This window comes from Motacilla alba, chromosome 3, assembly GCF_015832195.1.
Source record: "Motacilla alba alba isolate MOTALB_02 chromosome 3, Motacilla_alba_V1.0_pri, whole genome shotgun sequence".
In the NCBI taxonomy this organism is placed as follows: Eukaryota; Metazoa; Chordata; class Aves; order Passeriformes; family Motacillidae; genus Motacilla; species Motacilla alba.
The window spans coordinates 51,030,932-51,091,879 of NC_052018.1; the positions used below are offsets into that span (position 1 = coordinate 51,030,932).

At 40.4% G+C, this 60,948-nt stretch overlaps 2 protein-coding genes across 11 annotated transcripts; one reads left to right on the forward strand and one right to left on the reverse strand.

The window, feature by feature from the left end:
• Positions 1-22,909: 22,909 nt before the first annotated feature.
• Positions 22,910-37,973, forward strand: HSF2 (heat shock transcription factor 2). Of its 10 annotated transcripts, XM_038130833.1 has the most exons (14): positions 22,910-23,138; positions 26,359-26,467; positions 26,679-26,806; positions 28,193-28,317; positions 30,331-30,406; positions 31,548-31,609; positions 31,724-31,808; positions 32,637-32,806; positions 34,089-34,201; positions 34,292-34,367; positions 34,932-35,037; positions 35,919-35,978; positions 36,577-36,661; positions 37,023-37,973. In XM_038130833.1, the coding sequence occupies exons 1-14, from the start codon at positions 22,980-22,982 to the stop codon at positions 37,310-37,312; spliced, it is 1,644 nt and encodes a 547-aa protein (XP_037986761.1). In that variant the 5' UTR covers positions 22,910-22,979; the 3' UTR covers positions 37,313-37,973. The 10 variants fall into 10 exon arrangements, 7 of the variants coding, with proteins under 7 accessions (XP_037986761.1, XP_037986756.1, XP_037986757.1 ...); XR_005256197.1 differs by lacking the exon at positions 34,932-35,037 and having other exon boundaries at positions 36,577-36,643; XM_038130828.1 differs by having other exon boundaries at positions 34,089-34,367.
• Positions 37,974-38,626: 653 nt separating this feature from the next.
• Positions 38,627-55,819, reverse strand: SERINC1 (serine incorporator 1). Its single transcript, XM_038130836.1, has 10 exons — positions 55,665-55,819; positions 49,900-50,061; positions 48,210-48,403; positions 45,296-45,375; positions 44,966-45,103; positions 43,603-43,772; positions 43,413-43,503; positions 41,976-42,117; positions 41,639-41,869; positions 38,627-40,173 (listed from the first exon to the last, which is right to left on the reverse strand). Exons 1-10 carry the CDS (start codon positions 55,701-55,703, stop codon positions 40,035-40,037), a joined length of 1,386 nt encoding a protein of 461 aa, XP_037986764.1. The 5' UTR covers positions 55,704-55,819; the 3' UTR covers positions 38,627-40,034.
• Positions 55,820-60,948: the final 5,129 nt, after the last annotated feature.

The following is a 60,948-nucleotide window of genomic DNA, read 5'->3' on the forward strand; positions in this document are numbered from 1 at the left end:
TATGAGTGGGGCTTTGCTAAGCAAGAACAATATGGTTCTGGAAAGCAGCAACACCTCCTTTTTCAATAAAGGTCAGGAAAATTTGCTGTGAAAGATAAAAGAAAAGTAACTTCAGTTTAAGCTTCTAGGTAATAATAGCTTGAGTTTGTTCCTTGGTTTGAAATATTACACATCTGCTTGGTCTTAGGGCACATCAGATACAGATAACTTCTGGCCTTGGACTCTTGGTCCATATTGTAATATTCATATTGTAAGGTATAAGAGGCCTTAATGGGTGTTGCTGGAGAGTGCCAGTATTGCTACTATAAAGTTTTTTCTTGTTGCACACTGTGGCTAGAGCCTCTGTAGTCCTCTGTTGGCACTGTGGTACAAAAAAACTTTTCATGGTGAGCCACCTAACACATTATCTTCAGTTAAAAATGTAAAGACTCAAAAGCACAAACTGCTGTCTCGGAAGGCACAATTCGTGTCTGATCCTGAAATGCTGGCAGTTCATGCAAATCTAACTGCTGTGTGTAAAGAGCTGTATAAACAGTGTTCTTATTTTGGAATTTAAAGACCTCATTTCAGTTAATGTGAATGTTAGAAGTGCACAAACTTGTTTGTTCTGGTTCTTCAAGCTCATTTTGCTTCTGTCACATGACACAAAGGGGACAGACAGGTTCTTTTAAGGATCCTGGGCATAACAATGATAACACTAACCTGTAGTTACAATTAAAACTTTATTTTCTTCACAGTCTACTATGATTAGTGTAGAATGGAATTTACAATTAGTATGACACAGGATTTCTAGAAGCAGAATCAATGTAGTACAATTTATAACTGCATAACACAGCACTTGCAATGCAATTAATCTTACAATTTCTAATCACCTGGACCCTCTGCAGGTCAAGTCAGGTATTAATATGTGGTTTGCTGTATCAATATAATAATCATAATCTAGACTCACATTCATATATAAGAATACAAGTGACTCCCTCAAACCTCCAGCAGGGGAAGCATCCCTGGTCATGGGGAGGTGTTGAGTCTCTCAGTCCAGCAGCACTTTGGGTCCAAGTTCTCCACTTGGGACTTGCTGATTTTACAGACAGCTCTGTGTGCAGTTAGGCTTTCCTCAGAGTCAACAACAGCACCTCCCTGGCCAGGTGCCTGGGGCCTTCAGGGATGGCAGGGAAGCCAATAATTGTCATGGTGCTCAGCAACCTTGAGACAGGTCAGAAGGCGAAGAAGAAATCTCTTTGCTTTGTCTGTTTGGTTCACTGGACCTTTGGACCTGATAATGGGGGGAAGGGAATGAATTCTCTGCTCAGACACAGAGAGTGGTGGCTTGACTTACAAAATGCTGTTAGTTAGGTTAACCACAGTGGGAGATACTTGTCACAGATATGTGCTTTCCTTTCCATGAACCTTTTGAGAATGTGAGGGAGATGTTGTGGATGCTGAGAATGGGTCAGAGAAGAAAGTCAGATAAACTTTCCCAGGCATTGCTCTGTGAAGTTTTAGAAAATTTCAGAGAAGGAATTAAAACAATCCCTAATCTTTGCAGCTGGTGTTGTTTTCTCATAAGGATGTTTACAAAAGAGTGGTGTGTCTAATTAGCCAATGGCGTGAGAGATATTGATTGAGGACCAATCAGCTCCACCTGTGTCTATAAAAGTGTGTGGTTTTTAATAAACTTGGCTTTTTTTGCCTTCTGAGACTTAGGAGTCCATGTGCCACTTCATTTAGCTGTCCTCAGTACAAGAGTGACAAGATACTAAATAAGGTAAGTTGTTAAACATTTGTTTAGGCTCTTTCCTGCTGCTTTTATTCAGTAGGAACAACCATTTTGGTTGTTTTAGGGACTTTTATCTTGCATAGAAATTGGTAAGCGTGATCTAGAGGAGACTGACAATGTGTAAGTTCATCAGGTTCAAGGAAAGCACGATGTAATTGATTCCACTGTTTGATCATTATAACAGTATGTTAAATCCCTCTAAAGTAGGTGTTTATCAGATCTGAGCATGTGCTCTCTTTCTTGGTTTATAGGTGGGAGGTTACTTGTTTTCTTTACCATCATCCTCAACACTCAAAATCCTTGTATGTTTGGGTACTGCTGGGAAACAGTAACTCCAATTTTTCTCTGGAAAACAGCCCCATTATAAAACTGCACCTCTGTTGGCTGCCACAGGGGTCTGCTTAACGGGATTGGACTGATTTGCTAATGAAATATGGTAGCTAACAGCTTACTGTGTACTGCATTTCGCTGGCTGGACCACTGCATCTGATTTATGTAAAGCACTGCCCTTTTTTTAGCAATGTTGAGCCATGTTCCTAAATAACATCTTTAGGATCCCAATACTAACCAACTTAGTAATAATTTTCTTTGTGACCAGGTATCAAGCAGGGTAGACAAGAAATAAACTAACTATTAAACTGAGGAGCTATAACTTGAAAATTAGATCTCTAAAGTCACCTTCTTCCAGTATGCAATAAATTACTTTTTAGATGTTCATGGCTCCCTGAATCCAGATTCATCAGCTTAGATGTCATCTTTTGAGATGCCTGAAGGTAGCTGAAATGTAGCATGCCTGGAGTGCCTTATGCCTGTGGTAGTTACTCAGTTAAGTCTGATGTGCAACTGATTTATGAGAATGCATTTCTTAAGCAGAATTTAAAATATTGTAAAAGAAAATCAGGGAATCTAAACTGCTCAGCATGTTCTTCTACAACTTTTTTTTTTTTTTTTTTTTTCTGAGAACCCCTAGTGGTGAAAGCCAAGGAGCCAGCTGAGGGCTGGTACCTCACTGAGACCTTTTCGCAGCTTTTTTTTTTTTTTTTGAACACTTTCTGGAAGAGTTGATCTTTAAAGCTAATTCAGGAGATAGTCAGTGTCAGTACCTTGGATGTACATAATCTCTGCTTCTTCAGGTGAATAATCTCTTCATGATGATTGTTGGCCAACTTCCTCTCCCATGTTGCTTCATGTTTTCTAAGAGAAACAAGTTCTGTAATACAAAAATCTCTTTTATTAAACACCATTACAATAATGAAGTTCTTCCCTGTCCCCAGGGATTCAATTCCTGCTGCCCTGGGATTCCTGTCCCCAGGGATTCTTCCTGCTGCCTTTTTCCACAGAACTGCATTACAAAATTAACATAACAGTGTAAGGGTGCTGCTTTCTCAATCTAAGGAGTTCCCAAAAATGTAATGCTTTCTGATATACCAAGGCTCTTTTTTTTGCCTAGATTTTTTGCTGTGCATGACATTTTGACGAAATGTTGCAACAGTCTTGAGAGATTCTGCATTATGAAGGTATGTGAATCTTGCTAAACCAGTATCCTGATTTTTCACTATCATCTCTTTGCAGAGACTAAGTGTGGTAAAATGATATATATCAGCTGAGGTTTGTGAAGGGAGGTAGCTGTCTTTTATTACATTGGCTTATAATGGGACAGGCTGCCACACAATCTTTTGGTCACATGGTGACCTCAGAAGGCTTATGTGCCAGACTCTCATCAGGTTTTTTTTTTCCAGCTATGTTAGTTAATCTAATAAAAGGAATTACCTCTCCATAGAAACACTGTCTGACTTGCAGCCTTCATGGTCTAAATGTACAGAAACACGGCAACTGTTATCAAGTCTGAGCAACATGCTTTTCTATGTAATCACACCCGTTCCCTCCTGTCTTGTTTACCAAATGCACCTTTTTTTTTTTCAGGTCTAGGAGGTTTTATACCTGAGATGTGAAGTCCTCTTTAATCAATGTGAATTGTAAGTAAATTGGGAAACAAAATGTGTCTAAATTGAAATGGAAAATTTTGCTTTGGAGTGCCTCTGGCATGTTTCACCATCAATTTAGAGCACGTTTTTTGTAAGTGAGAACTCTGGGAGCCTAAAGGTCATCCACGTTTCAGGTAGAAGCAGGTGTAATCTATCACCATGTCATGTTTGCTTTAAAACTAATTTGTGTGCATCAGCAGTACAATTCTTCTTGGGACAAAATTTATTGTTGCCTTCCAGTTACTGAGTGAGGGATACTAGAAACTTGTTTATGAGATCTATTCTATGCAAGATTTTTTCCTGTTTGAGATAATGATTACACTCAAAAGCAGTTTAACTAGTGTAGTGTTAGAATGTGTCAGTAATGGTCTCTTCACTTGCCCTGTTTTATCTCCACAGATCTCTGCTTTCATGTAAATAGGCTTTACAGAAGCAGATGATTGCTTTAAAGAGTTTAGTGTGGCTTACAAAATTCCAATTTCCCTTCATCTTTTCTTCTGTAAATGCTGGGCTTTTTTAAGATCTATTGAAATACTTCCCTTGAACTTTCAAGGGAAAAAGAGCCCTTTGAAAGGAAATTATTTATCTTAATGAAGAAACAATGAGGCATCAATAGCTCTGTTGAGGCAGTGAGTAACCATAGCTCCAGAGGGATGCTGAAACATAAAACTTCCTATGGTTTAAAATTGTGTGATTGTGTTCAGCTTACTTAATACTTACTTACTTCAGTATTTCTGACACAGAAGAGCATACTGATGTCCACTTGCGTTTGCCAGCTGTGTGGACTTCCAAGACAAATTTTGGCTTAAACAAGTAAAATATTGTGGGGGTTTCTATTGCTTCTCTTTAGAATTCTTTACTTTACCCGATTATTCTGAGGTATTTCAGGTTAAATATTTAATGTCCTTCCATATCTTATAAATGTGTTTGTATATAAGAAGTATCGATATGACCTATCTGTCTAGGCAGTTAAAATGATTAAGAGGAGGGAGCCAGCAAGACACCTTTGCTCTGGTGGTTTTCATATTGTCAACATTCCCTGTAGTACCTCTGTTTCATTAGCAAAAAAAAATTTTTTGCAGGCAATTTAAGGCTAATGGCTGTTCAGTATGTAAGTTTTTGGGGGTTTTTAACTGTGATCTAATTAGTTATTGAGAAATCTGATTATTGTAAGAGCAGAAAATATAGGCAAAATGCCCAAAAATATATATTTTCATAAACTGTGTGCCTTTACTTTTCTATTAAAATGTGCAACCACTCCTCAAGTCTTCTAATGTTTATCTGAAGTCAGATCTCTGTGATTTCAATATTATTGAAATTGCAATTCTCTCATAAGTAATATGTAAACCTCCAGCTGTAGCCTTCTCCAAGCACTTATGGCTTTTATTATGGCTCTTGAAAATTATAAGTTAAATGAATTTTAGTCAGTTGCTAGTAGGTTATTGTTATGAGTAATTTAGTGATTCGTGCAGATTAAAACTGTATGTGTACAGAATATGTCCGAATTATAAAAATCTTAAGAAACACTGTGGTCAGGACAGAGAGCAACCACATGGGATGGCAGAATCGCAGCTGGCAGGAAGGGAATTAACATACGAACAGATCCTAGCCCGGCACAGGAGATGACCATCACCGCTGCAATGACAGGAGCCACCCAGCGATGATGGCCCATGAAGATGTCCAGCACAGATAATCAGAGCCATCGGGAACATACATCTCAATGCCAGTTACATATGGTAACCTATATCACTGAGGTTTTGCGCAGCACGGGACACAGAAAGAAACAAACATGAATATGGAGGACGCTGAAAGAAGACGATGAACATTGCCTCGGGCTAGAAAAAGAGTATAAAAAAGGACTCTGCCATGCAGCATGCGTCAGCTGTGGGGGCTTCATGCGATAGAGGTCAGACCAGCGTTCACCCAGCTGCTCCGAGGGACAGCTCGGCACTGTCCCTCGATTGTTTGGCTATGGGGAGTGTACAGCGATCGCGAAACAAATTCAATTTTTTTCATTTTTTATTATATTGGCTTGCTCAATTTTTACCTGTAACAGTTATCCATACCTTACCTATCCTTCCCTGGGTATCAGTACTCTTCTCATTCATACCTCTTTTGTTGGTTTGCAAGTTACAGCATTAATGTTAGGACAGAGAAATTTAATATAGTTACTGCCACCTCATAGTTCTGAGATTTTTGTCATATGATTGAAAACAATAACTGACATGTTGCTTGATTATGAATGAACTTCTGGAATTCGCATGCTGTAGGAAAAATTATTTTTACTAACTGGAGTGGCAAATGGTCTGTTCTCCAGTTCACATACCCTCCCCCCACCAAAAACATCACATTACAATCTAAGAGTCCAACTCTTGGCCTGACACAAAAAAACCCCAAAAACAACAAAAAACAAAAACAAACCCAAAAAATAAACAAAAAACCTCAACAACAAACAAAACAATAGTGAATCTTTTACTTTCTGAAAACATTTGAGCCAGGGGTTCTGTGTTGTCTGTGTCTCTACTGTAGTATCTCTTATGGGTTTCTCTTAAAACTTCAGTTTCTTTTTTCTGATCTAGTTGAGAAATTTCATCTGTTGATATCAAGTAATCTAAATGTGTGGCTAGTGGGGTTTAATCCTTTTGCTTCATAGCTACTTGAGTGACTTCAATTTTATACCTCTACACAAGTGCTTGTAAATGAGACACTTTTTTCAGAACCTTTTTTTAACATAACACCTTGTGGCATTTGAATTATATGTGTAAATCTGTTTCAAGCCTATTTCTGAAAGGAACTGCTGGAAAATTTGTTATCATAGAATCATAGAATATGTGCAGTTGGAAGGAACCCATCGGGATCATTGAGTCCCACTCCTAGCCCTGCACAGGTATCCCAAGAGTCACACCACATGCCTGAGAGTGTTGCCCAGGCACTTCTTAAACTGTCAGGCTGGTGCTGTGACCACCTCCCTGAGGAGCCTGTTCCAGTGCCCAAGCACCCTCTGAGTAAAGATCTTTTTCCTGATATCCAGCCTAAACCCCCCCTAACACAGCTTCATGCCATTTTCTCAAGTCCTGTCACTGGTCATGAAAGTGACAGGTAAGAATATGCACATACAGCACTTGTAATATTAATAGATTTAGGTTTGTTTTTACCAGATATCTTTTGCAGGTCCCTCAAAAGTAATTCATGATCCATACACTTGAGATAGAAGTTGAAAACTACTGGTCTTTGTTCTCATAAAATTTCTTATGTTTGTTTGTTTTCCCTGTATTCTCAGCCAGTAACTGTTAAATCACAATCCCCAAGAACTTACAGCTCTTCTCTAGAGTAACTGGTGATGTTCAACACAAATTTGTTCTGTCATGCCTCCCGCTCACTCAGTCTGCATTCGAATTCAGAGCTTATGGATAGATGTTACAATTAACATAGTAGTTAATTCATACAGTCAGTTCTACCCGATCCTCCCTAACGATGTTGAGAGCAGAATTCTTCCTCTTAGAGGTTTTTCATTTGTCCCTAGGGTCTAACTCTCATTAGCTTTTTAGCTTAGTAATAACTATTATCACTTAAAACTGATGCAGCTAATGGATTTTTTGCAATGTTTGTTTTTCTTATTACCACTATGGGTTCTAAATAACTCAATATGAAAACAACAAGGAGTGTATACCCTGAAAAATATGAAGTAACTTTTGTGACCTCCCTATAAGAGTGTTCTTGCTCCATTCTGCATAGTACCAGTGCAATTTTTGGATAGTCTCAGTGTTAAGGGGTGTGGGTGTTTAAATTAAAAGGAAAATTCAGGTACTTAACTGGAACAGTTCTCATGTGTTCTGCTATGTATTTTTCAGGGTCAAACATCTGATTGAAAAAAGCATATTCTTCATGGCATTGTGAAAATATGCCACATATGACAGTACTTCTCACTACCTATACACGGTCATTCTAACTTGCTGTTCTTGAAAACATGTTTATTTTTAAAACTTCGAGTTAATATCATGCAGTGTTGAATTGGCATTTGTTCAGTCTTGAAACAAAGAATCTCAAAGTTTGAAAAAATGTTTTAGTAGTCACACTATACTGTTAGCACAGTCGTCTCAATACTTGGAAATTGAGGAGTTAGCTTTATTATTAGACTCATCTGGAAAATATTCACTTCCTGAAAGATATACTACATAAAGTCTTGCTATGCTACTTAATATCTGAACTATTGAGAAAGAATGTTATGTAACTTGAGTTTAATCTTTTACATACTAGTTGTAAGGGGCTGTAATTCAGCAAGAATGGGTAAAATTTTAAATTAAGTGAATTTTTTTTTCCTATCCTTTGGATTTTCACCTGGGAGCACTCATTTCCCTACTGAATTTTAAAGTGCCAGATCATTTTTTGGGATTAGAAAATATCCATTTTCTGGATTTTAAAAGATTTATTTATTTTAAACTTCTGATACAATTAAAATATTGAAAGAAATGGGGTTTGGAGCCTTCAGAGGATTTTTGAGAGACTGTATAAAAATACTATGCCCTACTGAAAGAGCAGAAAAATTAATTGGTGGCCTTAGAGCTGCAGTCATCAGAGGACCGTGCAAGAGCACTGAACAACCCTGATGACAAAAATTATATTGTTAAATGTAGTGATGATGATCAAAATGTCAGAAAATTTACTTTTCTCTAAAAAAGGAATTTTGGTAAATTCAATTAATCAAATTTCTGAATTTGGAAATACAGTGTTAGGAAGCCCATTCTTGACGGGCTTGACATGACTTGATGTTGATCAACTAATCTGTGTTATTAATGACTGAAGCTCAAAGCCCTCATACGCTGTGTAATACCTACACTTATGAGCAAACCTACTACTGGAATGGGCTGCCAGGGAGGTGGCAGAGTCACCGGCCATGAAGCTGTTTAAGAAAAGAATGGATATGGCACTCAGTGCCATGGTTTAGTTGATAAGGTGGTACTAGGTCATAGGTTGGACTCGATGATGTCCAACGTCTTTTCCAAACTACTTGATTCTGTGATTCTACAAAGATCTGCCCTCTCTGTTGTCCCTATGCAGTGCTGAAGCAAGGCCATTTTAGAGGCTATTCAATACTGTAATTTCCCCATTTGTGACTGTAGCAGTCTCCTCCTCACATTCCTTGTATAATCTAAGCTAAACTTGGATAATTCCTTGCAATATAAATTAAAGAGGGCCATACAGTTATGAATTTTATTTTTATTTTGCTTTACACTGAATACAGATTTAATTGTTTCAAAGAAAAATGCAGCCTCATATGGGGAAAAGTTCGGGGCTGGGATTTTTTTTTTTGTTTGTTTCTGTTTGGTTTTGTTTTTGCTTAAAAACAGCCACTGAGATGCCTTTTTTTATTTTCCTTTCAGAATTTGGAAAATTATTGTCATGGGACAGGAAGCAGAACCAAAGTTGAAGCTGGAGTTGGTGGTCTTGATCAATGAAGAGTTGGAGCAGACACATCTCTAACACAGAAAAGGACAGCTAAAGAGTAAGAGCAGTTTATTTAATTTCAGGAGGAAAACAGTACCAGAATTTTTAGATCTAGCTAAGCAAGGAAGCGGACTGGTCTTGAACTCTAGCATTGTGTAACAAGGAGGAGAGAGCTTTTCTGTAACCAAGTTGAACTAATGTCCTTCCTTCTTGTATCCTGTTTGCCTTCAGCTGTGGCTGAAGTTGCCCTGATTCAGAGCAGCTGGTTCAGCATTTTCATGCTTGTGATCACAGCTGGTTTGAGTTAAATGATTTTGAACTAAAAAGGGGAAAATAAGTAGTAGGAGAAAGGAAGAGTATTTTGTAGGGCAGGAGGCATGTTGGGAAGGACCAGTAGATATTACATATGTTTGAATGTTGAAAAAGAGTAATGAGATAGCTAAAAATAGTGTGCTGCTCCATAACCCTACCTGTCCTTTCTTTTCATGAGTTAAGAACGAGAAATAGAGCTTTTGCAAGTTCTAGTAAGATACAAGGAGGCTGGGACCAGTTCCTTCTGGTGACAGAACAAGGGTGAGAAACACAAACATTTTTCTGGCTCTGTGGAGACTCTTTCCTTACAGACCTGCTGGTTCTCAGGGTGTTACTTGTTTCTACTTGGTAGGTTATGAGTTGAAAAGTGAATTTTGGGGGTTTTTGTTTCTGTTGTAAGTGACGTTAAGGCAGAAATGGGCAGTGATGAGGACAGCGTGTTCAGTCACTGTAAGCTGTTATGGTCAAACAGTTGCTCCAAGTGAGTCATGAGACAGATGCATTTCAGTTCTTGCTGAACAGTGTGGAGTTCTGCCATGTACAAAAGCAAAAGCATCAGAATTGCAGCTTGGGTTTAGTGCTGGTCTAAAGTGGGAATGGGTTTTTTGGCTCCCTAGCCAAGGAGTGCAAGTGCTAGTTGTTAGTGTAACTTCTCTGTTAAGAACAGGTATTTTAGTTAGGCTCTTAAAAGAGAATTTGAGTAGTATTCAGCATATGGGTATGCCAGAATGAACATACATTGTGGACTTTGGAACTACCATCTGACATGCTAATGAGATACACCATCTTGAACAAAACAAAGACATGAAGCTGTTGCTGTTTTAAATCAACTGCTGTTCTTTCAGACAGCTCAGTAATACCTGAGACATGCCAGGCAAAATCTGACAAATTTGAACCAGGCATCTTTTGGTTTAAACCTGCCTTTCTAGAATATGCTTAAGGGTGTTTTAATTTTTGGCATATGCTTTTGCTGATGTCAGGTTATCTTGCAGAATGGTAATTTAATAAAGCTTTTTAACATGGATAAATTTTCCTCCACGTTTTCTGGTGGGCTGGTGTTGAGAAGCTGTTTAACAAATGTGTCCTGTTTTGTTACCATGTTTTAATTTCTTTGCTAGAATCAAAAGACCAAATGAGTTGATAGGCAGACCAGTGTGTTTTGACTCTGAGAGAACAGAACAAAAGTTTAAGAAAATGTAGTGATTGCAGTCTGTATGCTCCTGGAGCTGGCTACTTGAATAGTATGAGGGAGCACTTCAAGAAGGCCAAGGTTGAGAAGCTTGCTGCCAGCTCTGAGGAACTCAAGAGTATAACTAACTGATTTCACATCTCTGCTGCAAAATATATGAAACGGCCACCACATTATAAACAAAGTGAAAACTAGATCAAGATTTGCACAAGGATGTGGTGTCATTAAATTATTTCACCCACTTCCTACTACAGTCAGTAGAATTTGTCTACTCTGTTGTGGTTTGAAGCATTTCTGTTGTGTAAAAGATTTACCTCTCTTAAGTCTCCTTAAGCTTCTCTCCAATTGCAAGATCATTAGCTGAAATATTCTAAGAAATAATCCAGGTCTGGTTCCTATTTTAAGTATAAAATTATGGGAAAAAATAATTTATTTGTTGACTGTTTACTGTGTATGCCCACAAAGGCGCCCATGTTGCTTGTCACTTCCAAAAATGCTGAAAATTAATGTATAGTTGAAATGACATAATTCTGTGATATCAAATAATTTGACTGACTGATAGGATCCTTTGCTTTAGTGAAGAACTCTCCTTTTCTACACCTTTGCTCATACAGTTTGAGAGAGAATGTGCATCAGCACAATAATATGAACACAGGGGTTAAAATGGAACTTACTCCATAAAAAGTTAGTACAACTGATGTGCCAGACAAGTCAGTCAATTAAGAAAAACACAGCTGTGGGCTGTGTACAACCCAAAATTTACTTAATCACTTGCATTTCAACTCCTGTCGGGCATAGTTACTAATGGTGTTACCAAGAAAAACTCTATGACTGGATGAATGTTATCCTAAAGTGTGAATAAAATCCAAGAAACTAAAATGTTAGTTAAAACTTTCACTTATTTTATACAATGAGGCATGTGGCTGGTTTCAATCACTTTTGGTTGTTTTTTCAGTAGGTCTGAACTTTTATCATAGTTACCTTTTATTGGAACACTTCTAAATAATTTGGGGTTGCAAGCACATGATGAGTTAATGCTTTCTTTTTATTTTTAGTATGCTAGAACTATCTGTTCCACCCTACAGCATGAGCTGGCTTTTTTTTCCTTGGTCACATTCCTTACAGTTCATCTGCCTATAAATGTTTTTAGAGTACATCAAATGATGATGCTTAAGATACTGTTGTGCGAAGTCATTAACAATAAAAATCAAACACAAAATTTTGTGGTTCATTTTGCCCAAACACATTTCACTACTACTACAAAATCAACCAACCTCTATTTTCAATAAAAATATTATTTGGAAACTTTTAATCTAAAATCACCATTTGTGACAGTTGTTGATAGTGTCTTTGGGGGATTTTTTTTTTTTTCTTGTAAAACGACTTGTGGTTTGTGGAAAGCAAAGAGCAAATATTTATTTGTGATTAGGGCAGGCAGTGAGAAATGTCTCAGACTTGGGGAGAATCTTAATGTGTTTTCCAAGACACTCGGAAATTAAGGAGCCTAAAAGAGGATATGTTTCTGTTCAGCTAGCAAGTTATATTTTCTAAAAGGTGGGTGATTTTCACTTGATAATCTTCATCCAAAACAACACCATTATTTTGGGATTTTGTGGCATAAAGAACCGTATATTTACAAAGCAGCAGGAATTGCTACTTCTTGCTTTACCTCAGTAATTATTGATCTAAAAATACTAACAAACTTACAGCTGCCTGCAGTTCACAAACTGCAGATTTTGCAGCAGGCTCTCTAGGATTTCTGAGCATACTTTGCAAGTAATGCTTCCACTAGTGGAGCCTTGAACTTAAACTGCTTTTAAGCAAGAGTCATAGATCTTGTGATCCCACAGTGGAAAAAGAAAACAGGTGGTAGGGCTAGATGTAATGGCTCTTTCCATTTTTACCAATGCTCTGACAGCTTGCCCTAGGAAGCTTTCCCTTTAGAAAAGGGATAAAATAGTACACATAACTGGCCAGGCATATACAGTGCATGTTAGCCTCTGACTCTTGCCATAAACCTTTAAACCATAAATTAAGAGTTGGTTCTTTGTTTATGCAGCAACAAAACATTTTATTCTTCCTCATAAAAAACCTTAACTTCACTTGTCAGTGTATGACATGCTTAATTCAGTAACACCGTAGTTAAATTTATGTTGTCTGACAATGCCTATGCATGGCTTTAAAAAAAGGTCTTGAGTAATTGATTCAATGCAATATCTCTGTATTCTTTGCCAGATCCAGACCAGGATCTAAATACAGCTGCATATGCACACAGTCTCGTATGTATTAATACTTATGTATTTAATACCAGTGTCTTCTAACAGTTCCTTTTCCCTCATGGTAGAAAAGGTTTTGAAATGAGAATTCTGTATGTGTTTGAGTCAGTATAAACAGCTTTGCACTGGTATTGTTCTCATCAACAGCCACTCAGGGCTGAGCAGAGCACCGTGTCACTGGCACAAACCTAGATTACATCAAGAAAGAAGGAACAAGCAGAACTGATGCTACCTCATCTGGATCACCACAGCAGATATTATGTTAGGACCCTTCAACACTCAAATGGGCATTGCATCCACATTTGGGATCTTCCCTGTAAGAATGCTCAGGAAAATGAGGCTTAAATACCTGTGCATAATATGTCACGTCTGGCATGTCAGTATCCAAACCTTGGTGGGTTACCCAAGCTTTTTTGAAAAATCATGTCCACCTACTTCACTGATTTGATATTATTTTCTTCTCTGATGCAGCCTTTCCTTCAAACCCTTGTGCTAGTTAATAAGTATAGCAATGATGGCTTACATGAGTTATCTCAAATGAGTATTTAAAGGGTTAGACTCTTGATTCAAATCATACTGATTTTATCCTTTAGATAGTGGGGTGACTCAAAATGCCTTTTTCAGATGTCTTTAACCTCTCCAGCTGTCCTGTCAGTGAGGATGAGTCACAAACTGGAGTCCTACAACTAACACTCCCTAAATCTGGAAAGCTCAGCTGTTGCCATAACTGATTTGGCAGCTTGGAGCAGGATGGGGACTGGTGTATTACTGAGGTGACAGCAGCTTTTTACTGACTCAGCAGATGCTGAGTGCTCCATCATCTTTCACAGAAGAGAGGAAAGTCTCGTTTTCCTTTGTTTTATTCTACACTGATAGTAAAACCAGTATTTTCCAGGGCAGCTGAGCTGAGCTGACTGGGCTACAATGACCTTGGTAACTTCTGAGGCTGATAGTACGGATTGCTTTGTTCACTTCCTATGCTGGCATTTGGGGCAAGGTACTGATCTTGTAGAACACGTATGTGGTACAGGACGTGATTGGTCTGTGGTCCCCTTGAATCTGAAAGAAAGGTGTCTGGTCCAGGCAGAGAGGACTCTATTAAAAGCTGGGCATTCCCACTGCTTGACCAGATACATATATATAGCTTACACACAGACTGAATTCATGTGTTCAGTCCCGAGATATCTATACCTGTGCCACCCAACGCTAAGGGGACAGACAGGTTCTTTTAGAGATCTTAGGCAGAATGATGATGATAACGTGTGGTTTTATTTTCTTGGCAAGCTATTATAATTAGTATATCAAAGAATTTATTTCTAGAATGGCACTGGATTTCTAGAAGCAGAATGAAGGTAGTCAAATTTAGAAGTAGCCTAATACAGTATTTATAATCGAACCTAACTTACAATTACAGCTCTGTGATCTGTTAGGCTTCCCTCAGGGTCAACAACAGCACCTCCCTGCCTGGGTGCCTGGGGCCTCCAGGGCTGGCAGGCAAGGGAGTAATTATCCTGGCGCCCAGCAACCTTGAGGCGGGTTGGGAGGGGAACAAGAAATCTCTTTGGTTTGTCTGTTTGGTTCACAGGACCTTCAGGGCCTGATAATGAGGGAAAGTGAACAAATATTTTACCTACTTGGTTACAGAGAGCAGCAGCTTGGCTTATAGAATGGCATTGGTTATGCCAGCCATATAACATTGGGTCAGGAGCAGGGGGTACTGGTTTCATACACATGATGGTTTTTGTAGCACTATCCTATGGATGTTAAGTAGAAATACCCTTCCTTCCAGTGAGAGTAAGAAAATACTTCATAGAAAGCCATTCTGTACAAACTGTAGTTAGAGTAAGTTGATTTGTGGCCTTTGCTGCCTTGAAGCCTTTCAAAGGGGAGCTCTGCACTTCATAACCACCTGGCAACTGCATATACAAGAGTGATTATGCCCTTTTCAACAAGCCATGGTTATAAACTGCTATGGTCATATATTTTTTTCCCCTGTTCCAAAGAAACTCCACAGATCTAACAGCAATTTTAAAATTTGTATTTCTTTTACAATTTCATTTAAAATTTCATGTCTATAGGCATAACGAAACAATGCTTTCCCGAGATTTTGTTGATGGTTACTATGGCTGCATGTTTGAGTAGATTTGTGTTTTGGTTTGGCTTTCAGGGTAATGTTAAGACTATTACACAAACAATGCTTTCATTTTACTTCCACAATATCTACAGAACTTCAACAGAAATGCATACAGGGGAGGAGATTTAGTTCTAGCATTTTCGTTGTTATCTTTAAAATGCAGTTTTTACAGCGGTAATAATAAAATTTTCAACTGTTTTTGCGTAATTTTTTTAGCTAGCTGGATTTTGAGTAGTCTGCTGAATAGTTGTGTAAAGGAATTAGTCTGTAAAGTTACTAAGCCTGAGATCTGCTTTAGTCAGGATCTGTTTTCAAGTACTTTAAGTATTTTAAATACTTGAAAATACAATTGTCTTGCTTTTATTGTGCTTCACCTCTCTTCATAAATCCTTTGCTGGGAGGAGAGAATCCCAAAGTATAGTGCACCCTAACTCAAGCTTCTTAGCTCTTCACTTCCAGTGCTAGGACATGGTTTTGGCTGGGATGCTGCAACTGCTTTTGGATCTGAATTACTTGAACTGAATTATAGAACTGATATACAATAAAAGCTTACTCCCTCCAGGTGTCTAAAGAATTTTTGTGTGTGTATTTTTTAATCCAATTTGCCTGGATCTAATAGTTACTGCAGCCTAGTGTGGGAGGTAGCACAGCAGTAAAGGAGTGAAAAGCATTGAATAATACTGCATTGTAAAGGAAGACAGAGGGGGGAGAAATTGTTATTGAAGTAGAGTCTTCCATGTCCTTAGGATTTTTGCAGTGTTCTCTCTGTGAAGGAGCACTTAGTTGAAGTTAAGAGCAGCAGTTTCTTAACAATAATGTGGAGAAAAACCTTTGTTTTTTTAAAAGAAGTATTACTATGTTAATAGGACTTCTCCAGTAATATAATTAGCAAATGTGCAAGTGGAATTGTCCTAGTGTGTGATAGTGGCTTGGTAAAAGAGCTTAGGATACAGCTTTCAGAGTACAGATTCTGGTTCATAATACTTGCCAGTAATGCCTTGCTTGTATGAGAAATAATGTGGCTAGCAAGACCAGAGCAGTGACTGCCCCTCTGTACTCAGGACTGATAAGGACACACCTTGAGTCTGTGTCCAGTTTTGGGCTTCTCACTACAAGAAAATATTGAGGTGCTGGAGCGTGTCCTGAGAAGGGAAATTGAGCTGGTGAAGGGTCTGGACAAGTCTCACGAAGAGCAGCTGGGGTTGTTTAGCCTGGAAAAAAGGAGACTCAGAGGGGATCTTATCATTCTCCATAACTGCCTGAAGGGAGGGTATAGCCAGATGGAGATCAGTCTCTTTTCCCAAGTAATAAGCAAAGAGACAAGAGGAAATTACCTCAAGCTGCATTGGGGAGGTTTAGATTAGATATTAGGGAAAATTTCTTCACTGAAAAGATGGTCAAGCACTGGAACAGGCTGCCCAGGGAAGTGGTGGAATCCTCATCCCTGGGGATTTTTATAAGACAAGTGGACATGTTTTAGTGGTGGACTTGGCACTGTTAGGTTGATGGCAGGACTTGATGATCTTAAAGGTCTTTTCCAACCTAAATGATTCCATGGTTTTCTAATTTTCAAGTGCTTTGCTCATCCAGCAAAGTATGACTACAATCATAATTCCATGACTTTCAGGTGCTCTAACTTGTATCCCACTTCTGAAGGACAGTCCTTAATGATGAGGAGTGAAGTCAAATGAATATTAATTTATTTGTTATGTACCGAAAAGACATATTGTTGGGCTATGACTGTAGCTCTTCTCTAGAGCAGGGGAGAGGAGGAAGATACACAATGTTGAGACTACATTAAAATTCCAGGATAAGGCACCAAATATGTGCAAACCACAGACAGAATCTGCCAGAACTGTGAAGTCAAGATGCTCTGTGTAGAGCTCTTACATCTGCTTAATACAGAAAACTACCAGTTGCAGGGGGTTCTCAACTTAATGGTCAATTTGTGTGGGGAAGAATAAGCAGCTTAGCACAGCAGACAACACTGAGGCACATTCAATAAGGGCTTGATTACATTTGACCAACTTACCAAAGGTGATGACAGCTGCAATTGCAGTTACAGCATAGATAGCATTTCAGTCACCAGCTGTCCACTCAACTGTGGTGCGTGGCTCAGCAGTACTTTTAACCAAACTGGGAAGAAAATAGCAAAATCCTGTGGAAACTACAGTAAATAATTGCTTTTTTTTCTAGTATCTCTGGCAATACAGGAAAATTAGTAAATTTGGCCACGTTTCTGGAAATCAAGTAATTTTTTCCCTTTATAAAAACTTATGGGAGCCTGAACAAACAATGAGAACAGTAGATCAGGTACAGACATAGGATATTACAGTTCCACCTATTCAAATTCAGGTAAATTAGATTGAAATTAGCCTGTTTGGTTTGTTTTGTTTTCAGTCTTGGTGTTTTATGGTTTAAACAGGCTGTAGAGAGTTTTTAAATGGAGATTAGCATGGGGAGACATGATATGACAGAGCCCACACCCACAGAGCAGGTGTTTTTTATCCATTCAAATCATATCTCTGAACGGCCTTGAGAGCAGACTAATCTAATCTAATTTATTATTGAAAATAATGTTAATTTTAAAACTTAATGAGAACATTGTTGCTTTTCTCTGTCAAATGTATGGTTAAGGTTGCTCACTGGCACTTTGCAAAGGATTTCCACTGTGCTTTCAATAAGAATAAACCAATGCAAGGGACTTGCAAAACAATTCAATTCTGCTTTGAAGAAAGCTTTGCCATGCTCTGGAATTGAGCTGACAGAACAGTTACTATATGGAGGTCCTAATGTTTGGAATGTGATATTGCATGAAATGGAGGCCTTTGAATAAGTAAATAATGGATGTAATATGTGGTTTTAAACTAGCTTCTGTTGAGATAAAAGTTTCTTTTCATGATTTACTCTGATTTATGAGCCCTTCATTGTCACAATGTTCAGAACTTCTATGTAACAACATCTTCTTTGAAGCAGAGAAAATCGTGCTAACATGTTTTTGCATCTACTTTTCATTTTAGAGTAAAACAGTGTTAAGTTTGGATGACCAAATGAGCACAAATACTTTGTTTTTTTTTTCTTACCATTGAACTTCCATAATTACCAACACGTGGTCACAGCAAGCTGCTCTAAAACTTCAATAAAGTTTTCTGCCAGGTGTACAGCCCATGAAACCCTCTTCCCTCTTCTTTACAAATCTACCTCTTTTCAAAAGCTTCAGTATAAAGATTAACTTTGTAGAAAACCCTGAAAATCAGGTAATCTGGCCTGAACTTATTGTTAGCAGGTTAAGAAATGGGTTTCAACTCAGATATTATTTTGCCTTCTTTTTTTAAGATATCTTTTTTTTTTTTAAGGCTTCAAGCATTTTAAATCTGGAATTTTTTAAGACATTAAGTTTAATTGAATGCTATCACAACTAAACACTGCTATAGTTTGTTTAAAATATACCCTTTCCAAGTTTGTAACTTTTCCTCATATTATGAGAAAACAGTCTTTTAAGAAACACTGAGCATTTGCAAGGTGTATGGAAGATCTTGTCTAATTGGAAAAGTCTGTTTCAAGTATTCCTCACACATAAGCAAATAAGAAATGGATTCTACTTCTGTGCTATTTGCAAAGCAAGCTGTCTTGGAGGGTTTGTAGTCAATATGAATGTAGGTCTGAATTTTCCTTTCAAGAAAGAAAAAACACTGATCATGAATGGAAGATGGTTTCAGTTATCATAGCTTAATTTTAAATATACTCTGGGGAACAGTTATCAAAACTTAATTTTGAAACTTGATGCCAGCCTCTGTTTTATCTGTCTATTAAATATCTGGCATGCTGACTGTGCCATCTGTTCTTCCTGCAGGGCCTAAGAAGGAAAATTAATCACTCAGCCATCCAAAACACTGAGTGGTACTTGAATCAGATGCACAAGGATGGCATTAACACTAACTGAATAGATATTACTTTGGAAGATTAGTTGTCTTAGGGTGACTTTATGATGCTGAATTGTATCCCCATTCATCTGTTTAGCCCAGAAATAAGTTCTGCACCTTTAAAGCTAGATCAGAGAGTGAAGGGGGGAGGAGAAGGAGAAGCAGTGGAATGTCTGAGGTGGTTGTTTTCAAAACACAGAGAGCTTCAGCATTTTTCTCTCCTGGACTGTGTTGTCTGCAGCCTGGATAGACAGCAGGAGAAAACTCTCCTTTGCTTTTTAGTTAGTGTTTTTTAGCTAGCTAAGGCAGTGAAGTTCCCTGAACCATGTTTTTTTCTTTTTCTTGGAACTGTTCAAACCTGCTCTGGACTGAAGACCCAGAAGAACACCAGCAGCTCACACCTGTGGCCCACTGGGGCCCTGGATGTGGCATTTTCCAGTGCAGGAGGGACTGATGAGAGACTGAGCGAGCCGAGCCACAGCCCACGACAATGACTTGCTGAATTTGCCATCTCTTCAGAACAGTGAGAGGTTTTATTGTTTAATTTTTTTTATGCTTGTGCATATTTTGCTTGTTAAATAAACAGTTTTTTCCACTTTTCTCCAAGGAAATTTTTTCCTGAACCACTTGGGGGAGAGGCTTCTTGGGCTTGCTTTCTGGAGGTACCCCATTTGGAGGTTTCCTCCTAAATTTGCCCTAAACCACGACATTAATCTCTATAGAAGCTCTCTGAAATGTCATCTACCTTGCCTACTCTACCTGGTTTCATCACAAATACAGATATCTCAGACCATCCTTGGTTCAAGGAAGATTAATTTAAAGCTAGGCCTCTTAGGGACACTTGATTCAAGGAGATCCTAGTATGTGCAGAGCTGGGACTTCCAGGAACACTTTCAGTTACTTAAGTGGTGTAATAATTTTTTAAAGGTGGAAGGCTTGCACCACATTTGGCTCTGAGGTGCTCTGCAGTATTTGATCCAGCATGGCCTACTTGTGGCTGGCTGCCTGTGCTTGTTCCAGGGGTAACATTTGTGGAAGCTCAGGGTCTGATTTGTCTCTTGCTTTCATATGGATCAATACAGATGAATCAATAAAGATAACCTTCAAATGCTGGCCTTTCAGGCAGGGCAAATAGTGGTTGCAAAAAGAGGAGGGTATTGCCTTGTAATCTGTCCCCCTGCCTTTGTCTCTCCTGTCATTTTCAGTTTCTTGTTTTGCATCATGCTGTTTGTCTTAAGGAAAATGTGCAGACTGGTATCCCTTGGGGAGTTGACTCAGGCTTTACTCAGGGTCTGTTGTAACTGGAGTTCACAGAGATTGCACTTCAGACTTACAAGAGCCAGACCAACAGCACAAGCAGGGCTGTTGACCCCTGCTGCTTATCCCGTTGTAGGGGAAGAAAATAGGAAGTCAGAGGAGATAGGTTAAGTTGGTATCAGAAAATTATTGTTACATGGGGACTGCCTTGTGACCCCTACTTGTAAATTCCACTTGCTGTGGAATAGAGTCCCCATCCCAAATTATTGTTCTTAAAGCACATCAAAACTGGACTATCAGTAGCCAAAGCTTCTATAAGAGTACGGGAGTGCTGTGGGGCTGCCTGCTGCTTGAGCATGAGAGAAACAGACCAGTGATGGATGCGATTTTTAGGCATATGGGACGTCAAAACAAACAGAGAGTGATAGGAACAGCTATCTAACCTTATTCTTTGGCCTCCTGCCCAGATTTGAGGTGCTGCTAACTATGTAGCCTCCCCATGAAAGCTGTGGAAAAAAAGCACTGGAAATCAGATGTTTCCTGTTGGCAGTGCTCCCTTAGTCCCTGAGCACTAGGTCTTAGTTGGAACTCTGACTTCTGGGGAAACCATGGGCCCAAGGGAGGGGGAACAAGGCTCAGGAGAAACAGCGTCTGCTGGGGCTTGAGGGGTTAGTTCAGGGATGTGGGAAGAGATCTGAATTCCCAATATTTCACAGTACCTGAGGAGTTTTGAAGTGTTAGGTTTTTCCGGAATGGGAAGGGTGAGAATTGCACCATGGAAGATTTAAATAGCTTGACCTGTCTCAGAGCTGATAATTACCAGATTTCTGCAAGCTAAGTGGAGGAAAAATTTACTGCGGTGTGGAAAAAGATTACAGCACTGCTTATGAAGATACTGGGGAGTCAAATAGCCCCAGATTAAAGACTGGTGAGTTTTGCAATGGCTGGATTGTAAAATAATGTAACCAGAAGCTTTATGAACAGGGACAAGCAAGTACCTTGTGCTCAGACCTCATGAGACAATAAAAACCTAATGGAAGCCTTACTTGAGTCGTGCATTGCTAACACTTGATGTTAAGTATTAATAAATAACTTCCAGTTCTTAAGCCTTAAGGCTCCAGAAGAAAACTTTTTTCCCTAAACTGGGGTTTAGAAAGAAAGTTTTAAAGAGTTGCCTCAACTGTAGGACACTGGAAATCAAGTTACACAGTTTTTATCATCATGGTGATATTCGGTCTACTAGGGAAATGAAAAAAATTAAGTGCATGGTTCCACTTCTGTCTCAGCCAAAGACATCAATACAGGGGTTTACCTTTTGAAGTACTGTCCAACAATTCTGCAAATCCACTTCTATTTTCAAATGGAAGTCGTAAACAAGAAATATAAGATGCAGAGCAATACTGAGTCCAGATTAAGTCACACCATATTCTTCTCTCTGCTTATCTAGCATTTGTATCTGGATAAACAGAATCCGGTGAGAGCTTGCTGCATATGTACGTCAGGATGAAAAATCGCTTGGAAAATTACTGTCAATTCGTGTTTAAATTCAAAAAGAATTAATGTAAGTCTTCTCATTCCAAATATTGACCCTGAAAACTTAGCAACTGTGACTTCTCAGGAATAGAATAGTGAATCTCAGTCAAAGAGTTTGTTATAGGCTGTGGTAGGCCACTAATGATGACAAAAGGGAAGCTGTGTGATATACAGCTTGAAACAGAAATACTGAATTCAATTTTCCATCCAGCTACCCCTCTAAAGGTTCTGTTGCCTTTCCTGTGCCATTGTGCTTCATTTTCACTGTAAACAAGCAGATTAAACTCATCTGAGATTATGTGAGACTTTTTGGAAAAACTTCCACAAAAATATTAGTAACACTACCACTCAATGAAGGTTTGTAGTGAAAATACTAATTTTAGTTCCATAGAGCAACTTCTTAAAAATTATTTGCAGTTAATATGTGATTAAGTGCTGCAAAATACTTGTTAGAATATTTGGGAAAAAAAAAAAAAAAAAAAAAAAGAAGTGCATTTCAACATTAATAGGCTGTTTTCCTTGAGATACCCAGTTTCTTTTCACAGTTTCAATAGCTGCTGAGTCTGAAGTCGAAACACAAGCTGCCCGGCAGAGTGGTCTGCTTGGGGCATGCCTGAGACGCTTTTGGGGAGCGTTGGTTTGGGCGCTCCTGCCGTGCATACTCCCTGTGTACTCATGTTTTTGAGCTGACTAGCTACTCTTCACCTTTCTCCCAGATGGTTCGGAAATGCTAGGCTGAGATAAGGCCGTAGAAGGCCGGCTCCGGGCACTCGCCCGCCTTTCCCGGGGAGCCGGAGCGGGAGCGCTCCAGGCTCGCTCGCCCGCCCGCCTCCCTCAGCCGCGCGCCCGCCCGCCCCTCGCCACGCGCCGTGGCCCCGCCGGGAACGTGCGCCCGCGCGCCGCGGCCCCGCCCCCCGCCGCGAGGCGCGCCGCTATTGGCCCCGTCCCCCGCCCCGTGCCGGCGCTGTTGTGACACGTGAGGGCGGCGCACGTGGGGACGTTATGTAAGGCGCAGGGGGAAGGGGCGGGGCCGGCACGCGCGCGAGCTGCGGGGCCGCCGCGCATGCGGGGTGGGGGCGAGGGGCGGGGCCGGGCCGGTCTGGTTGCGCTCCCTCCCGGACAGAGGCCCCGGAGGCTCCCGAGCGACAATGAAGCAGCAACAGCAGCAGCAGCCGCAGCCACCGCCCCCGCAGGCTCCCCAGCAGCCGTCGCCTCCCTTCGCCAGCCCGGGGGTCCCGGCCTTCCTCAGCAAGCTGTGGGCTCTGCTGGGCGAGACCCCCAGCAACCAGCTCATCACCTGGAGCCAGGTCGGCCCCCCCCCCGCTCCCCATCTCCTGCCCGCCCGCGTATGGCGGAGCCCCCGCCATCACCCTGCGCTTCGCTCCGGCGGCCCTCGGGGCCTGCTGGGGGCCTCGGTGTGCCCCTGGGGAGGACGGAAAATCAGGGCACGGCCACATGGCTTGGTTGGGCTTGGGCCGGGCCGGGCCGAGCTGAGCTGAGCTGAGCTGAGCTGAGCTGCTCGGCAGAGGCCGGCTCGCCTCTGCCCTCAGCCTCTGCCTTGTTTTTTAACTGTGGAGTAGGAGCTCCGGTGCCCGCCCTGGGGGCGCGTCCCCGGCTCCGCTGCGGAGGGTGGGGAGTCCGTCTGGCGGCTCTGACTGAGCAGGCTCGTAGGGGTGAAAAGAGGCCCCGGGGCCGGAGGATTTTGCCGTGCGGTTAAGGAGCCGGCGTGTGGGGAGCGTGGAGCTGCGGGGGCATTTCCCACCGCGGGATGGTGCGTGCGCCCGGAACGGGGCTCGCCCTCTGTGAGCCGGGGCTGCGGGAGAGCTCCGGAGGATGGGAAGAGCGGCGTGCTCAGGCCGGGTGGTGTTTCCTGTGTGCTGCCCGCGGGGCCGGATCCCGCAGGGGCTCTGGGGGGGGTGGCCACGTGGGGCATGGCCGGGGCCTTCCCGGGCTCGGTGTTCACCTGCTGGGGTGGCGGGAAGGGGCTGGGCCACAGGGGAAGTCGAATTGGGCACTAGTGTTCTTACAGTGCAGCGAAGGGCTGGCAGCTTGCTACAGTGAGCATCATTGACAGTTGTGCTAAAGCCTAAGCTCATATTTTAAAAATAGCTACTTCATTTGTTCCTGATGTGCTGTTTTCAATAAAATCTTGTTCTCAAATCGTATCAATATCTTTAAGTGGTATTGAGTTAAACTCAGTTAAGAGCTTCTTATTTTAAACGCTGTAGAAATAATGAAGTGTCTTAAATATTTTACTGGAAATCGTTTACCAGTACCTTCAGCCAAAACTTCCCCAAGAGGGAAGCAGGAGGCCTCAGTAGGCAGCTTTTCTATATTTTCTTTTTTCGTTTTGTTTTGTTTTAGGATGGGATTTTTTTTTGTGGTGTGTTTGGATTTTGTCTTTTTTTTTTTTTAATGTTTATCTAAAGTAAACATACCGATACCTGTGTAGGTATCCTTGTGTTATTTTTTTAATTAAGAACAGTTTAAATAATTGTCTGAGGTTCTGCAAGGCTGTTTCTAGAGAGGAAGGTCCACCCATCACAGTTGATATTATTAGCAACCAGCAGCTCTTGTGGGGAGAGGTATTGGGATTGTTTGTGATACGGGTGAGGAGTACCAAAGGAAGCACTTGGAAGACTGCTGTATGCTGGAGTCATTGGCACGAGGAGTTGACAATCATGTTTAGCTGTGTAGCGAAGCTTACAGGCTTAACGTCTGTGCAGCTCTGCTGTAAATGACTGTCAGGGCAACAAGAGCTCGTGGATGTGTTTCCCAGATTTTCCTGTGCTAGGCCTGGACAGTGTCAAGCTGATGATAAAGGGAGGCATCACATTGAAGTTGTCTGTTGGTGTCACAGGTCACCGTAATGTCACTTGGTTCAGCACCTTGAGTTTGCGAATTTCTCACACAGCATTGGCTAAAATAGTCTGTTCTTGCCATTTCTTTTGCTTCTCCTTTTTCTTCCACTGATTGGTTCTCAGCAGGAGGTAGGTAGGCATTACTGGGAGTTTTAATCTCCCTACCTTACTCTCTGTGTTAAGGCCTAAGTCATCCAGTGGAGAGCCATTTGTAACATCCTGTTTCTGGTGCTCCCTGCTGATTTGCTGGAACAAGCTGTTGTGGTTTAACCCCCACTGCCAGCTAAGTACAACTCAGCCACTTGCTCACCTCCCCACCCCTTGGTAGAGAAAGTAAAACTCGTGGGTTGAGATAACCATTTAAAACTGAAATGAAGGATAACAGTAGTAAAACAGAAAGAAAACACAAGAAAAACAAATGCCCAATACAGTTGCTTACCACCTGCAGGCCAGGACCCAGCCCATGTGAAAACAGCAGTTGGCCCTCCTGCTGGATAACTCCCCAAGTTTATATTTTGGGCATGATGTTCTATAGTATGGAATATCCCTTTGCCTAGTTTGGGTCAGCTGTCCTGGCCATGCACCCTCCCAACTTCTTGTGCACCTGCTTGCTGGCAGTGCTTGGGAAGCTGAAAAGACCTTGACTTAAGGTAAGCATTGCTCAGCAACAGCTAAAACTTCGACTTGCTATCAACGTTATTCTCTCACTGAATCCAAAACTTGGCACTCTACCAGCTACTAAGAAAAAAATTAATTCTATCCTAGCTGAAGCCAGGACACCCGCCTTTGGACAAAGACCTTCATATGGTCTTACAGTTGGTTCTTTAAGCTTCTTGGGATCACAGAGCTGCTGGCATTTGAGGATAAGAGAAGTGCCTCATTAAACTAAAAAGGCCTCTTAAGAAGATGCAGGAAAAGTGTTGACATTTGTTGAGGCTAAGACTTTTTATTAACTACAGGGTGAGAGTATTGTGGATGTGTAGACAAAACTCAAACCATTTTGAAGTAGGCAATTTGCATTCTGCCAATTGCTTGCCCTGTAGTTAAATGGAGTGCTGTCATTGAAGAGCAAAGAGCTGAGCCTTCTATTTTAGTTAAAGCCTGTGGATTAAATAAAAGATCAGTCTTCCCTCACAATTGGCATTCCAGAAGGGGAATCTTGCTTTAGGTGGCTGCCTTCTGGTAACTCCAAAACCCAGTGGACACCCTCACCTCTTTGACAGCTCCATCTGCTCTCCAGGTCCTATCAAACCAGTCATGCTTTTATACTGAAAAGCAGGCAGGACTGTCAGCTGATTGTTGGTATTTTTTCCTTGCTCAGGTTCTTTGCTAAGATTCCTTACCAGGGCTTCATTCAAAATTGATAGTATTGTCTTGTAGTGGAACTGTGATAATTGCTGGTAGACAGTTATTTCATATCTTGCCAAAGTAGTGTGCAACAATTGAGACGTTTGCCTTCAGATACAGGTAATGGTGTAAATTGATAGTACTCAGTTGCTTTGCAGCTGCAAGGTTTGTACCGTTTTTGTTTTGGAAAATTGTAGGCAAGCAGATCAGTAACGTACCATGCACAAAGGAAACATTCCAATCTGATGATTAATTCTAAAAGCCCAGTGTGTTTTCTGCTATGTTTTTTAAGTGGTGTAATGTATCTCTCTTGTTTTAGAATGGAAAGAGTTTCTTGGTGTTGGATGAACAGAGATTCGCAAAAGAGATTCTTCCCAAGTACTTCAAGCATAACAACATGGCAAGCTTTGTCAGACAGTTGAACATGTGTAAGTTCCTGGATTTTTGCATTCTAGCACAGTTCTAAATCCTATATATAAAAGTTAAGTTATAATTTCCTTTGAGCAGTGACTTTGTGTTCTCTGCAACTGGATACTATTCTTATCCTCAAAATTGGGAACAGGATAGTTGGAACAGCATATTTTGAATTTCTTAATGTGGGTTTTGAGGTTTTTATTTTCTTTTGTTTTTTTTTTAAAGATGGCTTCCGTAAAGTCGTCCATGTTGATTCTGGAATTGTCAAACAGGAGCGAGATGGTCCAGTAGAGTTTCGGCATGCATATTTTAGGCAGGGCCGGGAGGACTTGCTGGAACACATTAAAAGGAAGGTTAGTGAAAATCCAGTATGTGGAAAACCTGTACTATTCAGTATTGATGAATGGCTAAGTTCATGTCAAGTTTAGCTGCAGGATTGTGAGTGCAAATAAGTTCAGACTTTATGGAAACAAACTGCCCTGCTTTCATTTGTATCTTGAGCTTGTTTAAAGGTATTTTGGGGGATTTGACAAGGCTTTTTTTATCTGTTTTGCTGTCATTGTAGTAAAGTTTCACAGGTGGCAAAAAAGCCTGAGTTATGTAATATGACAATTTGCAAATGAGTATTAGAAGTGTAGAGCATGCTTTGACTTTACCATCAGCAATGTAAGAAGCTGCTCATTTATGTAGCTTGTTTCAGAACAAAGCTACTGTAAGCATTAGACTTCACACCCAAGAGAACTGGGCAAACCTATAAACACATTTGTTATGTTTCTGAAACGTGCTCTGCTGTTCCTGAGTCAAGTGGATATAGGTGGCAAATAGAAATAGGGCAAATGAAACTGGATGTCATGGTTAACTACAGCCAGCAGCTCAGCCCTACACAGCCACTTGCTCGCTCCTCCCATGTCAGGAAGTGGAAGTGAATTGGGAGAGTAAAAGTGAGAAGACTCGTGGGTTGAGATGAAGGCAGTTTAATAAGTAAAGCAAAAGCTACACATACAAGCAAAGCCAAACTGGGAATTCATTTACTGCTCTCCATGGGCAGGCATGGAGACATCCCCAGGAAAGCAGGGCCCCATCACATGTAATGGTGACTTGGGAAGACGAATGCCATCATTTTGAACATCCCTCCCACTTCCTTCTTTTTTCCCTCAGTTTTATGTGCTAAGCATGACACCATATGGTGTGGGATGCTCCTTTGGTGAGGTGGGGATAACTGTCCCAGCTGTGTGTGTGCCCTCTCAATTTTTTGTGCGGCCCCAGCCAACTGGCTGGTGGAGTGAGGTGAGAAGCAGAAAAGCCCTTGACTCCATGTGTAAGCACTGCTCAGCAGTAACAAAAACATCTCTGTATTGCGAGCACTGCAGCACAACTGCACAAGTCCAAAACAGAGCCCCATGTTTGCTACTATGAAGAAAATTACTCTGCACCAGCCAGAACCAGCACAGGGTGATGTACTTGTTATCACCAGGTTATTGTGATGGAGTTATGATGAAGTAGAGCACTTGGGAAAATGCCTGAAGAGTCAGGAGTGTACACAAATATTTGTAACAACTAAATCTAATGTGGTGACAGCTGTGTTTCTAGTTTGGGGTTTTTTTGGATGCTTGGTTTATTATTAAATTAAGTGCATATTTTGCCAGCATTAGTAAGAAAATGTACTTCATCATCAAAAGAGAATAATAGTTAAGCATGAGTTAAGGGAAATGTTGTTTCTGGATTCTGATCTTTTAAAGGTTTCTTCTTCAAGACCTGAAGAAAACAAGATCCGTCAGGAAGACCTCTCTAAAATAATATGCAGTGCTCAAAAGGTGCAAATTAAGCAAACGACTATTGAATCTCAGTTGTCTCTTTTGAAGAGGTAAGTTGCTTCATCGGTATTTGATCCTTAATGCTGAGTAATTGTGATACTAGATACTGGACAAAGACAATTCTAGGTGTCTCTTGATTTCTGGTTGCCTAATTTCAGTTATTGCTTTAGGAACATAAACTTCCACAGAAAAATTGCTTTAAAATTGAACTTTTTGATATTATTAAAAGTTTCAGGTAATGTTGGTGTTTGCAGACCTGTCTAGTAGTAGGCAATTAAATAACACCATAATAACAGTTCCATATAGATGCTGAATCTGAATATTTTAATCAGCTCTTAGTATAAAGGATGCTGGTTTTCGTCTTCAAGTTTGGAATAGTTACTGTATTTGTTTTGAGGCAGAGTTTGGTTTGTGCAGTTTGCATATAATACTTTTGTAGGACAATTAATGTCTTTGCTCATTGTTTTTATTTTCCTGCTGTTTTTGTCCTCATGCCCCACTGTTAAAATTTTTGGAAGAGTTAATACCTATGAATATGTATTTAGAAAATCTAATTTGGAAATTCATTAGTTACCTTATTGACAAAGAAACAGAATTGAAAATCCAAATGTAAATAGAGTTTTTGTAAAATTTCATTACTGCCTGCTTAGAAATTATGATTTATTCTCAACAGTGAGAGAGATATGTGCCACAAATTACTTAATCTTTTAGAATATGTAGATACAGACAAGATACATAGGCATAAGGTCATGCACTGTAAGTCACATCACCTCAGTAGAAACTCTGTTAGAGTTTCTATTTCTTCTTTTAGAAGATGGTGTCATGACAGTGTACCTCTGTAGCAGAAGTCACCGATTAGTTCAGGTTTTAAGAAGTAAATTCTCTCATTTCTAGACTTCAGTTCTTGTGACTTGAGTGGTAGAATATTCAGAGGCAAACTTCTTTTGCTTAGGCATGGTCTTTGTTAGAATCTGGCCAGTCTACAGTAAAAATCATATTTGCCCTTTTGAAATCCTAGACGAATTTGGGTTGAAAGGAACCTCAGAAGGCCATCAGGTCCAAACTGCTGCCCAGAGCAGGGCTGGCTTTTACTTGAATGACAGCCAGTTGCTAATTAGCTGACAGTTTGTAGAGATGAGAATATAAGGGTTGGTCTTAGACATCCGTATTGTCATCCTGTCAGTTTAAAGTGGTTGAGGTAGAAACTGGAGCTAAATCAGAAGACCTGTTCCTACAAGACATGTTGAGAAAGCTAATGAAAAAGCTGAGTAAGTTCAGAATCCCTCACTTCTGCTGTTAATTTTGTGATGGAACTGTACTCTTAAGTCGTATCTTGGACATAGGAGCACTTTGAGGAGCGAGTAGTACTCTTCATCCCACTGCATATGAGCTGCTGTTTCTGAAAAATTAGTTTAAGGTTTCTTAAAACCCCATACACCAGTGGAGTTTGCTTCTTTGTGTTGAAAATTAAACTACAAAAGAGAGGAGGGTGGTATGTTAACCCATATTCATTGATGCTTTTGGTGCTCATTATCTGCCTCTTAACATGGCATACATGCACTGTGGAAGCAAAAAGGTTTGCAGTTACAATAGGGCAGTAACCTGTTGTACTGACAGTTTTACACTGTCTCAGTAATTGGAGTCCTGCGAGTCCTGGAAGAACCAAGGTTTCTAAAACGGCAGTGTTTCATGAAAACTGCTACCTCTGACATGGTCCTGTTATTTTTTTATCACCTAACATGCCTGTTTACTGGAGCTGATAGAGGTAACTGTTAAATGCTGATAGTTAATTTTTAAATGCTGAATGTATGGGTAATGATTATTGCCAAATTGGGGAAATTTTTTTATTTGCTTTAAAGCAGATGGAAATTCTCTGCAGGCTATTTGTTGTGTTTGGGTCTTTGTTTCACAGTTACTTTCCAAGGCTGCTTGCTGCCTGTGTGACACTCCCACACCAACCCCCAATCTAGAAACACATTTCAAAGAGTTTTAATGAAGCCAACTGATCTTTAACAAAAATTAAATACTAGTTTTAGTGTGACTTTTAAATAATTTTTAAACAGAGAGAATGAATCCCTTTGGAGGGAAGTGTCAGAACTGAGAGCAAAACACTTGCAACAGCAGCAAGTTATTCGAAAGGTAAGGCTTCATTCAAGTGTCGTGTGTGCTTGAGTGAGTGCTTCTGAAGTAGGAATGCTTTGCCACGTTACCTTGCCTTGCCCTCACACAGCTTTTTATAATGTCAGATCTCTCTTTAATAGAAAAAACAGCAGGGTGCTATATGATGAACAAAGCCTAGTAATGCATTCAGGGTATTTTATTGCATAAGCAGAAAATAAGGCCAAAGTCTTATAAATATTTTCAAAGAAAGAGGCTCAAGAACATCCTGCATCTGTTATTAAGTTACACTTAATATGGTCCATCCATTTTTTATTACTTTGGGAATCAGATGTCTAATTCTCTGTCAGCTGCTCGGGAGAAACTTGCTCACTGCAAGAATTACAAGATTCTGTATTGTAAGTTCACTGCTGCCCCACTTAACTGACCTACTGACTGTGTATTCCTAGTTACCAGAGGAATAGATAATTGAGTGGAACCTATTGATAATATGTTAACTTAGATTATTTAACAGTTAGATTTATGATCTACCAAAGCTGATATAAATGCATAGAGTTTATAGATCTATTTTTTTAACATATCAGAAAGGACATTACTGCAAGTAGCCTTATAGCAGAGACTTACTGATTTTTTTTCCCAGTTTCTTCAAGCCAGATACATAGTTTAAAGCCTTAGATTTAAAGCCTAAGAGAAGGAAGGCTAACATTTCAGAAGAAATGACAGCTGATGAATACTGTCAATTGTACATGCAATTTTTTTTCTGAATCTGTCAAAAATGCCTTTCACCAGAACCAGGTTCAGGTTATGTATATGGCCCACATCCCTATATGCCTTTTGTCATTGCTCATTAGAATTCTTTTAATCATTTGAGTTGCTGCTTGTCTTTCTGTGTCTTGTATGATGTGTAAAAGCTGGCTCTTATCACCTGCTACGTGAAAAGTCTTTAACAATTGAATAACTATTTAGATATTATCAGCACTGTTTTTTACCTTGATTTTTAGGTTTTTTAAACAGCTCTGTATAAAAGTTATCATACAAAGAAAGTGTTTTGCTGTTTATGTGTAGGTTTTATTATTGGTGTCTTTTGCTATAAGATGCCTTGGTACTTAAGAGAAACAATTACAAAGTAAAGCAACCAACAGTAGTGTTCTCTCCCTTACAGATTGTACAATTCATTGTTACCTTGGTGCAGAATAACCAACTAGTGAGCCTAAAACGCAAGAGGTAAATATGGTCTTGAAAACTTTCTGTCCACTTGATAAACTGACAGGCGTTGGTGACTAATTACCAAAGAGGTGGTTTTGAGATGGCTGCCTTACTTTGCTCTTTCTGATGTAGGCCTCTACTTCTGAACACTAATGGACCTACAAAGTCAAATGTATTTCAGAAAATTGTGAAAGAACCAGCTGACAGTAGCCACCACGTAAGTTTTCTATTATGGGTACTCTCTGTTTGGATGAAGTGCCGGTGGGCAGATGGATCAAATTCACCGTCGTATGGAGGCTATAACACAGCTGTGTACTGAGAGCTGTCAGCTTGTCCAAGTAATAGGCTGTGTTGTTTCCTTTCAGAAGCTGAAGGGGTTGATAATCACCATTCACTTTCCAACATAAGCACGTATAAACCAGTTATGTGTGTATTAAATACATGATTGTACTGAAAGCAGTTTGCTTTTAAGAGTGGTGCTGTTAGAAATAGCACGTATAACGATGCATTGTTATCTCTGGAATGTGGCATGCCTGGCCCCATACAGGGACAAGTGTCCAGTGTGTTGCTCTGCAAGGCAGTATCCAACCCAGCAAAATCATGTCATGTTCCTGTTACATTTGAATTAGTCACACCCCTGAAGGTTGTTCTCTGCTGTCCAAATAATAATTGGCCAGGAAATTGTTAAAACAAGTTCTGTAGTATGGCACTAGAATTAGTAGCTTTATAACAAAGTACTGTTCGAACAGCATTCACTGTTCTAATATTTTTAGTTCTAATATCTGACAGTGCAAGTATAATTTTATTTCTATGCCTGTAGTATTTACCAATTCTTTTTCCTGTAGCTGTTATTCTCCAGCTTGTTTATTTACTTGTATGACTTTTTCTATTAAACACAGATTTGTACAAACAGATTGTAATCTCCAAGGTGTAGAAAAGCTTAGACTTCCTTAGATGTGAAGCATTTTAAGATACAATGATAACTGTCAAAATGCTGAAGCTCATTGTCCTTCTGTGCCTTGACTCTTTTAAAAATGATTCTCAGGTACCTCTCAACAGAAATGAGGGCTTAAAACAAAGGGAACAGATTTCAGATGATATTGTTATTTATGATGTCACTGAGGATGTGGGTGAGGAAGAACATCCCATGGCTGATGAAGAAAATCTTCCTGTTACACCAGAAACAAGTGAAGATACCACTTCAGATTCTTCCAAGTAAGAAGTCTCAACAAGTGTGTGTTGATAAATGACTTTCAGTGCTGTATAACATGCACTAATCCAGATGTCTTAGATAATTTATTTTAGTGAAGTGGTTTGAATTATTCAACACTCATGCACATATAGAAACTTTATCTGTGAATTCACACTAGCTTTTGACTTACTGACCTCTGGATTTGTTCCAGAATAGTTAATTGGCTGTTGGAATATTAATATCAGGAGGATAGATGGAAACTGGTGAAAGCAGTCTGTATTATTGCATAATAGTTAAATATACTAAAGCCAGAGTAAGAGAAGTTTTCTTTACTTTTTGGTTATGTGTACAGACAGGAACGACTTCCTTTGTTTTTCCAGGTTTTTGTGGAGAAAAATTTACATGTGGTGTTTGTCAGGTTTTGGTGTGGTCTTTGCATTAAGCCAATTAATTTCAGGGTTCTGGATTTTTTACAGTCCAGTTGTTTTTTGTGATTGTGTTCCTTCCTGTCTGTACTCCAGTACTACAGAAGTTCTTCATCTCTCAGCTGCAAGTGTTCCAGGGATTTAGATTCAACTCTCTGCTTGAGTAGCATTGGACTGTGATAGGGCCTGTATTATGCCTCAAGGAAAAAAAATGTAATATTTGTAGCTTATTCTTGAATTGGCACTATTGTTCTTGCTCAGCTGATGCCTGGGAATGCATTCTCTGATAGAAAAGCTTCCTGAGAAAAAGGCTGTGATAGAGAGGCAACATAGCTAATAGCTTCTGAAGGGTTAAGAACCAGAATAGGCATGAAAGCAAATCATTTGAGGCTCGCTCTTGGTTTTCAGGTTTTGTTCCTGGAATGCGTAATAAGGTTAACTACAAACCTGTCATCTGGGATGCTTTGTTATGGGTGCTTCAGAGTTGATGCTGTTCAACAGGAAATATACAAAATATTTACTGTGTGTCTGGCTTGATGACCTTGTATGATTTGGTACATACTTCACATTTATATCCAAGCTTATAGTGGTTCTAGTGACGAAAGTGTCAGTGTTCCTATATCTCTTCAGCATTTGATTACTGTAGTCTGGCTACAGTTAGTGTTTGCTAACTGAGCTGCATTAATTGTATTGATCATTACACAGCCGTATCAATGGAAAATAGATATTTTGAATCTCTTGTTGTGTTTAGTATTTAAAAGCAGTAGAAAAGCTTATTGCCTGATAGTAGCTTGACAAAAGTGAGAGGTAACTAAACCTGTGGAATAATACCCATTTAAATGTGTATGAAATGCTGTAATTAATTTATCTTACATTACAGCTGTAGCTGTAGCTACCATTCTCCCGATATTGTAATTGTGGAAGATGATAACGAAGATGAATATGCCCCTGTAATTCAAGGGGATAAAAACACTGAATCAGTTGCTGTCCCAGGTAATGATCCAGCCAGCCATGTCAGTGACAGCACAAGCCCACTCATGTCAAGTGCTGTACAGCTGAATAACCAGTCAACTTTAACTGCAGAAGACCCTGTCTCTGTGATGGATTCCATACTCAATGAAAATGGAGTAATTTCCCAGAATATAAATCTTCTTGGAAAGTGAGTAGTCTGGTCTTTTGTTTTTTCTACTATTAGAACTGATTATTTGACTGAAGTAAAAAGAATTGAATAGCAGTTTCTACTGAGAACTTTAAACTTACAGGCTACTGTTATTCCAGCCAGTTTCTGAAGATCCTTCTGTTTTAAGTATTTTAAGATGCAGCCTCTGATTTTAATTGTTGAGTGAGTTGAGATGTTTAATCTGGCAGTGTAATGTTGTGGAGATTGTTTAAACCGTCAGAATTTATTTTTGTTATTCCTGCAGGTGGATTAGACCCATTAGGGCTATGCAAGAATTGCATCTCTGCTAATGTCATGTAATAGTGTTATGTTGGCGTGATTCTTGGGATACCTTTTCCAGAGCACCTGTCTGTTGACTTGGGTTCTCTTCTAAAAAGGCTAAAAATCTTCATTTTTCCAGAGGCCATTTCTTGTGAAAGACTTAGTTCATTCTAGTTCTGGTAAAGATTTTTAGATGCATGTAGTACATCTGTGTAAAGCTTACTTAAGGATTTCTCTTACTTTATTAAGGGATACAGCAATAAAATACTGTTTGCCTTCTAGAGTTGAACTTCTGGATTATCTGGACAGTATCGACTGCAGTTTAGAGGACTTCCAGGCTATGTTGTCAGGACGACAGTTCAGCATAGATCCAGATCTCCTGGTTGATGTAATTTTGACTTAAAATTAAGTATATTCATAATAGGCTATAGGAAACATTTGTGTGTATTGTTGCTGTTTATTATGGATTTAAATCACAAATGATCTTTTTTCCTTCCCTTTACAAAGCAAAGCTATAAATATTTATAAGTTTCTGGAGCACTGGTATAAGTTTTATTGCTACACCACTGCTCATGTAAATGCTTAAGTTTCTCACTAAACAGTGGCTTTCTTAATGAAATAATGCTTGTATTTGTTGCGATGTGAACTTAGATGTCAAGTCAATTAATACTCTTGCTTGGAAATAACCCAGCACATTATCTTTGGTCTTCTCCATGAACTGGGGTTAAAAAGAACCTTCCTCCCTGTAGCAAGACCATGTTGCTGGCTGGTGCAGGGTGTTGTCTGCCATGACTCACATGTCCCCTCTCTGAAGTGCTGCTCTCTGTCCATTTGTCCCTTAAGCCTAACCTGGGCCCCAGTGCATGAGGTTACTGCGTCCTGGTGACATGTGGCTGCTGAACCTGCTGGAGTGCCTGTTGGCCCCTCTCCCACTTCACTGAGATCCCTCTTAAAAACACCTCTGCTCTCCACTTACTGATGGCTCCTTCCAGCTTCGTGTCACTTGCAATTTCATCCATCTTGCAGACAGAATTATCTGTGCAGCAATGTCAGTAAAAATTGGTGTTATAAGACTGCAGGAAACCATGTTAGATGCCACGCAGTTGTTCCTTTTGCGATCAGGGTTCATGGAATTCCAAATAGTCTCCAGTCCTCATAGAGGGTGGAGTAAGTACAGAGGCTTTTCTCACACATGCAGAAGCAATGGTCTTGTATTCTTAATAGCAACATTGAGATACCTAAAACTTGGATGTCTTTTGTCTTATTCAGCTTTTTACAAGTTCTGTGCAGATGAATCCCACAGATCATGATCATATCACTAATACCAAAGTAAGTCTTAAATCCATTGCTCAACATACGCAGTAGTGAGAGATGCAAAATTCACTCATCTTTTGCTGTTTTCTTTACTGGAATCATGGCACTTTGTGCTCTGGCTTTTAAGACTTGCATGAGAATAGGAAGACTGCAGCTGAGTTCATCCTGTTGGGCTTTGAACAGCAAAGGAAAAAGCACCCTAATTAATTAGTATTGTCCTTTAAAACTTGTATTACCTCTACATAATACCAGTCTCTTGACTTTTGTATCCCAGGGATTTTTTTATTTGCAACATGGTGTGCACTCCTTTCAGAATGGTTTCATTTGTATTGTCTGGTGGGAAGAGAAACCAGTAATAAGCAGTGAAGCAAAGATGTAGCACTTTTGGTTTGTCCAGTTCATTTAAAGCATTAGTTTTGGTTCTTGCTTTGTAGCCTGTGTTTCCATTTCATGTTTTCTCAGCCAGGGCGTGTTAGTGTGGGTAATACTGATTATGCCACTGCATCTTATCGCAAATAAAAAAAATAATGTTTGTCACAGTCATTCAGCTGTACTCCAGTGGCATTGGAACAGGCTTTATAAGTGTATTTTATAAGTTTGCTTTTGTTCCCAGGTGGAGACAAAGGGAAAAGAAACTAACAAGAATAATGCTGGTGCAGCAGCTTCACAGGAAACGCAAGGTACTAAGCCCAGATCAGGTTAGTTGTAGTAAACTATTGAAACATTTCCACAGCTGAACATTACTCTAAAAGCCATCTCAGTTATTTGCTCCTTATCTGATTTTATGTTATGCTGATAAATAACCAAAAGACAATACTTAGTGTATTTGCTTTTTAGATTTTTGTCTCTGCACTAGGTGCAGAGAAACGGATGTTTTGCAGGTGAATTTGCACTAATAATGTTATGCATGAACATAACAATTTTTAAAAACACGAACAGCTATCTTTTTTTAGTAATTATTGTTCAAATAAGTACAATGTGGGTTGGATTTCATTCTTTCCTTCTGCATGTAGAAAGGCACATGAATTGATCTTCTGGACATTTTTTTTTCCCCCACAGATAAGCAGCTGATACACTACACTGCGTTTCCACTCCTTGCATTCCTCGATGGGAACCCAGGCTCTGTTGTTGAGAGTGGGAGCTTCACAGCTGAAACTCCTTCCACTGTTGAAAGGTCCCTGGAAGGGGAAGAGCTCCTGGAGAGCAGCCTAGATCCACAGCCCACCCAGAGCAAACTGGTGCGTCTGGAGCCACTGACGGAGGCAGAGGCGAGTGAGGCCACGCTGTTCTATCTGTGCGAACTTGCCCCAGCACCCATGGACACAGACATGTCCTTCTTGGATAACTGATGTGAGGGAGGCTCTGTATATAGTCATGAAGATGAACTATTTATTTAGAATATTGTTTGGTATGAGAGTTTTTTTGTACATCACTGTTTTATGTAACCAGATATGTGGAATCTGAAGTACCTTTCCTATCTTATACAAGCAGTTGTTTAGCTATGGAGTTAGACAAGCCACCAGGCACAGCTGGCACTGCTGAGCCAGGCTCCTGCTGCACTGCTGTGAACACTTGGTGTTGCCCACATTGCTCGTACTGCAAGTAACCAACACTTGTCAACAGTGAGCTTTGGTTTATGGTTTCTTATACTTCTTGTCTTACGTATGATGACATAAACTAGTAGTGTATGGTTAGGGAACACTGACTTTCTGTATTTTGGGGTTTTCATTTTTTACATTTTGTTTAACACACATGAGGCTTTTTTGGGGTGGGGGGGACCAGGACCTGCTGTAGGCTTTTTTTTTCCCTGCTTCAACTGGGAACAAAGTGCCTGTACCTTGCTAAATCTTGGTTCTGCCTTACTTTCACTTCAGTGGAAGTGCTCACACATAGCACAAACTGGGGAAAAGTTCTTGACAGCTGCCAGGCCCCATGACTGCATGAGTACTTTTAACTTGGACCATCTATGCTGACAAAATAAATGTTACTTAAGTGTGATACTTGTCAAAAGTTTGTCTCTTTTTCTGTGTGCCAAGTGGTTATGGATTTAACAGCCTCTTGTTTTCCTATCATAGTAGCTGTGCAAGGTCTGCTGTGTATAGTTCCTGGAAAATAGTTTCATTATCTCCAGCCTGACAGGTTTATTGATAAGCCTCCAAAAGACGAGAGAAAACTGGGTTTCAGTAACTTCATACATGCAACACAAAAGCCAGATTCTCCAACTCTGGCAGTAGATGCAAGGTTTTTATTCCAAAGGAGTAATATGGCCAGTTGTACAAGGAGCTGAATCCATAGACTCAGCAGTCTGCTCATCTTCTGAATTCAGCAGCTTGTTCTTTGTTACAGGACTCAGTAGAAGCGGTGTTCAGGTGTTTTACCCGAATTTAAACAGGTGTAATCCAGTGAGGTGGCAGCAGTTGATGAAGCAGGAATGCAGTTCCAGGTGCAAGGCAGTTAAGTGTTTGCTGGAACATGGCTGCCAAGGGCATAGAACTGTCAGAGAATGTCACCCACGGGGTTACACGTGACCTCCCATAAGAGCCAGGGACTCACAGGTGTTCTCTGATGTTCTACAACGCACCCCCAGAAGAGGGGATGAGAAGGTTACACAAACCATTGCAATAGCCACATCGGCAGCAGCATGAGACATCAAAAGTCATGGGACATCTTCATCCAAATTTATTTATTAATAAGGTAACAACATATTCCAAATTATTACAAGCCTTTACTAATCTTTCCATTACTGTCTCACGTTTGACTTGACATGTCAGACTTCTTGCAGTAAATGTCAGTGTTCAGGTGCAGAATTAAAATAAAAGCTTTGAGACTAGCAACAGGAATCACAGTTACAAACACCACAGAAAGGGTTGAGCATGACATCTGCTGCAGGCTCCAGGGTCACTCCCAGTCAGGCTGCTCTAGGCTCAAGTAGCAAGTAACAGAGAAATTATGCAGCTTATGTACTTCAGTTACAAAGCAGCAAGCACAAAAGCATTTTAAGATTTTGTAACTGCACAGGAACTATGTCTAGATTTAGACTTTCTAGGCTCAAGTCCATCTCTGGCAATGGACAACAAGCAAAATACCTAATACAGTAAAAGATTTCAAGATTCAGAGCCCAAAGTATTTTATGAAACCCTTCAGTTGAAGCCTCAGTAAATGCAAACCTCCTCCTTTAGTTATTGTAACTTCAGTGCTCCTTTTTCTCCACTTTTTTTTTTAAAATCACAATACTCAATTCCTCCAAAGGGCTTACACAGCTTTTACCACTTGGCTTCTTGCAAACTTCATGATTGGAGCTTAGCCAAGAAAGTGGCACACAAAACAGCAATAAATTACAGCACAACTATGCTATTTAAACTACTTAAAAAACCAATAATACCATGTAGATGCACACTGTAAACAGGTGCCTTAAAAACATGCTTCTGAGCATCTGATACCAGGGTATTTCTCCCCAGGGTGCCTGTCCTCCTGAGTGCAATGGGACACACTGCGCTGGCTCCTCTGCAGCTCCAGGTGCAAGTTTTCCCCCTCACATCTGTGCTGAAGGTACTGCTGCCCTCAGCATGGGAAAAGTCAGGCTGGTAGTGCCAAAGTGCTGCAAGATGTCCAGTGAACCCCAACGTGCTCCACTTCAAGTCTAATAACACTTAATCAAGGCTTACTTTGGAATCAAGGCAACAGGGATCATCAAAGGCAGACCATTCTTCACTTTCAAAGCCTGACCTAGCACTGTTTAATTACCCTAAATAACACTTGCACTTTTTTCCTACATCCATTTAATGCAATTGAGGGGAAAAAAACATACGTCCAAAAGCTCTTGATCTTACATCTCGTGCTCCCAAAGCACTCAGAGTAGGAGTAATCCTATGAAAACCCTCGTTACAGCAATTACCATTGAGCTCAGCTAGAGAAAGTCATTTACTGAAATGACAAGACATGATTCAAGGTAATCATGCAGGATAAAGCAGAATACTACCTGGACAGCACACACACATGTATTTACACTCGCACTATTACCCGGAATACTGTTTGTTTCAGGGACACAGCTTCCCTCCAGAGCAGCACGGCTCAGTCAAAGTCGCGGTTGGTGAGAACCAGCGGAGCCACCAGAGTCCACACGTACAGCACGATGCCAATCCAGCTGGAAGAGATCTTCACCCACACAGACGGCCACTTGCTGGTCATCGTCTCGTAAGAAGAATCCGGACTGTGAACCAAAGAAAAGAAAAAAGATCATTTGCAATTTTTTTCAATATAACATACTTGTGTTCTAAGCCACCCTTCAACAGTTTTCACAGAAGATCACTCTCAATTCACACATCGAAGGACCCTTCTCCCAGGCAGTTCACACCAGTCTGCACGAGAACACCACTTGTAAGTAGGTGTCACAGGAAGTGAAAAAAGAACTGCACAAAAAATACTCAGTATGAGGAGCTGCCAAAAAGAAATAATTACAAGGAAAATCTAACAAACCAACCTGCAGAAAGGCAGTAAATGGATAACACTCAGAGATAAAAAGACTGTATTTTGCCTTGGCAAAGGACACCACCCAGAGAAATTAATCATCTTGATGCCATATTGGACCCAAGGAGGGCCACAAATCAATTTCACAGCAGGACTAACTAATAAGAGTTATTTCTGAAGGAAGTACCTTTTAGTCTTGCTTTTTTGATACAAATTGTTCTTTGCCAAGTAACAAGAGACCTTAAGCTGTATTTTTTAATTCTGAAGAACATCTGATCTAGCTGTTAGCAACAGTTCACACACAGGAGGACTATTTTATTGTGAGGATTTTTTTCAAGGATTAGACAACATAATTTCCTTCCACCAAGCCCCGTCAGAGAATGGCTGTGGTTGGAAGAGACCACTGAAGGTCCTCAAGTCCAGCTCCACTATTCCAGCAGGGATGCCTAAATCCAGCTGCCCCAGATGGCTTAGGAGTGCCTCCAAGAATGGGAACTCCACAACTTCCCCAGGCAACCTGTGCCAGTGCTCAGTCACCCTAGCAATGGAGAAGTGTTTCCTGATGTTCAGAGGGAACCACCTATGTCTCAGTTTGTGCCTTTTGCCTCTAGCCATGTCACTGGGCACCAGTGAGAAGTCCTGGCTCCATCCTCTTGGCACATCTGCTTCGGGTGTTTATATACATTGGTGAGACACCCCTTGGGCCTTCTCTTCTCCAAGCTGAACAGTCCAGCTCTCTCAGCTTCTCCTCATATCACATATGCTCCAGTCCCTTAATCATCTCTGTGGTCCTTCTCTGGACTCTCTCCAGTATGTCCATGTCTCTCTCGTACTGGAAGCCCCAGAACTGGAGGAGTTGGGAAGAAACACCTTCCCCTTGACCCATCGATATAACATGTCCTTTTTCTAGCTCACTGTACTAGACACGGGCCTAGTGTTCACTCATTTTTAATTGTTATATAATTTAAGACTTTATCCTGTTCACTTCAGCAAGATGTATTTCAGCAGTTCAGTGAATGACAAGCATCATCCTAGAAAACATGGCAGGCACTTGTGAACAAGGTTGTTCTCTACAATTTTCAGATACACTTCCCTTGAGAAGGCCCGCTCAAGACCTACATTCCAGGGCATGCAACTTGTGCCTCCTTGTCCAGCAAGAGACAGCCTCTTGTATGCTCATCATCAGCACATCTAATCAAACATAATACCTGTACCAGTTGGTAAGTGTCATCATGATATACAGTGATGCCAGGAAAAGCATGAAGTGGAAGAAGGAGTAACTGTAAGTAACTCCATCCCTCTCATTATCTATAGCTCGGTGCACATCATCTCCATCATCAAGGGAGCCATCACTCCTGGGCATTCCATCCTCTATCAGTGTTGATTCATCACTGGTCAGCATCAGCTTGTTAACTTGGCTGTTGTTGGATGTCCGGATGCTGGATATGACAGGAAAGGACATGGTACAGATACTCAAATAAATACAATTTAGTATCCAACAATAAGAAGTGATACAAATTAATGTAGTTTTTAAAGGAATCTTACCTTGAATAGAGAACACACAGCAAAAACAAAACCAGTCCTACAATCCCTTGTGCGTCCCACCACTGCACTACCTGACCTTGGGTTGGAATGGTGGTGCTGTTGTAACCAATGATGCTCAGCAGACTGGGGTTACAGCGCCTGTCTGTGAGGGAAATTGCATTAGAACTTACATAAAACAAGAACAGGACAAATATTTAATAGCACATGTCCATGCTGAATGCACAGAAATAGAAAGGAACGTCGTGACTGTGACAGTCTTTAAGTAAAATTTGAATTTAATTTCAGCCTACTGAATCTCTCTAGAGGAGGGAAATGACAGTACATGGCATAAAAATCTGTGTCTTTGAGCAGATAAAAGGATTCTGAACTTATGTAAGATATGCATCAACTGCTTTACTATTCCATCTGAGATAATTAGATGCAACAAAACAGAAACTTCTGCATAATTAACTTCAGAAATTCTACTGCTAGAAAACAAGTTTTACAAACATATTCTATAGATGGGGTACCCAAGTCATCCCAGAATTGGAAAATAATGCTAGTAAGTCAGTTTTTTATTATGACTGGTTCCCAACCCACAGCATCCAGAGGTAACACTGATGAAACAGCTGAAAGTAGTAGACAGTCTTATTTTCCTGTAATCACTGCCTGAATTAGATGACTCATGTATTCCATGACACAGAAGCACAGAAGATTGTCCACAGCTAAGATAAAAGGGTCAGACACCCAATTAAAACCACTAAAATTAATATCTGGTGATTTATTTTAATAATCAGAATTTCTGCACTTATTTATTTTTAGAGACATTCAACAGTTTCCAGTCACAATAAACACTGACAACATTTATTAATACTTGTAATAAATCACCAGTTTGGAAAAAATATGATCAGTAGCATCTTGGCCACCCAAGAAACATGAAACCTGGTAGAGAAATGAAACTCCTAGACTCCTCAGGGAAGTTGCACCGATCTGCAAAATCTAAGCTTTAGAATACTGCAGTTCTACCAGTAAAGAGCAGAAATTCTTACATGCCATACAAGCAGGGGGAAAAGACATGATCTTAGCATGCTGGTTGCAGAGAGGGCGGAGCTCAGAGATGCGTGGGCAAGGCCAGGTTGCTATTTTATACTTCTCACATCGTTGCTGGGAGCATGGCTTCAGGGGAGGGGCGAGCACACCCCGGAAGAAGTGGCACTCTGCTTCCCTCTCCCCCTCAAGGCAGCTTGCCTGGACCAGCCACGCAGACCCTGCCCTCCCTCCCTGCTGCCCATCCCTTCCTATCCCTCAGGAGACTGGGCTCCTAGCAGCACATGCAGCTGAGCCCTAACACATGCACATTCTATTACCCTGCTCTAATGCTGCCCTGCAAAAGAGGTGGAAGTACAATTTATTGCTGAACCAGTTACCCAAAAAGCTCTACATTGCTACTACACTCACCTGGCTCATTGGTCATGGCTGACCAAGTCAAATACATTGTATAAATTGTGATCACCGAAGACTGCAGCAAACCAGATCTTGGCTGAGATTCCTACACAAAGTAGTCACAAAAGAGGGAAGTTAGGCAATCAAAAGTTGCAGGCACAATTAAATTGTGATAATATAGGAGGCAACAGAATTTAAATTGTACCTGAATCCTTGGCAGAATTGACATTACAGAAGCACCAATACACAGGAGCATATTAACACTGATGAATGTCTTGTTTTCAGAACAACCTTCTGGATGAGTGTAATAAACATAAAACAAGACAATAGCTACTAGAGACAGCAGATAGTTGACAGCTGTAGCTGAGAGCAGAGCTGTGAAGAAACAAAACCATAGTTAAACTGATTAATAACAGACTACTATGATTGGAATAATACTGCACGATTATCAAGTGTGGGATACAATATACAACGAGAATTCTGGGCACTAAAACATGAAAGAAGTTCTCAAATAGCCTGTGAAGTACTAAAAAGAAACAATACATGGGAATCCTGAGGCCATGCTCGATTCTCCAGTGCCCTAACAGCAACCAGGAAGAGCAAGGAGGATAAAGGAACATGGTTGTACCGGACACTTTGGCTAACAGCTTAAAAAAGAAACTGAAGAAATACTTCTCCAACAGAGGCTAATACAAAATCTCATTTCCAAATTATATCTTCGTAAAAACACTAAATAGATAAGTGGCCACTGAATGGTCTTTTGAAACACTTTACTAAAATAACATTTCTCCAGTGAGATGACTTTACTCTCCTTCGCTACCCTGACCTTTCACTCAGCATATACCTTCAAAGAATGACTAACTGGCAACCAGAAAAAACAATTTTCTGAGATGATTCTACTCAACATGATGTACTAGCAGGTTACTTTGTTTTTAATCAGCACTGAAGGGCTAGCAAAACCTGTGGCTGCAAAAAAACAAAACAAACAAAAAAACCCAAAAAACCCAAAACTAAAAAACCCCAACAAAAAAAAAATCAAAACCAACCCAAAAAAACAAAACAAGAAAAACCCAAAAGGCTGCAGTTGCCACTTCTCTGATATCATGATGCACAGAAAGCTCCACCTGAACATGAGGAAGAACTTCTTTGTGTATGACTGCCCCCTGGAAAAGATTGCCCAGAGAGGTTGTAGTCTCCCTCACTGGAGATATTCAAGAACCATGTGGACACAATCCTGTGCCATGTGTGCTCTGGGATGACCCTGCTTGAGCTGGGAGGCTGGATCAGATGAGCTGCTCTGGTCCCTTCCAACATCACCCATTCTGTGACTGTGAACTCATGCCCTGCTCCAAGGGAACAGATCTTACTGCTCAAGAGGCTGCTGCACTTCTCCCTGCTTCCCCTTATTTAACTTGACAACAGAAGGATATCAATGGAGCTGAACTACACATCTGAGAAAATGATACTCATGCATGAAGCAGCCCTTTCTGCATTCAGTGAGTAACTTATTTAACACAATGCACATTAAATTAAATTTAAAACTTGACTGTAGTACAGTCCCTCCTTACCTGCATACCAGCATCTTGAATTTCCTTCCTCCATTTTTTCAACCCAAGATTCATTCCAGGAATGGGCAAAGTCAATAAGCAAGACCAGCTGAATAAGAATAAAGCAGAATGCTCCAGCCATACCTACATAAAACCACACTAGAAGAGAAGTAAAACAAAACCAATCAGAACCACAGGTGATTTACCCCCCCCATCGTAGTGTCCCTAAACACCGAGAAGAACTACACTTACACAGCTACAATTAACACTGTATGACATCAGCATGCACTTGCCTAATTTAAAACTAAGTATGATTGCACCATGATACAGAGGAAGACAATATTCCCTCACCAGTTGTAAATGGTCCCTCTGGGATGAAGAAAGCTCCAACACTAATTGCAAGTGCCGTCGCAAATTTAAAGAACCAGAATCTAAAGGGAAATAAAAAAATAAGGCAACTGTTAAGTCCAGTCTAATTCATACATAAAATACGCATCTTTAAGAGTTTTGGGGTTTTTTTTTAATTTGTTCATTCTTAACTTGCCTCATTTGAAGCAGGATAAAAATTTTATATACCCAAGATTTTTGCTCTCAAAAAAATTATGCTTAAACTGCGCTAGACTGACAGAGAGTTTGACATGTTTCCCAGAGGTATCTTCTTACTTGTGAATTCCAAATTAGGCCAATTGTGAGCTGCTTTTTTTCTTCTTAAGAATGTTTTAAACCAGAGCAGTGAGATTGTAGGATTGTCTGCATATCAGAAAAATGGGTTAAAAAATCCCTTTGTACTTTTAATACGAAAGATCTGATTAGTGCCTACAATGACATAAAATATTATGCTGGAGCTCCCTACCAGAGATTTCCTACATGAGAGAAATATACAAAAGTCTAGATTCTTCCCATCCTACTTCATATTATTTAGGCCTAGACTTGATGAGGATTTATCACAAAAACAAAAGTAAATCATTTATCCTGTACAGAAAAGACACAATCAAGTTCCAAGTCCCTGCTTCAGGGCAGCGTCATAGGAATTTTTCTTCCAGTAAAAGATATGTACTCACAGACCATCAAAAGAGATCAGATGTTTCCAGAAAGCATACAAGGGAATATCCTTCACCAAAAATACACCAAACTCACCCCAAGTACTAACTGTACAAATATATCCTGCATAGAGAACTTCAAACTGTTATGCCAACGAAACTGTAAGGAGGTAAAGACTATTTTTTCTGATCCCAGTGACAGGCAGCTCCAAAAACAGGCATGATGCCATCTACATGCACTTCAAAACTGAATATAACAGCACCAAGATATGTACCACACCCCCACAATGTCAAACACTTGCGATTTTTCAAGTTTTCTATCCCTTCCCATTTCTTCCCATACTCTGAACAAGTTTAATCTCTCTTGCTGGCTGTTACAATCAAGAGATGGATACCAGAAGAACAAGTGCCAGTTGTGTGGAAAGGAACTATGTGAGATGACAGAAGTGTAGAATACAGAACAAAATGGACTAATTCCCTGGGATATAGAGAAGTGACAAAATCGAATGAAAGTTGAATTAAGTTGTAACATTTACAGTGCAATACAAATCCCACTAAAAGTAGTTTTAGAATCCACTTTTTATAATCAATGCCATTCTCAGTTATAGAAACAGAAATAGGTTCAAGTTTGTATATATTTAATCTCTAACTCTAGACTTTTTAAGGGATCTTACTGCTGTACCCCATTCTACAATTGAACACAACAGTCATCTTGAAATAACACCTAAAGCTGCTGTGCATTCTGTACAAGCCAGCAGCTATCTCACAGATACATTATAATTGATTTTTTTTCTTTTGTGATCATAAACCTGAGGCAAGAAACCATTGTAAATGCCATTTAAAAAGCAGAGAAGGTGAACATTGGCACTAGATTCTATTACTAGGCTTAATTTGCAAGCAAGCATGAAAAAGTTAGTACACATATATGCAAAAACCTGGTATTCTGAATATTTCAAATCACCAACAAAATATCATCTCAAATATTACTCAAAATATGACTCAACATCTCAAAATATTACTGAAGATACAGACAATTTCAAAAATCAAAAGCTGTAACGCTTTTCATAATGCTCACTGTAACGCTCATTATTGAAGCAACGAGTTATTACAGAAGTGTTGAAAGTAATGTTATTAAATATTTTACCAGCAACAGTTAAATTCTTCCTTTTATCCTAGTGCTGATGTTAGATTGGCTAAGAAGAGCAAACTGCTATGGGTTGCATAAACAGAACCTAAATTTGTACTGGAGAGCACAACTCCAAATAAGGTTATCAAGAAGATCCCAAACACTTTTGAAAAAATTAAGGTAAGAAACATTCCTCATTATGTAAAATCACCATGTGCCTTTTTCTGAAAAAGAACCAAAAAACAGAGCTCTGATACAGAATGTAGCTGAACCACTTTCTTTTCGCTTGCAACAAGCATGTTCTCCTGAACAAAGCAGGGTGGAGGGAAAGGCTGAACTGAATTACTCTTGCTAACATATCAATACTGTACTCTTTTTCTTTTCCAAAAAAAAACCCAAAAGTAAACAAAGCAATATTCTGCTCAGTCTTAATTATTTTCCCCTACAGAAATAATTTGAAGCTTTTTCTTTTTTTATGTTGGACATGTTTAATCCTACTATACTGAATATAAAATATATTTTTTGACTTAGCTGTTCATAGCTTCTGTTAAATATAGTCACCTCTAAAAAGCAGTAGTCTAAGCAATCACTGTGGCCACCAAGATTAGGCACCATAAATGGTTTTAGGCTTTTCAGCATCATGTCTTCTTACAAATATTTACATTTCCTTGGTTCAAGGAGCTACATTACACATAGGCAGAACCTGGATGAAAACTACCACTTGTGTCAACACACAAGCTGAAATTCCACTATATTCTTCCATCTGATAATCTTAACTAAAATGAAATACAAATGAAAATCCACTGGAAAGCTCAGAATCTAGATACATAACTAATTTCTTTTTGTGGGGGGCAACTGAAAAGATAGTAGAAAGAGAAAAGATACGTTTTATACACCTATATTGATATATATGTGTAACTGCTATAACCTTTAAAAGAAAACTGTTCAGGAAAGAACAAAAGTTCTTACAAACGTCAAAGTTGAGAGGAATATAATTCAGATGAGCCTCTTAAATATTTTTATTTATTGAAAAAAATCTCTGTGGAATGAGAAAAAAATTAATCACTAACTCATCTCAGCACTCATTTCTGCATCTTACCCATTGTGTACTGCTGCTCTGGGGTCATTGCTGCTCTTCACTTTGATCATCAGCAAGGAGAAGAGAAGGAAGAACATGGCCATGCCAAAGCACACACGGTACACGGCCTTGTAGCCAACCAGGACATCGCAGTTCACGTGGCCCTGCACACCAGGAATACTTGTTCCCAACCCTCCATCACAAAATCCAGGAATCTGTGATAGATACAAGACACATCAGTCATCACTAAAAGACTTCCGGTCAGTAACTGTATATTAATAAATTTTCAATACTCAATTCATTAATATTGTAACATTATGTAACTATTAACACTAGAAAAATGATAGAAATATGATATTGGAGGACTGCATCATTAGCTGCAGTCCAACTAGAATATCAAACACACACAAGTTTAAAAAAAAACCCTGCATAGGCAGGATAAAATAAATCTTTCCATAAAATAGTTTGGGTTGGAGAAGACCTTTAAAGCTCACCTAGACTAACACCTCTGCCATGGGCAAGAATATCTTCAACTACATCAAGGTACTCAAGGCCCCATCCCACTTGACCTTGAATGTTTCCATGAATGGAACAGGGATCTTATTAACAGGGTTTTTATGTTATTAGCAATTTCAGAACTTCTCAAAGAAATGCAGTTTTCCCTTGCTGATCTGAATCAAGAGATAATCAATGATCTAGGAACTGGTAAATTTGACTTGACAGTTACTATCAGGCTTATGACCTAGCTAGGAGGTGGCATCTCTTTAAAACAGACACAGACTTTCCCAAAAAAAGTACCATCACCATCAATTAGGTGTATGCATAATTTCCATATGAAACAGCTGAGAACATTCTCTCCAGTCACTACCAGGACATGAGCAACATCTTTCAGAAGTCAAATCATACTCCAGAAGGCTGCAATTTTCTTTCCTAGGTGACTAACATGGCTCCCACTGAAGTTCTATTGTGGTAACTACACCAACCTACAATACACATTTACAGATGAATAATTTGGGGGAAAAAACCATGAAAATCATGCCTAACCAAAGCTACTATCTACTGAAAAAAACTAAAGACTGCAAAACAACTAAAGACTGCAAAACAGAACTGAAGTACACGCAGCCCAAGTTCAGCGAACCTGTAAGCTCTACATTAGCCCACATTACCATTCTCCAGTTTTATATCACATCTTCATATAGCTAATAAACTGTAAGATCCTACAAACACTTCCTAATTTCCTGGGTGGAAAACAGGCTACTAGGATGAGTGAAAAATATTTTTGTTACACACTCAGACTTTAAAATAGAATTTTAATTAGTACAGCATGACAAAACTAGAAGACGTCTTAGAGTGTGGTTATTTTTTAATCACAACCACAATAAAAATCAATTAACTGCCATAAATACAAGCATCTCAATAATACTTAATTTGAAACTACACATACATAAATTTTCTTGTATGATGCAAAATTTTATTTTTTCTGCTCTGAGCGCTTAAAGAAGAGGCTTTACCTCAAAAGAGTGCTTTTCATCTATAGGGGGATCTTCCCACAACTTCTTTATTTGACTCACAAACAAATTAATGGTGACTGTGAAGCACAGCAGGTAGCAAAATTACATATTTCCAAATAAAATCCATGCTTTTCAAGATGTCAATTACTACTATTTGTGACATTTGTTCTACCAAAAGTGCTAGCAATAAATAACTTGACCTTCTTCAGCTGCTCTTCCATGCCTGGTATTAGCATCACACAGGCAACGCTCACTCCAAGAAGTAAAAAGAAGGCATAAATCAGCCGAGTTATGGTGGAGTTGTTTCCACTGGGGCAGCATCGGCAAAGCAGGCATGGGGCACTTCCACACAAGCATGGTATCTGACAAAAAGACAGAACATGAATTATTTAAAAAGCTTTGGATTATTAGATTTCAATAATTTATCAGGCTGTGCAGATCATCAGATATGATGGAAAATTACTCATCCTTGCATCCCACCATTGATGCAGGCTAAGTCACTGCAACATGCTACGGAACCACCAAACAACAGCTGCTGCACAGTGAAATTAGCGATTTCTAATACTTCTAAGAGATAAGAAATAATCATTTAGCCATTCAGAAGAAATAAAGACTGGATTCAGGCTCATTTGTTCTCTTGAATTTTATTTCATTTCAGCTAAATGTCATGGAAGGATTGCTTTTGTTAGCAACTACATCCTCCCTCCCACAGATGCAGAGATTAAACAAACACACCACAGCAAAAAGAAACGAGCATAACTGTCATGTAGGTACACTCTCTGCACCTGGCAGAGTTGGGATAAAATCCTCACTGGGGCCATAAATATTTCCAAAACACAAAAAACAGGTGATAGAGCCTAAATCTTAGGTTGCAGACTATTTCATATTAGCAGTTACTCACATATCACATAATTCTGTTAGTCTGCAAAATTAAGTTATGAAATGTAAAAGTTACAAACAGTAAGAACAGACCAAATATGCAGTACATGTGTTATTGACACCAAATATCAACAGCAAAAGTGGCTGGGAATGCTATACCATTGTAACACTACAAGGGGGAAAAAACAAACAGGACAAAATTTACCTGTATTTAATTCTCACATAGAAAATTGTGGGAAGAAAAAAAGGGAGCTATTTCACCAGGAAAGGGCTGGGAAGCAGGGAACAGGGAACATTCTCTGCTATGTGCAGAGTGATAATCTGGGAAGTAAAAGAAAGGCAAGATCCCACAAGTAAATATTAGTCAAAGGAGGAAAGGTACAATCAAAATATGTATTCACTGCCCTTCTCTGAGCTACAACAAACCATGCTACCTCTGACACAGAAGGACACAGAACAGGGTTAAAATGCAGCTTCTCCTACAGCACACATCCAGGGACAACTCCAGCATGGGACAAAAGCCACAGGTATCCATCACTGCATGAGAGACACTCAGTCACGTAAGGACAAGAGTAGTTACAAGGCCACATGACCAGGACATTCCAATCACCCAGTATGACAGGCATGTGTCAGAAAGAGTTCTCAGCAGTTTAGTCATATGACAATCAAAAATGCCAGCAGCGTGCTACTACCGGAAAAGCCCCAGAGGTTGCCAGGAAAAGCAGACAGACTGCCACAACACTGCAGGCAGCCTCCTGAGAAGGCCTCCGGAAAAGGCCGATTATCATTCCTGTAGTTTCAACCAGACTCACACACTAAACCCACAAACTTCATCTTTTAAATAACTTCCCTGTATTCTTTTTGGCATGTGTTCATTCCCAAAGAGCCAACAATCTTCACTCCACTGCGCTACAGAATCATCTTTAAATTGGCAAACTTCACTATTACATTTGTCTTTCTAAACCACTGAAACTAGGCAGACTCCCATTATAAGTATTTCAGGATGTAATAGTTATTATATTGCCCCTTTTTACCTTCTCCTCCACTCAGTGCAGCACAAATAATGTGAAGGCATTGATTATAGGAGGTTTCATCTCAATATAATAAAGAAATTATTTAGACTGAGAGCAAATAGTCCCTGCAACAACCTCCCCAAGGATATGGTAGAGTCTCCATCACTGGAGGTGTTCAACATGCAACTGGACAGGGCACTAGATCATCCCACTCAGGCTCTCTTCTTCATGAAGACTGAGTAGGTGGACCTTTGAGGCTGCTCTACGACTGCAAGCAACTACACTAGGTGCATCTACGCTTCGTTAGCAGGAAATGTGTGGCAAACATTGTCTCCAAATGCATCAGAATTTTATAGCAGTACTGTCTTACACTATTTCCTACACACACAAATAACCTTTCCAGTGAAAAATACCTCAGTTCTCTGTTCAAAACATCACTTTCTTGAACTAATTCTGTCTGCATTAATATTTCTAAACATATTTTTGAATAAAAGGTTGAATTTGGCAGAATAGAATATATAATTAGGCTTATCTGCTGCAGAAAACATGGGGACAGAAACACTGGTTAAGGAAATTCACTTCTGTAAGGAATCCCAGTGTTTGTTAAATACCTAAATAATTCAAGCAACTCACTCCTTGCCTCAGCAGAAGCACGAATGCTTCTACAGACAGGAGAGACTTGCAGTAGCTGAAATGAAGATGATTGTCTCTACCTCACTGGGAAACAATGTGCCTCAAGAGAAGCCATAAACCTCACTGGAGTGTCTGGAGCTCCAATGCCAGCTTTTAAAATGTTTTGTCCCTAAACAGCTCATGCACATCCATCTCTGAGCAAGAGACACCTGTTGATACATGACACCATTTATACAAGCTGGCTACTTACACAGGAATCACGTTACAGTCCAATTCCCTCTTTCTCTGGCAAAAAAAAAACCACTAAAAACATACCATTCCAACAAAATAGTAGTACACTATTGGCAAAACTACTTGTTACAAACTTCACAAAAAACAGGAACCAAGGAACATTCAGCCCATGGAATTCAGCTTATCAGCAGAGGAGACAAGGTGAGTTTGTGCCACTTTCTTCCTAAATTTAAAGCACACCTCCCACAAAAATTTCAGTAGTACACACAGCAATGTGTGGCATGTGTCCATGGCATCACCATGGAGATCAAAGCTCAACTCCCCAGTGCGACTCAGCTTAGTCACACATGCAGACAAAAAGTTACTCCACAAGTACTTTTTCATTTTCTTCCATAAGGAAGCTTACACAAAAGTTACTCAGACACAACTGAATAAAATCTATTGCCTTCCAGAAACTTTACTTACCTACCAACTTTACATTTTTGAGGAAAAATAAGCAGCTCAGTGGTGTTTACTAAGGCAAAATAAAAAAAGACACATGCACACACCTATTCTGGGAGCACCAGCAAGGCATACAAGTTAATTCATGCCTGCTAAACGAGTCACTTCATTCCCCAGGGCAGTGAAAATTGCATGAGGAACACATAACAAGATGTATGTGAGAAGGAGAGAGAAGGAGACAGAAGACCCCACAAAATCATGGAATGACAAATTTTACTGCCCCTAATGCACACAGAAGAACTTTTTAATATTAAACATAATCTTCCTACTGGAGCAATGACTAAACGATTATATATTGAATTAATTATTTGCAAAAACACTAAGTCCCTGATGGGCCTAGTTAGGGTTTAGCTACATCATCCCTACTCTTAAGCTTATAGACACTGAATTAATCAAGATCTTTGCCTTGACAGAGAATATTAAAAGAGCAAAACAGCAGCTCAGCTGTTCCAGAAAAGAGAACAAGAGAGGCAAGACACAGCAGAGGGAAAACAGCACTGCCTTATCAACCTATGCTGTCAGGGGCAGAAGGCTTTTGCTGAGACGGCTCTGCTCTTATGGCTTTGGCTTCACCCCCATCTCTGACAGGCTCCCCTTGCTGTTAAAAATGCTAACCTGAAGCACTGCCTGATCAGCACGGGGGAGCGCAGAGCAGTAACACACAGCAGCAGCACAAAAGCCCAGAAGACACAAGCACAGCATGAGGCCTGACGCGAGGGCCTCAAGCAGAGCGGCTCTGCTCAGCACAACACGTGGCCCTGCAGAGGAGCACACTGCCAGCAGTGTCCCCACGGAAGGGGAGCTTTGCCACAGCCTGCACCACACCAACCCCACCGCACCTGGTCCAGCGGGTCCCTCACCCTCACTGCGTGCTTACCTCTCAGAGCCAGAAACTGAGCTTGTACTGACATACCCCTAGAGACCAGCGTGGACAGAGTCCTCCTGCCAGAACTGTTGTATAGGCTTTAAGTGCTGATTAGCTGTGGTTTTAAATGTGGGAAGAAAATGAACCCTTTAAAGCCATCAGGGGAAAGAGAAAAATAATACTAACAAAAACTACCCACCCTGGTTTGTTTGGGCACTTCAAAGGAAGGGACAGGGGTTAACTACTCACAGTAAATCTGATTTAAGATTATGATCTCATGCAAATCATTTTATCTAACAGGCTGTTTCTCTGTAGAGAAACAATCAAAAGCAAGTAGATAAGAGTTCTTCAAACACTACAAACACCAACCAGCTGTCAGAAAGGCTGTTTATGAACTTGAAAATGCAGTACATATTAACTGAAGTATTTGAATTAAAGCCTATAGCAGCAATGTCATGAAGTATTTAACAATAATTAAAAACAATACAGTTAACTATATCCAGTTAGTAATTCAAGTTTAACTGGCTAAACCATTAAGTAGTATTTCAAATGTTAATGAGAGCAAAATGAACCCTGACAGTAATTAGTTAAAAGGATATTATCAGCGTTCTAGCTGATTATTTACAGGCATATCAGCCTGGAAGTTAATTTATGCAGATTTTCCAATTCTGTGATAATTTCACATAATTTGTACGTGAGATTAAGGGATTATGGATCATCTCTCTTAATTAAAGGTCACTCTGCACGAGAGGAGCCAAAGCCCATACATTCAGATATCACAAAAATAGGAGCTTGAATAAATATGAGGTTTTGTTATATCACTAGAGGTGTATGTATGAATGCTTTAATAATAGGTAATTTAATTTAATTAATGCATGGTACAATATATTTGGTATTAAAAATTCACATTTTCACAATCCCACTGACATTCTTACAGCAAACATCTAAAAACTCACAAACCACTTGACTGTGTCAATACAGACAGGGACTAGACTTGGGAAGACATATCACTTATTGATAAAAAAGCAGTGTCCCAGTTGAAGTTACCGGTTACCAACTTCTTTGCTTTCCTGCATCGTGCCAAGAGTCTTAATGCCATCTCAATCTACTGTTTCACATGAACAAAAATCACCTGACGTGGTGACACACTACCACGGATTACTGCGCCGCGAGGAAAGGATGGCTCGGCGAGACAAAGATGCTACAAAGGGTGGAGCTGCTACAGACAAAGCCGTAAGAGAGAGGCATTATATTTGTATTTAATGAAGAAGAATCGGGGAAACGTGCAGGTTTTGATTTTCCCGAAAGAAACGCTGGAGTTCAAAGCATCTGATCAGACTCTTTAGAGATTCGGGGAGAGGTGATTTTAGCGGACACCGTAGCACCTGCCGCACAGCAACGCGGATTAAGCGGCGTCCAGCAGCTCGACAGGCCGGCCTGCCTGGGTTAAGGACAAAGCTCCCCACAGCGCCGGCGAAACGGCTCCGACGGATCCCTGGGGATCCCGGGAGCAGCCCGAGAGAGGGACCATGGCGGGACCCGCCCCCTCCAGCGCGGCGGGGAGAGAGCCCTGCCCGGCGGAGCGGGGGCCGCGGCCACTCGGGCCGGACAGAGCTCGGGTGGGGCCGGGCGGGGGCCGGGCAGGGGCCCGCAGCCTCGCCGTGCCGCAGGAGGAGGAGGGAAGGCAGCGCCACAGCCGCCCTGGGTGACACAGGCGCCAGGAGGCGACGGGCGAGGCCCGGGTGGGGAGGGAAGGAGCGGGGGAAGCACCGGCCGGCTCCGAGCCTGCGGCGGGCAGGGAAAGGCAAGGGAGGGACCCCCGCGCCGCCCGCGTCCACCTTACCCAGCTCGCCATGGAGCAGAGGCCCAGGACGCTGCCCATGGTCCCCGGTGGGCTCGGGCTCGGGCTCCTCCAAGATGGAAGCGGCGGCCGCGGCTGCCGACGCCGTTGTTTACTGCTCCCAGCGGCGCTTCCGGCCGCTCTGACGGCGCAGCCCCGTCACTGCCGGCCTGGCGCGGCCGCCGGCGCACGGGGCCGGGCCGGGAGCGTGTGGGGCCGGGCCGGGAGCGTGTGGGGCCGGGCCGGTCCGGGGGGCAGGCCTCCAGGCCCAATAATCAGGAAAGCAGATCCAGCCAGGCGAACAGCAGCAGCCAAACCCCGTCAGTCAAGGGCACCCGGGAGCTAAAGCTTGTTAGTTGTCAGCTGTGGATGTAGCAAATCAAGGTGTAGCGAACTGGATGTAGTCGAGCAAAATGTTGTATGTCAGTAAAGCAGGTAGTCAGGGACACCTGGGAGCTAACAAGCTTTGAGCATGTAGTAAATCAAGGTGTTGATTCCAATAAATTACGTCTATGGATACGTTATTAACTTGGCAAAATATTTGATGTCCGTGTGTCCTATAGCTGAATGATGTCCATTATAATACTAAAAGTCACATGGGTCACAGAGATCCCTGGCCAGGTGCGGACCCGAGCCCTCTGTGTGCACAGATGTTAGCTGGGGTGATGGAGACTGTATGGAATGCTAACTAATCACAGTAGATGAACACAGCCCCCAAAAAAGTAAAAAAGGCCCATAAAAAAAGAAAATAGTCCTAAAAGAAAAAGTAGGGCCTAAAAACCTTTAAAAAACAATAAATCACAAATCAGAGAATTTAGGTTATACACTTAATAATACAAACATTATAATATATACTTATACATTTATATATTAAAAATTTTTAATAATAAGGGTATTATAATACCCAGGATACTGTCTCAGCTGAAAAATACAACCCTTTCATTTGTAAAAAGTCCTAAGATCCAAAACTAGACATTTAAGAAGGATACATAAATTGGATTTTAAAATTAAATATTTAGAAGTATACATCATTTTACAAGTTAACATTTTTGTCTCTTAAAATTTTCCATTCTTACTAGCATGCATTCATTACACTATTACATGCTGGGCTCAGACTGGATTTATCTATGGATATTGCTAAATCTATCCTTTGTAACTGATATAAAGGCAATCCTGTTTTCAAAATCAAACATGACAAGAAAGGGCTAAGAAGGAACTTTTGCAAGGTGAAGGCTTAAGGCTGGAATTGTCTAGTGATGAAAAGTGGGAATAATTAATAAAATCGTTACAGCTATTTGTTTGAAAGATAAGTACACAGAATTAGTCGACGTTGAAAAATTTTGGAGTACATTTAGATTGGCCAGTAAATCCAGAACAGTAATTCTTAATGTTCACTTTTTTTGGTGCACTGATTTGAGCCAGTGAAGTGTGCTGTGGTCATCTTCCACATAACACCACCTCAGTAGCCACAAGGTGCTGGAGGCACAGCACCAGCTCACAGCTAACATTGCAGCTTGCTTCATGTGATGAATGCATAATCTTCATTCCCTCTCCTTTGTGGAACCTTTAATCTTCTTCAAAAATGAGTTTTCATTAGCTACTGATTTTTTCTGCTTCAGTATTCCCGCAATTTTCACGGTATGCTCTTTTTCCTTACAAGAATTTCTGATAGCCATGGCAGCCTATTTCTCTCCATACCAACCTGATTTCTTTTTTTTTTTTTTTCCAAATACTAAATCCCATCATTGTACTCTGATTCAGTCATTATTTCTGCTATCTTACTTGGAGTATCTACTGTGGAAAGATACTGAAGCATTATGTACACTTCACCGAACCACATCCTGCTTCTCCTTCACTACAATCTTTTTTAAGAATTTGTAAAAGAGAAAAGATCTGCTATAGGAATTTCTCTTCTGGAATTGTATTCAATTTTCAAGCCATACAGTTGCCTGACAGCATTAAATTATATTGTGAAATACCAGTTTTACTTCATTTGAAGGGGGGTGGAATTCCTCATACTCAGATACATGTCCTAGATGACTTCCCCAGTGAGGTATCTTGCTTCCCTGTGACCCTTTTGAGTTTGTATGAATATGATAATCATAGCTATCTATTATTTGACTCGCTCCCTGATTTTTTTTCTTTTTAGAAAATAACAGGACTCAAATAGCAGAAATAGGGTTTTTTTCTTGTTTGTATCAGGGAGCTTCTTACTAGAACCTGCCTTTTTGTCAGCTGTTTATTGGAAAATTATATTTTTTTCCAGACTAGAGACCACCTTTTAGTTTCATGGTCTGCACAAGCAACTGTGATCAGCTCCTCCAGTGAACAGCAGATCTGCAGAGAGCCCAGAGCTGCCTTGTGGAGGATCCCAAACACGGCTAGATAAGGTTTAAGCTCCTGCAGAAAAGCCCTGGTAACCATTTTGTCCCCTGAGTCCACGTCCCCAGACCACTGAGAGGAAGGGTGAGCTCGAGAGGGCAAGATTCACTACTGAAGCAGGGTTATGCTTCGGGCAAGGCATCACACACACAAATACAACATGTGAGGGAATAAAAATGCGAATAAAGCATGGCTGTACTGGGGCCTCGCTCCTCTTTGTGCTACTCATGCCGAGTTCATACCAAGCATCAGCGTAACATTTGGAGGAAGCAAAGCGTTCAGCCTTCAAAACTGAAGGAGAAAAGCCAGGGTGGCTTTTGTTCTCGGGGCATGACATGGAGCGACAGCTAAAGATCCTTTCCCCTAGAGGGCAGTGCAACTTAAAGAATCGAAATCTCTCCTGGCAGCGTTCGAATGGAAATCGGCAATGAGAAGATGTGGTTTTTATCTCAACAATGTTAACAGAAAAATACTCTATAGGGGTGTGTTTTCTGGAATGAATCTGTACGCAGTACGATTCTACGTTTCACTTAATTTATGTCATTTTTAAGGGAAATCTAAAAAAACCCACCTTTTTTCCCCCTCTTGATCCTCTGAAAAGTAATATTGAAATAATGTCTGTGACAACTGATTGTAATATCCAGGTTTTGATCTCTATTGGGAGAGAGAAGTGAAACACAAAAGAATAAAATTCTTATTTCTGGTGGACTGTGCAAGGATTTCTAATAGAGCTATCAGGAATTTAATGGAATTCAGAGGCCATATTATTCAAGGACTGACCTAGATATAAATCTAATAGATTCAAATAGATAGGAGTATAGAATAAATGTTCCTCTTTATCTCTCTCTTACAAGTTTGTGGGTTTTGTAATTTTTTTCTTCTAATACCTATTTATGTAGATCAAAATCAAATAATGCAATGGATTTAAATGGTAAAGCATTATGAGGTATGCTTCTAAAATGATGTTTTATCATCCTGAAAAATACATTACTGAGTAGAAATTGATTAACAACATTTTTTTTGTAAATATGTATGGATTTAATCCTTCTTTAGAAAAGAGTGGATAATCTGAAATTGTTTTATACAGTTACTTCCATGAAGCAAAGAACAAAATATCATCAGATTGTGCAAATTGCTGTCACTCCATTTATAGCAGCAGAAGATTAGATGCAGCTTGGGTCAAGATTGTTATTAACATTCCTGTTAAGCCCCATCACAATCATTGCAAGTGAGAGAGGAAAACTAATTTCTACTCTGTTACTGTTATTGTGTGCCTGGAATAAATGCACTCTGAGAGTAAATTAACAAGACAGTCTCACATCACTACATAATGCTACATTCTTAATTGGAAAAGACAGAAATATTTGTAATAAAATCAGCCCCCTTCAATTTGTATAGAATAGTATGGTTCAGTGTTTCTAAATAATTGGCATTTTGGAGACTGCGGCTAGCATTGTAACAGGGTGTGATGGATGCCTTTAAAACCCAATACTGACAACTCTGAGTCTAATTCCATCTTCTCTACTGGTCCAGCCATGAGAAGCTTTGTGTTTGTATCACTTATCCTGGGCATAAGTCTAAAGAAACAAGTGGAATTCATCAAGGAATGATTTATTACCCTTATTTTTCATCAGCCAGCAATAATTTAGAATCCATCTGTATTCTTCAGAATCACTCTCTCTTGTGTATTGGGAGGTTCACGCAGGTGAGATGCCTGAGAGTACCTGAGGACGCATGGCTGGCATGGCATTGGGCAGGTTCCAGTCTCCAGAGACACCTCCTCCCAGTGGCTGTGCTGCAGGCAGCTTTCAGCATGAGCTTAGAGGGCGGCTGGCCACAAGTGGTGTCCCCCCAGCTCAGTGCTGGAGCCAGTCCTGTTTAATATCTTCATCAATGATAGGGACGAGGGGATTGAGCAGTCCCTCTCTCAGTTTGCAGATGACACAGCTGGGTGGGAATCTTGATCTGGTGGAGGGCAGAAGGGCTCTGCAGAGGGGTCTGGACAGGCTGGATTGATGGGCCACGTCCAACGGGAGGAGGTTCAACAAGACAAAGTGTCGGGTTCCACATCTGGGTCACAATCCCACACTGTACTACAGGCTGGGGGAAGAGTGGCTGGAAAACTGCCTGGTGGAAAAGGACCTGGGGATGTTGGTTGACAGTCAGCTGGGCATGAGCCAGTGTATGCCCAGGTGGCCAAGATCTGAAGCCAGTTGATTACTGAAATCAGTTGGTTTTTTTTTTAAAATAACCCTTAAAATACATCCATCCGTCCAACCAGCCAGTCAGCCAGCCACTGGGGAACATTTATGTATTTAAAGAGAAGATAATATTTTTTATTTATTTTTATATATTTGCAGGGATATTATTGGAGCTACACTGATTCACACCACCTGCTAGTGGTCTGTTTTATCTATGACCTTTCTTTCATTCTTAAAGGCAGTGAAGACTTATTACCCTCAATTATGAGTTTCGGTTAAGAATAAAGTTTGCCAGTCAGGAGTGGCAATACAGAGGTTCTGATCTTAAAACGTAATCATGAGGAACTAAAGATGTAGGATTTTAGTATTTGCTCCATAAAAGCCTTTAGATGGAACAAGATAGGGGGAACTTAGGGATCATTCTGCTGTTAGGACTGATACTTTGGGAACTGTGGCTGATTTTGAAGACATGAATAACATTGGTGGGATCAGATGCAGCTTACTAGCTATTTTGAACAAATTAAAATGTGAACGTGTTGAACCACTAGCTGTTATTTAACTGCCTGTGGGAGTTGTCCCAGAAAACAGGGAGCAACAAATGTAGTGACACAAAGGCTCTGGAGACACCTGTACAGCTTAGCCCCCTGGGAATACATGCTGCAGAAACCTAATAGCATTCTTTCAAAAAGTTAGTGAATATATGA

Bases quoted from the DNA above. Each gene is read 5' to 3' on its own strand.
- HSF2 (XM_038130828.1), top strand. From the start codon at position 22,980: ATGAAGCAGCAACAGCAGCAGCAGCCGCAGCCACCGCCCCCGCAGGCT. The intron at 31,610-31,723 runs GTAAATATGGTC...TTTCTGATGTAG, and splicing joins GTGAGCCTAAAACGCAAGAG to GCCTCTACTTCTGAACACTA. The intron at 34,368-34,931 runs GTGAGTAGTCTG...TTTGCCTTCTAG, and splicing joins AATATAAATCTTCTTGGAAA to AGTTGAACTTCTGGATTATC.
- SERINC1 (XM_038130836.1), bottom strand. From the start codon at position 55,703: ATGGGCAGCGTCCTGGGCCTCTGCTCCATGGCGAGCTGG. The intron at 45,376-48,209 runs GTAAGATGCAGA...ATTTCCCTTTAG, and splicing joins AGAGCAGCAGTACACAATGG to ATTCTGGTTCTTTAAATTTG. The intron at 42,118-43,412 runs GTGAGTGTAGTA...TTTCCCTCACAG, and splicing joins AGCCATGACCAATGAGCCAG to ACAGGCGCTGTAACCCCAGT.